At 38.7% G+C, this 72089-nt stretch overlaps 1 protein-coding gene and 1 pseudogene across 1 annotated transcript; both read right to left on the bottom strand.

Moving 5' to 3' along the window:
* Positions 1-13198: 13198 nt before the first annotated feature.
* LOC141334054 (uncharacterized) lies at positions 13199-27586 on the bottom strand (annotated as a pseudogene).
* A 13953-nt stretch (positions 27587-41539) lies between these two features.
* LOC141333359 (uncharacterized) lies at positions 41540-42178 on the bottom strand. The gene has a single exon (XM_073838343.1). It carries the CDS (start codon positions 42176-42178, stop codon positions 41540-41542), a length of 639 nt encoding a protein of 212 aa, XP_073694444.1.
* Between the last annotated feature and the right edge of the window lie 29911 nt (positions 42179-72089).

Here is a 72089-nt window from a genome sequence, read left to right as displayed (position 1 = left end):
AGCTTCATAAGAGATCTCAGCTACATCACTCACTGTGCTCATATTATTCTCCTTAGATACAGACACTCACATTCTCACATTTATCTCCTCTAAAGCTTCATAAGAGATCTCAGCTACATCACTCACTGTGCTCAGATTATTCTCCTTAGATACAGACACTCACATTCTCACATTTATCTCCTCTAAAGCTTCATAAGAGATCTCAGCTACATCACTCACTGTGCTCATATTATTCTCCTTAACCAGAGACACTCACATTCTCACATTTATCTCCTATAAAGCTTCATAAGAGATCTCAGCTACATCGCTCACTGTGCTCATATTATTCTCCTTAACCAGAGACACTCACATTCTCACATTTATCTCCTCTAAAGCTTCATAAGAGATCTCAGCTACATCACTCACTGTGCTCATATTATTCTCCTTAGATAGAGACACTCACATTCTCACAATAATCTCCTCTAAAGCTTCATAAGAGATCTCAGCTACATCACTCACTGTGCTCAGATTATTCTCCTTAGATAGAGACACTCACATTCTCACATTTATCTCCTCTAAAGCTTCATAAGAGATCTCAGCTACATCACTCACTGTGCTCATATTATTCTCCTTAACCAGAGACACTCACATTCTCACATTTATCTCCTCTAAAGCTTCATAAGAGATCTCAGCTACATCACTCACTGTGCTCAGATTATTCTCCTTAACCAGAGACACTCACATTCTCACATTTATCTCCTCTAAAGCTTCATAAGAGATCTCAGCTACATCACTCACTGTGCTCATATTATTCTCCTTAGATAGAGACACTCACATTGTCACATTTATCTCCTCTAAAGCTTCATAAGAGATCTCAGCTACATCACTCACTGTGCTCATATTATTCTCCTTAACCAGAGACACTCACATTCTCACATTTATCTCCTCTAAAGCTTCATAAGAGATCTCAGCTACATCACTCACTGTGCTCATATTATTCTCCTTAACCAGAGACACTCACATTCTCACATTTATCTCCTCTAAAGCTTCATAAGAGATCTCAGCTACATCACTCACTGTGCTCATATTATTCTCCTTAACCAGAGACACTCACATTCTCACATTTATCTCCTCTAAAGCTTCATAAGAGATCTCAGCTACATCACTCACTGTGCTCATATTATTCTCCTTAACCAGAGACACTCACATTCTCACATTTATCTCCTCTAAAGCTTCATAAGAGATCTCAGCTACATCACTCACTGTGCTCATATTATTCTCCTTAGATAGAGACACTCACATTCTCACATTTATCTCCTCTAAAGCTTCATAAGAGATCTCAGCTACATCACTCACTGTGCTCAGATTATTCTCCTTAGATAGAGACACTCACATTCTCACATTTATCTCCTCTAAAGCTTCATAAGAGATCTCAGCTACATCACTCACTGTGCTCAGATTATTCTCCTTAACCAGAGACACTCACATTCTCACATTTATCTCCTCTAAAGCTTTATAAGAGATCTCAGCTACATCACTCACTGTGCTCAGATTATTCTCCTTAGATAGAGACACTCACATTCTCACATTTATCTCCTCTAAAGCTTCATAAGAGATCTCAGCTTCATCACTCACTGTGCTCAGATTATTCTCCTTAGATAGAGACACTCACATTCTCACATTTATCTCCTCTAAAGCTTCATAAGAGATCTCAGCTTCATCACTCACTGTGCTCATATTATTCTCCTTAGATACTGTACTATTAAAGTACTATAGCATTACAAAATAAAACTTGAAAACAGAAGTGCGTCAACACATAGCAATCAATAACAACAACATAAAAGGTAAGGAAAAGGATAAATGTAGGTCTGGGTGAAGAATGTAGGAAAGAATGATGGAAAAGAATGAATGTAGGGAAAAAATTAAGGAAAACAATAAATGTAGGCCTGGGTAATATGTAACAGATTCATAACACAATACAGAACATTTCCCAGTCCTAAATTCAATCATTCAAACATCAACTCTCAGACATTCCTTCTTAACCATGTTGCTGGCTTCCTTTTTATGTGTGCACAGGTGTAGTGAACGCGGTTGCTGCATTTGAAACGGATGATCATTTTTCCAAAATCTGGCCTTTCACAGTATTTGCAGGCTCTCTGTGATACCAAGACAGGGTCATGTCTTCTTGTCAGTAGTTCAGGCAACACACTTGAGATAAAGAAGACTTGTTCTTTAAAACTGCTCATCTTTTGTACATCCTTGAAGGCTATTGCTGTATTTGTAGGGACAATTGATCTCTAACACCCCTTTGCCAAAGCAGGTACATCTTGCTATTCCATCCAGTGATGATCCAAGGGGTGGCTCAGAAGGTTTCACTACTAAGCCACATGAGCTGACGCTGAAATCTGGATGGCTTTGGGACATGTATGCAGTGTAGGCTTGTCCTGCCGTTTCCTCCATGTCCTTACCCCAGAGCACAGATGGGACATTTAATTCTGTTCTTTTATACTGCATTATGGTGTTTAGGTATGTTTTGCTGATCTTGTCAGTTGTGGTTGATCGGTGTAATTTAGTGCTTGTGATTCGACCAGCCCTATGGGTGAACCAGTCCTTTGACTTTGACTGCTGCCGTGTCACAGATTCCAGTTTCTCACATTGATGAGGTTGTAGTGTAGTTTCAAGTCTGTGAAATGTATCCTCACATTTAACCTGCATTTCCTGTGGTGAAAGTTCCCGGAGTGTTACATCAAATAAAGCAGTCAAAGGCTCAGGTAAGTCAGGATGCTCATCTGAATCAGTGTCAGATGATGCGGTGTCTGTGTCGCTATTTTCCAGGCTTGTCAGCACTGCAGCACAGGGGTCCACAACCTGCAGTTCCCGGATGTCATCATCTTTCAACACTGATAATACAGCAACAAAAAGACACAGTTATTGTGCTGCATAATGTTCACATCCGAGCTTTAAACACACAGGTGTACAATATACAACAAACAAATGTAATTTCTAAAAATAAGTAACCTGAAGACAAACGCAGACCTATTCAAACTAACAAATTATACTGATAAAAATGAAACTGTGTCTGTACTGTAGGCATTTTCATCTCTGCATCACCAAGTTACACCTTTCTCATGCTACATAATGGTGTCAAAACACTATGGCAATAGGAAGCTTGTCTAGGCTGTCAACTATTACATGCCTCTGGGTGTAAAACTATTTTTCCTAGCAGATGTTAAAGGTGCTTGAAGCTGCCTGTCTAGCCTCTTTGGTTTGAGGAACTTGATTTCCCTCAATGGAGCTGGTCTGACTTCTTTCCTGCTGATGTCTTTCCACATGCACACTCCAGATGTAACTGCTGCTTTCTCAGTCCTTCCCATCCTAACATAGAGCTCAACTTTGAATAATATTGCAGCTGAATGACTGCAGCATGACCCAAGCCTGAAATTTCACAAAAACATAAACTTACTGGCTGATCAATAATGTTATGACCAGGGCTTGAAATTAACATTTGCTTTCACCCAAATTTCGTCTCGGACTATGAAGTAAACAAACATCTGACTTACTACGCGTGTATACGACCTAAGCCTAAACAGGTTTTGAATGTAACTGAATGATATTGGCTGGCTGCTGACATTTTGAACACTGTTGGCACTGTGTATTTCGTGAAAATTGTAGTTTCAAACCCTGGTTATGAGAACATATGAGAATATGAAAAGGAGAGTAGATTAAACATAAGTTAAACCTGAAAGGACAGTAACACTGAAGCACAATTCATCTTTGTATGTCAACTACAAGCCCACAACAACAAAAAATAGCCTACTTACCCTGCCATGCAGGTGCAGTTCGCCGTGAGGATGTAGTTCTCTCGTTGGTTGATTATAACCCAAGCCTCATACATCGTTGTCTTGTGTCCTTGTCTTTGACTAGGAAGAATTTCTGATTTCAACACACAAAACTCTGAGTCTATGTCATGGTATTTGACGTTCTGTACATGACCACAGACAACGTATTGATAAGCATCCAGTGATTTGTATGCTCGTAATTTCTCTCGGGTGTACACGCTCGGTTTCTCAACTAAATACGTATATCTGGCCACTGTATATTTGGCCATCTGCTAACGTCTTCTATCCACTCCACTATAGTACACGGATCTGGTAGCCGGATACCATTTGATAAAGTCAACTTTTCCAAATAACTTTCTCTGTCTGTGTTGCTTAATCCGCTCGCGTAGTTTGACACGCTGCTGATTCTCGCCATACTTCCGTTGCCAATATGCGCGCGCATACTTTGCTACGTCATCATTGTGTACAAACAGTAAAAGGGACTATAGAGTAAACTCCTGAGAGTGGCGCTAATGCTAACGCAAACTGATGAAACATAACAGAGATTGAGTTTTGTTTTCACTCATATCGGTTTCACAGACAGTGCGGTAGAATTAGAAAAGCATATTTTACTACATTTAACCCATAATCTGCTTTGGTGCGATTGACTGATGAAGCATTCAAATGAAAATGCATAGGATATAATCGAATTGTTCGCTAGTTATCTTAGTAAACGACACATATGTTGATTTTTTTTATAAATACATGGTAAATTCACTTACCTTACAATAAATGTCTCACACGAAGCGTTAATAACGTATCTGTCTGAAGGATTTCCCTCTTCATGTCCAAATTTCCTGATCCCGCCTCTGCTTCAATTTCATTGGTTGAATCTGTAAACCAATAATTTTCCTTTCTGCCCTCAGAACATGTTTGAGTAAGCAAAACTCCCATCTGCGTGCGTTATCGCAAAATCGAAAGTAAAAGTAAACAGCGCGAGCTCTCATTTAAAAGTGATTTCTATACCCTGCATATTGAAAGTGCCAAAATTATATACAATATTAGAATCTTTGCGGGTGCGCCGATAAGAAAAAAATATGGAGTCCCGGTCGTCCCGATTGCCAATCCGCCCCTGGTACAGGCTACAGGCCCGACCTCTCTTCACGATGTTTCACCAGTCGTTTAATGGCCACTCCCCTTTTACCTACCACCTGCAAAGTTGATATGAATATGTTTTACTTTTTTACATACAAAAAGATATATAGTATAAGGACAGGTATTCAGACCACAACTGAACGTTTGAAGAAAATGTAATGCCTTATTATTTAGAATTAGCTATTATTGATGTAAATGCAGGCATTCAAGGCACATAATTGATTTATTACGGTATTGACGGTATTAGATAATCCATGTCGTGGCGCAATGTCACACCGGTAATGACTATGACACCGGTGTACCGCCCACCCCTAATACAAACACACAGAAAAACTGGAGGATCAACAGAGATCCATGTGACACACTATTATAAAATGGCGTTTATTAAAGAGGAGAGTGAAGAACTGTTGAAGAAACATTCAAACATGAAGATATTGAGGAACAACCAAATATGGTGTCTATTAAAGAGGCAGGGCTGCCAACTTTTGAGCTCAGCTTGGAGTGAGAATTCCCACAGCAGTGTTTTTAGGGGGGTCCGGGGGCATGCTTCCCCATAAGAAAATGTTGTACATTTTACAGTTAAATTCATCTATCTGGTGCACGTTGAGAGTTCACAATTAAGAGCTCCAATACAGTTTCAGTGTGCAAACTAAACACAGAAAAAAGCTGGTCAATTGACTTGACCTTGAGGTTCAAGGGGACTCAATCCTCTTTTTAGTTGTGATATGGTGTCTCAGTCTAAATTACTCTCACACTGGTATATTTAGAAACCAAAAAAATTTGAATTAAAAAAGTATTAGAAAAAAATAATAATGATAATTGTGATGACGATCGTAATGATGACGTCATCACCGAAGCGCCGGTCTGGCATTTGGCTATGTTTATGTTGTAGCTGCATGATTTGAAAACGTATTGAACGAGTATTGATGAAATGTGTATGGATTATGCCTCAAAGACTACGATCCCTATAAACTTTATAATTGTCACTCACCGTGTCTGCATAACGTAAGTGTTGCGGTGTTTTTGTGATTAGTACGGTTGGTACAAACAATAATAACATGAGATGGGTGTTTCAAAGCATTTTATTGTATTGTGTGATTTTTATGTATTAAGTGTAGTCGTAGTAGTTGTGTAGTCCATTTGTTTTACCTGTCATCTCCAGTTTGTGCACGTAGTGCTCTGGTAGCGCGCGTAACCAGAACGCTTCAATAATTAAGATCGTTCCATTTTCTGAATGGGTGTGCTGGATGTAGAGATAACACATCGGTTATATGTTTAAGTTTGTTACAGTGTGAATGTGTTGTGTAAGGAAAATACATTGCTGGGGTATTCCTGTTTGAGTTATATGTATTTCTACTTTGAGGAAATGCATTATGTGAGATGAACAAAATGATATGTACTAACCCATGAGAATGGATCGTTCTGTGGATGTGTGGCGGGAAACTGCCTATAAATTGAGTGTTTTGAAATTGTAGAGGAGGGCTGGGGGACAGAAAACTGCATCTGTTAATCCTGGAAAGTGCATGTCTGATGAGAGATATGTTTAAAGTTTGTACGAAGTCCCCCTGCAAAGTACTTTTGAGCTATAGGTTTGGCTGCTGACAGCTTTTTTCTTTGTGTTGATTAGTTTCAGTGATTGTTTGTTGTGGTTTTGTTTTTTTTCTTTTGTTTTTTTTTTCTTTTGGAATTATTGCACTTAAATGGACACTAGTTGGTGGCTTTTGCTTCAATAAATCTGTGGCAACTAAAATTACCCTGTTGTACTGAGCTTTCCTAGCTCCTTCCTGGCCTCTCAAGCAGTTACGACCTGACATATGGTGGCAGCGGTGGTTCCAAGCCATTAGGAAGCCAGTACACAGGGGTGCATGGAAGTTGGAGACATCAGGTGCGTGTCTTCTATGTTAAGACTGTTCAAGTTGAATGGCTGTAGAAACTGTTTTTAAAGGAGAATGCCACCTAAGAAGCAAGATAAGACAAGAGCTATGGAGGAGGCTGAACCACCGGATCAGTCGGAGGCTGAAGAGAGGTCTTCGGAGGGAATGCCTGGCTCAGTTGTGGGCATGCTGCAAATGTTCCTGCAAAATCAACAGCAGAGAGAGGATCGAATGGAAAAGGAGGTGCAGCGCCAGGAGCATAAATGGCGGACTCTTCAGCATCAGTTTATGCAGCTGCAGACTGAAGTTCATCAACAACAGCAAGATCAACGGTCGAGGGAAGGAGTGACTGTACCTACTGCTATGTCAGCAGCTGCGCTTTGCCCTCCATCTGCCGGGATCAGCCGACAGACCCCTCATTTAAGTCAAAATGATGATCTGACATTAGCACCGGCACAGGATGTAGCAACGCAAGCTCAGGTGTCGACTCAGCCATGTTTTCAGTCTCCAAGAATGATGCCGTGGACTAAGGAGGAGGATATAGAACATTATCTAACAACGTTTGAACGCATTGCTCATGCATGCCGATGGCCTAGGCAAGATTGGGCGTTACATCTCCTTCCACTGTTATCTGGTAAAGCGAGGGCAGCCTATGTGGCTATGGATTCGGATGATGCTCTAGATTATGATGATGTTAAACAAGCTATTCTTGATAAGTTTGAGATTAACAATGAGATGTACAGACAACGTTTCAGATCGTACAGTGCCCTGGAGGACGAGACACCAAGAGAGCTGCAAGTAAGATTGAAAGATTTATATGAGAAATGGATGACTCCTAAACGTCGAACAAAAGAGGAGATCGGCGATCAGATCGTGTTAGAGCAGTTCCTCAAGTTACTCAATCCAGATACGAGAACATGGGTGAAACAGAATAACCCTATTTCATCTAAACATGCAGCTGAGATGGCAGAGGCCTTTATGGCAGCGAGACGATCGTTGTATCAACCCAGACGGTGGCGCAACTTCAGCAACAATCCAACTGGTAAGTTTGGGGATGGTTTGAGTGGTGGTCTGGTTAATCCTAATACAAGTACTTCTGTTCCTCAAGGTAGTTTTGATACTGACTTTAGCAAACATCAGGGTGGAGGTAATCGATATAAGGGTAAATCTGCATTGGTGTGTCATGCATGTGGTCAGCCAGGACATAAAAAGGTAGACTGCCCAGTACAAAAAGTTTCCAACACTCGCCTTTGTTATGTGCCAAGACCGGTTCTAGAATTTAGTGAGGTAGAGTTGAACAGAGATACAGTCATTGAGGTGAAGATAGGGAGTAAGTTCTTCAAAGCTTTGGTTGATTCTGGTTCAAGTCAAACTCTAGTGAGAACCGAATGCTTGAATGAAGTGGATATAACAAGGCAAGGCAAAGTGAGGGTTCGTTGCATTCATGGGGATGAGAGGGAATACCCCAAGACAGGCTTGGTTATTGAGATAGAAAATCAGGCCTACAATCTATCAGTTGGTATAGTAGAGCAGTCACCCTATCCAGTGATATTGGGTAGGGATGTGCTAGTGCTGGTAGAGCTTTTGCACAGAGATGGGGAGATCGCTGAAGCCAGAGTGGTGACAAGAGCTCAGGCTAAGCACGACGAGACTTGTAAGCATTCCTTGCAAAATTTGCCCTTTAATGGGTACCCCAAAATAAGAAAGTCTAGACGAGAGAGACGGCAAAGAAAAGTTGAGGGCACCGAAATGGTTGAAAAGTTGCCTAAACCTTGTACTGAGGACTTGGAACATATTCCACATGATATAGTGCAACTACAAAGGCAGGATAAAACGCTGAAACCTTTGTTTGACAAGGTAGGGAAGGTGACCCCTTCATCAACATTGCAGCAGAAAGATCATTTTGTGATTAGAGATGATAGGCTGTATGTTCAAGGCGATGAGGGAGAGAGGTTAGTGGTTCCAGAACCAATGAGACTTAAGGTGTTGCAGTTGGGGCATTCTGTGCCGTCGGCAGGACATCTAAGGCAGCAGAAAACCTTAGCCAGAATTGCCAGTAGATTTTATTGGCCAAGGCTTTATATGGATGTAATGGATTTTTGCAGATCATGTCCAGAGTGTCAGTTGGTAAATCCAGCCAAGAAGGGTGATAGGGTGCCTCTAGTCAGTCTTCCGGTTATTGAGGTCCCGTTCTCCCGAATTGCTATGGACATTGTTGGTCCGTTAGAAAGAACTAATACAGGGAATCGATATATCTTAGTGGTTGCAGATTATGCAACTAGATACCCTGAAGCATTTCCCCTCAAAAACATAAAGACGAGACAAATTGTTAATGCCCTGGTTCAGCTTTTTTCACGGGTTGGTATACCCAAGGAAATAATAACAGATCAGGGAACAAATTTTACATCCAAACAAATCAAGCAAGTGTATTCTATGCTGCGCATACATCCTATTCAGACCACACCATACATGTTGTACATTTTACAGTTAAATTCATCTATCTGGTGCACGTTGAGAATTCACAATTAAGAGCTCCAATACAGTTTCAGTGTGCAAACTAAACACAGAAAAAAGCTGGTCAATTGACTTGACCTTGAGGTTCAAGGGGACTCAATCCTCTTTTTAGTTGTGATATGGTGTCTCAGTCTAAATTACTCTCACACTGGTATATTTAGAAACCAAAAAAATTTGAATTAAAAAAGTATTAGAAAAAAATAATAATGATAATAATAATAATAATTTATATTATAATTCTAATGACAGTAATATTGAAAACAATTCTGTGAAGTAAATAAAAACAAGTATTTCACCAGTATGTTATTTTACCCTTTTCTACAGTAGGGGAATTACAATACTTTTGTTGTAATTTCTACACACATGCAAGCAGGCCCTAAAACTTTTTGCCATATTTGCCATTTTAATCATGATACAAAAGAAATTTTTTGGTGATTTGAGAAAATTTACCAGCCATTAATATTTTTTCCTGGCCATGAAACTGTTTTTGCAGAGGCTGCTACTACAACAACTAAACATTTTTAATAAAAAAAAAAAACACTGCATTTTAATCTTGATACAAACAAAGATGCTACACACGTTCGCATGAGCAGTTTTTTTTTTATTTAAATTTGATTTTATCATTTACACATTTGAAGCAAAAAAACAGAATTGTCTGACTTATTATTATTATTATATCTTTATATATATATATAAAATGTCATACTGTGTTTTTATCATAAAATTATGTAAAGTAACTGTTGCAGTGCTGCAAACCTGTGAACTTTTTTACCACAACACGAAAAGCAATGTACAGTAAAAGAATTTCAAGATTTAGTCATTACACTTTTATAAATAATTGCAACCACATTTAAAAAAATATTTTGACACGAAATTTCAAATATTTTTCTTTTAATCTATTAGAATGTTGTTGTGAAAAAATTATATTTTTCTCATATTCGAACATGAATCCTACATTCATGAGAGATTTATCATCACCGAAACGTTGCTTCTTGTATCGGGTAACGTTATTCAGCCGTTAGCAGGATGAAAAACAAAACTTTTATTCAAATTCTGAACGGACTATATGTACCCTTGGAGTGCACAATAGCCCATCCTTAATAATCACTAAAAACATGTTGCTTCAGTTTATCGCAAAAGTCCCTTAATAATCAATGAACCGCTTATTTACAGTGAGAGGACTGGCAAGTGTACAGGGAAACAATCTGGCGTTTAGACGTGAGTGAATTCAGAACGCAATGGCCCATCACAGGCGTTCTAGATCAACAGATATGTCTGTGATTGTCTACATTGCTCAGCGCTACGAAAACACTTTGTCTTCTGACGATTTCCAGATCACAAACACAAATCTGCACTGAAGCTTTTGCCAAATCTGTTTAGCCAATATCTTATATTATTACAGTTTTAACTGAGGGTGCTTTTGACTGCGTGAGAAAATGGATGTGTGGCTTGAGAGCGTGTGAAAAGTGTCAATTGCCTGAGTCTCACGCTGAATGCATGAGAGTTGGCAGCCCTGAAGAGGAGAGTAAAGACATGAAGATTGAAGAGGCATTCAGAGTCAAACATGAAGATACTAACAAACAAACAGGTTGTTTTTTATTCTCAAAGCTGAAATGAATGATATTTATGAATAATGTAACAGGAGTGCAAAAATGTGGAGACATTTAACAGAAGTGTTGAGATCACATGACAAATACTAACACTGAATATCTTGCTTTCACACTGTGCATTTGTTATGACGTAATGCGGTAATATTGTAACAGTAATATGGAATTAACCTAAACAATGTGTGTGTATGTATATACAGAACATTTTAAGTATAAAAGAGATGCTAGTGGAGCCATTCATAAAACCATGAAAGTCATTTGCATTGTTTGTGACAAGGAATGTGCCTATCATCCAAGCAGTTCTTGTTTAAAATACCACCTGAACTCAAAGCATGTTAATGTTGTGGAAGACAAGGGGCTTATGGATGCATTTTGAATCGCTTCCTTCGACACAACCTACACACTACCGTCAAGAGTTATAAGCAGGGGTGCACATACGTGGTCTGTAGGTCCGCATGCATGACTGAAATAAGAAAATGTGTGTACCGACATGGTTGTTAATGTACAATTACAATTTTAGATCGACAAACTTTAATACTTCCTAGGATTTCTATTTGAAATGAAAGCATAATTATAGGCTATTCGCTGTCGTTGACATTTTATTTACTGACCCTCTTTACTGAACGTTCTTTAATCAGGAAGGCGCATACTGAAGGCCGCCCGCGTGCGCGACTCCGCACTTTTTACATTTCGTAATTGCCAGCAACCCACCAAAATAAAAGCTTGCTAATTTGTGTTTGAAAATGATGAAAATTCACATAAAAGATACTATCATTTTATTTTTAAGTTTAATATAAAATATTTTTATTTAAGGAAAGAAAAGGAAAGGAGGTGAAGTGAGGCCAAGTATGTCCAAGTTCACTGTGGGGGAAGTGGAAGAGGAAGTCTCCCCTAAATATTTTGGTTGGCAGAAGGCCATGGGCTTCAGTGGCCACAGAGTCTGTCCGACCAGGATTGCCAACATGCCACACACTAATGATTTCAAGTCCAATGTTTGTCACCACTTCCACGTCACAGCCAGAGTCAGCTTTCAAGATGGTTGCCATGCCACAGCCAGAGTCAGCACCCAAGATGGTTGCCAGGCCACAGTCAGAGCCACCACCTGCCAGAGCTGCTTTTTCACCTGTCACCTAATCAGCCAGAGTTGCTGCATCACCTGGTTGTTTTGCTGCACCAGAAACTCTAGCCGGTTTGAAAGCCACGCCAAGGTCTTGAGCCACTATGGACAACATCAGAGTTCCCTGTCATCAGGAGTGTTGCATTTGGAGACAATAAGGCTTTCTCGGGGCATTTGAGGCTCGCATCCAGTTTGGCTGATCCACCATTGAGGCCGGTTGTTGGGGCCGGCTGTTGGCATCCTTGGACCATCAACAGTGGAGGTTATAGAGGCAAGTCCTCTGTCTTCAGTGCTTCCAGTTATGGCAGTGGCAATGTTGTGTGTCTGGGCAGTATACTGTACTCTCAGTCTGGAACAAAGTGCAGTCCAAGAATCCATTCCAGAGCCAAGTGTAGTCCAAGAATCTGTTCCAGAGCCAAATCCAGTTCAAGTTTCTGTTCCTGAGCCAAGTCCATTCCAAGAATTAATTCCAGAGCCAAGTCCAGTTCAAGTTTCTGTCCTGGAGCCAAGTGTAGTCCAAGAATCTGTTCCAGTTCAAGTTTCTGTTCCTGAACCAAGTCCAGCCCAAGTTTCTGGTCCTGAGCCAAGTTCAGTCCAAGAATCCATTTCAGAGTCAAGTCCAGTTCAAGTTTCTGATCCTGAACCAAGTTCAGTCCAAGACTCAGCTTTCGAACCTAGTTCGGTCACTGAACCCAAACCAGAACCAGTTCCACTCTGGTTGCCAATTAAGCTAGATCCACCTTAGCCACGGTGTGCTCCGCCAGCTCCACCTAGACCACCATCTGTCTTCTCTGCTCCACCTTCTGGTCAAGCAGCTCCATCTTTGGCCTTAATCTGGTCTCTGCCCTCTTTCATTTAAAGAAAATAGTCTGGCCCTGCATGGCATTAGCCAGAATGCCATGCCTATATCCACCTGGAACTGAAAGGCCGTCCCCCTTGAAATTCACTCCCCAGACTCCGCCCCCTTGCGTCTCTTCCATATAGGCCTATGTATATAAATCGCAATGTGCAATATTACGACTCTGTCGGTTGTTGTATATACTTTCATTATGATACTGTACAGTCTGTAGTCTCATATATTGTCTGTAGTACATGTTCTTTTCCTAACACCAGTCAGAAATAATGCTCATAATTTCACTGTATGCAGAAAAATATAAAGACAAAGGCTTTTAATTCAGTTCCATTTAAAAGCTTTATTTAGATATTTAAAACAAAGCCCAAAAACGTGACTTTCAACTATCAAAGCTAAAATATTTTTTTTTCTTATGCAAATTCAATCAGTTGACCACAAATGTTGTTAATAAAATATAAAAAGTAAAGATAATGTATTAATAAAAAGTAACATTTAATAATGACTCAAAGCAAAATGATCATTAACTACTGGAAGTAAAAGTGAATACTAATTTTTTGCTACTAAGTTTGATCTCTCTCCTTCAAATTTACAAGTAGGGATGGGTATACATATGCATGCCAGACTAGAATGTGTAAATCTGCCAGAGATATACACAAAAAAACAACTGATTGTTTCTGCATGACTGTGTATAGCAGATGATTGAATAAAATGCTTCTCATTTGCAGTGCAGTGATACGGTTATTGTCCAGTTTGGATCCTCTCATGTATTTTCAGATATGATGACTGACTAAATATTTTGTTGCAGTGTGAACACATAAGGTTTCTCTCCAGTGTGAATCCTCTCATGTAATTTCAGATATGCTGACTGACTAAATCTCTTGTTGCAGTGTGAACACTCATAAGGTTTCTCTCCAGTGTGGATCCTCTCATGTGTTTTCAGAGATGATGATTGATTAAATCTCTTGTTGCAGTGTGAACACTTATAAGGTTTCTCTCCAGTGTGGATCATCTCATGTGTTTTCAAATGTACTGACTGACTAAAACTCTTGTTGCAGTGTGAACACTTATAAGGTTTCTCTCCAGTGTGGTTCATCTCATGTGTTTTCAAACGTACTGACTGACTAAAACTCTTGTTGCAGTGTGAACACTTATAAGGTTTCTCTCCAGTGTGGTTCATCTCATGTGTTTTCAAATTTACTGACTGACTAAATCTTTTGTTGCAGTGTGAACACTCATAAGGTTTCTCTCCAGTGTGAATCCTCTCATGTATTTTCAGATATGCTGACTGACTAAATCTCTTGTTGCAGTGTGAACACTCATAAGGTTTCTCTCCAGTGTGAATCCTCTCATGTATTTTCAGAGATGATGATTGATTAAATCTCTTGTTGCAGTGTGAACACTCATAAGGTTTCTCTCCAGTGTGGATCATCTGATGTGTTTTCAAATGTACTGACTGACTAAAACTCTTGTTGCAGTGTGAACACTTATAAGGTTTCTCACTAGTGTGGTTCATCTCATGTGTTTTCAAATGTACTGACCGACTAAATCTCTTGTTGCAGTGTGAACACTTATAAGGTTTCTCTCCAGTGTGGATCATCTCATGTATTTTCAGGCCTCCTGACGTACTGAATCTCTTGTCACAATGTGAACACTCATAAGACTTCTCTCCAATGTGAATCAACTTATGCAGTTTTAAATAAGTTACTGAAGTAGAAATCTTTTCACACTTAGAACACATGCATTCTCTCACACCAGTATTAATATTCTCATACACTTGCAAACTTTGTAAATGGCAAAAACTCTTACCACACAGATGGCATGAATGTGGTTTCACCTTTGTATGAAGTTTCAAGTGTTTCCTCAGACCTGAAGCCGTTAAATACACTTTACCACATTGATCACATGTGTGCTGCTTCTCTCTAGTGTGGATGTTCATGTGCTCCTTTAGGTTTGATGAGCGTAAAAAACTCTTCCCACATTGATGACAAGTAAATGGTTTTTCTCCAGTATGAATTATCATGTGGCGCTCAAGATCTGTTTTTCTTGTGAAACTCTTTCCACACTGAGTGCAGGTGCAACATTTCTCTGCTCTTCTTTTCTTTAAATCTTTCTGTTTGGCTTGAGAGCAACTCAAAGTTTTTTCTCCAGTTTTGAAATGGTTTTTCTCCTCAACTTGACTTGATTCTTCATTCTCCTCTTTTCCTTTAATCAACTCTGAAATAAAAGTAAAAATGGTTCATTTTCAGTAACTTGTTATAAGCTGAAAAACATGAACAAACTAACATTTGAGAGCAGTGCCAATAAGTCCTACAGATGGTGGCACCAGAAGCAGATTTGGGAGAGCTGGTGTGTGGGATATCAAAAATAATGATCATTTAAACTAGAAATCGACCGATGTGGGTTTTTCTATAACCGATGCCAATGTTTAGAGGTCAGGGTCAGCTTGTGGCCGATATGTGCTACTGATTTTTTGGCCAGCTTTTAGGGTCGATATCTTGAAGTTCTCCCCTTTATTTGCATGCTAAAATGTCACACTAATAATAAGTGGATGCACAACATCTTTAAACTTAACATCATGAACACTGACATGAACCATCTCTCAGATTTAACCAAAGTTAACCAAACAAATCAAACTGACCAAGTATTAAATATATAAAACAGATAATATATATAAAAAAACTTTCAATCTTATACATGAAAGTTTTAGAACTGAGATTAATGTTTTAAATATTTGAATACAGGAATATTAAATGATTTATATAACTGAAAAGATCTGCCAGCAGGTGGCGGCAAGACCCTAATTTATTACTGAATCATATCATTCATTTGATTCGTTCTAACAGCTGATTCATTCCTGAATAAAACAAGTGACTGTCTTTACATATGGGAAATTTAATCATTTCACTAGATTCGTTTAAAAATGCACGTTCATTTATAAACGAAACAATGCTGTTTAAATGGAGATGCACAGCGGCTCAGTTGTGACTTGTTTCAGACTACTTTTGATGACAAAAGAGAGCAAAATCGTACTTTTGATGATGAAATAAAGCAAAATCAGGCAATAGTGTAATCCGCCCGCGTCCCACCCGCTAACCGCACACAATCTTCCTATTACATTATTCTAATTCTTAGTTTTGTTTGATAATATGATGAATGGATGGTTAATTTTAACAGCTGATCTGCACATCGCTGCTCACTTGTATAGGTTTAATCGTGATTTTAAGCCAAATCCATGTTAAAAAAAAATAACGTTTAGTGACATCTGGACATGACCATAAGTATAAACTTTCAGTATCTGGGGTGACAGAGAGGACGGAGAAGACACATCAGGTGCAATCATCAAAATATATTTAAATGGAAGCTGGCGCCATAGTCCTCACTACATAACTCAGGTTCAGATTTTAGAAAATGTAGTTAATTTTTGCATCATTATTGATTAAACTCATCCACCCGCGACCCACCCACAAGTAATTAGAATGCATTTTTTTTTATTACCAGACTCGTGGATTATCCGCAGCACCCGTGGATATAACCACAATCTGTGCATCACTGTCTCCGAGCGGGGCAGAGTAACGTAGCCCTAAATCACAACGCTGCATTGTTTGTGAGAGCTGCCACCTCCTCCACCTCAGTGGAACTCTGTGAAATTCTCCAACTCAGATACAGGAAAAATCGAGCAGAACTTATAACACTGGGGCTAATATGTTAGCAAGCAAGCTGCTGATAGTTTTCGACTAAAGTTAACTGCAAGTAAGGGAACCTTCAACCAGCTGTAGCATTATGCCAGGTCCTGTTGGTTCTACGCTATTAATTTTTTCTTTCACTAAGTGAAAGCAACATAGTTTCATAGTTTACTAGAAATATATAGTAAATATATGGAAATGGGACTTAGAAATATCAGAATTGAAGCCTTACCTTTATCTCTCAGAACTGTTATTGAATCTTACAATATAACACCAATAACAAGGAGCTGCCCACGGATGTGCCTGACTTTAAATTAGCGCTACTAAACACGGATATCGGCCAATGCCGATCAGAGATGCTCTCAAGTCTCTGAGCTAGAGTCCAAGTCAGTCTCAAGTCTCTGAGCTGGAGTCCAAGTCAAGTCTGAAGTCTCTGAGCTAGAGTCCAAGTCAAGTCTCAAGTCTCTGAGCAAGAGTCCAAGTCAAGTCTCTGAGCTGGAGTCCAAGTCAAGTCTGAAGTCTCTGAGCTAGAGTCCAAGTCAAGTCTCAAGTCTCTGAGCAAGAGTCCAAGTCAAGTCTCTGAGCTAGAGTCCAAGTCAAGTCTCAAGTCTCTGAGCTGGAGTCCAAGTCAAGTCTGAAGTCTCTGAGCTAGAGTCCAAGTCAAGTCTCAAGTCTCTGAGCAAGAGTCCAAGTCAAGTCTCTGAGCTGGAGTCCAAGTCAAGTCTGAAGTCTCTGAGCTAGAGTCCAAGTCAAGTCTCAAGTCTCTGAGCAAGAGTCCAAGTCAAGTCTCTGAGCTAGAGTCCAAGTCAAGTCTGAAGTCTCTGAGCTAGAGTCCAAGTCAAGTCTCAAGTCTCTGAGCTGGAGACCAAGTCAAGTCTCAAGTCTCTGAGCTAGAGTCCAAGTCAAGTCTCAAGTCTCTGAGCTAGAGTCCAAGTCAAGTCTGAAGTCTCTGAGGTAGAGTCCAAGTCAAGTCTGAAGTCTCTGAGGTAGAGTCCAAGTCAAGTCTGAAGTCTCTGAGCTAGAGTCCAAGTCAAGTCTCAAGTCTCTGAGCTAGAGTCCAAGTCAAGTCTCAAGTCTCTGAGCTAGAGTCCAAGTCAAGTCTGAAGTCTCTGAGCTAGAGTCCAAGTCAAGTCTCAAGTCTCTGAGGTAGAGTCCAAGTCAAGTCTCAAGTCTCTGAGCTAGAGTCAAAGTCAAGTCTCAAGTCTCCGAGCTAGAGTCCAACAGAACACAATACAAGGGTAAAACAAATGCTCATTTATATTTCATAAGGAAGACAGACAGTCGTATGTTAGATCATAGCTAAAGCAAGAAGCAAGCTAACGGTAGATGGTCAATGCTGAGCTAAACACGTTTAACGTTACTGAGCTATCAGGATGCGTTTTCAGATGCCTGATAAAATTAGATGTTGTTGAGCCTGAATCTTTTATCCTCATCAGTGATGCGCGGGTTGATCCAAAATAAGCGGGTGCCTGCAGTCACCAGCGGTTACCCGCGGTTACGATTCATCCAAAAATATTTTTAATGATATTCGGGTCGCGGTCGGTCGGGTCATTTGAAATAAAGATGCCAATTAAACCTTTGTAATTTATATAGTACTAGACACAATTTTCTATGAAATACATAGACCTACACACTATTGGCTGAATAATATTTACTTTTTGAATGTTAAGCGTTATTAACTGTTGAATAAATGATGGAGGGACAAAATGCCCGATTTCCCAACACGTTGAACTGAGCAATGCCACTGTACCATTTTAATAGGCTACTTTTAAACGCATATAGCTGTAGGATCTTGGTCTCTCAACGCACCAAACAGAAATGGCCACATTCCAAAGAAACAAAAGGACCCTCTTTCTCAGCCACAAAATTGACCCATGACCATCACAGGACGATCACCAGATGCCAGCTAGTCTACTAGTTTTGACCCGGCCTGCCGGTTAACATTAATCCACGTCAGGAGTACAGGAAGACGGTAATTCACAGGACACTAAAACAGTGATAACACGACCAAGGAGCACAAACCGCTCTTTGTCTGAGAGCACCCAAGAAACAGATGTTCAGTCTTCTCCCGACATAAATTTCAATCAGATAAACAGAAAAGGACAGATTTATACGAGCCTACAAGGCACAAGAACCTTTCGGTTAATCCCGTCTCCCTCCTATGACATTCCTAAAACCCCATCTCTCAATGGAGAGCATGCAAAGACAAACTTTAAGAGACAATCAGCTTATTAGTATTGCTATTAGAGCAACAGTATGTTTTCTTTTATATGCCTGCTGCGTTTTATGTGATGATTGAAGTTTAATCTATGCATTATATGCCTTTAGGAAAGGAAGTTGTCAAATGTATTAGCATGCAAGCAATATACCACTGTTTGATATGGAATGAATTATCTTGACGATTGCAGTTTGTCTGAATGAACGAGAAAATGATATTGTGTATACTTTATGCATTGCATTAGTTTATTGAAGTTAATAACAAAAATTGCAGAGAAGTCACGTACCAGAAGGAATTACAGGACGGAAAGGGGGTGGCGTGACCCGCCCCTTTAGCAATGCCATTGGATCCCAGCATCGTGGGACGTGCCCTAGCGGCCCGTTTAAAACTTCAGAACTCAGCGAACTCAGAGCTCTCAGCTCTCGCCTCACGCCTTTCGCCTCTTGTGGTTTGAGTGCTTTTTCCATCTGCGCTCGACCACTCGACCAAGCACGCGACGGTGCCATCAAAACTCTACAGAACTGAAGCTTCGTGACTGCCGAACTTTTCCAAGTCTTGCAACGCAGACTCAAAAGAACTTCCAGCGCATCAACCTGCGCAACCCGGCAACCGAAGCTCCTCCCGGCAACCAGCCCACTCCTCACGAATGTGTTTCCCAGAGGACGTCATCAAGAAGCAACCTATCAGCGAAGCCAGGGTTCCCTTCTGCTAAAGACAAGCCCGTGGAACTCTGCTTGAACCGAACGCAAGTAACAAGATCTCTCTTTACTTAGCTGAAACTGGTGCAAAATATTCCTTAAGTAGTTAAAAACTAAGTCTCTGCTTTTGTGATTTTCTAAGGTTGCGATCTAAGAACTAGTAGTAAGAAATACTAGAACTCTGGGATGCTATTCAAAACTCTGTAACTTTTACACCCTGAATTGTGCGTGTGTGTGTGTGTGTGTGTGTGTGTGTGTGTGTAGTAGATTATTTTTGTGTCTTAGAGTAGTCAATAAATCATTGTTTCATTAAAAGAAGTGTCTTGAATTTTATGTTCACAAAAGTTCTATCTGTGTTTAGATCAAGCTACCTCAGCTTTAAAATTTCCTAATGTAATATTTTGGTTTATTTGTGATCTTGGCCAGGAGCATAATATTTTTTTGAGTTGATACAGTATACTGAATTGACTACTTCGCCGGACGAATGGTCAAGAAGTGTAATCTATTAATTCTGAATCAATTTAATGAAGTTCCGAATCTTTCGATTCGATTCATTATTTGAATCATTATAAATTTGAGCTAATTAATTACATAGCTCAGTAATGTCAGTTTTATGTATTTTCTGAGAGGGGTGGGATTTTTGTTGGGAAAGTCGGGGGACAGACGCACACTTCGATTTGACTGGATAAACACATGCAGCATCTTAATTGTTTAGAAAATGGTATTCCTAATTAATGTCTCGAATTTTTTGATTATGTCCAATGCTTCTCTTTCTTTTTGGAATTATTAGACACATTTCACTATGTCTCTTCAAACGCCTAGGTCTGTTTCATTTCCTTAATTATAAAATTCCAGAGAGCGAAACGAACGAAATTAAACATTACTTAATAAATTCAAAGCACTATAATTTCCTTATTCATTTTATACAACTATTAATATATAAAATGATATTATTTTTTTCATATTGGTGATTCCTGAATTTATTTTATTTATATAAAAACTTTTGAAGTGCATTCGTTATGTTTGTATAAGAAAATTCGTTAACCTAGCCTATTGAATTGATCTAATATTCTTGATAATTTTTAGAAAAAGCTAAAAGCTTTTTTTTGCAGTCCGAGTTGCAGGCGGGTTAGTTGAAAACGTCGGTTGGGTTCGGGTTATTTATACATTGACCCTAGGGTTGCCACCCGTCCCTTAAAATGCGTAATCGTCCCATATTTGAGAATGAAATTGCGCGTCCCGTTTTGGGGACGGGTTTTGTCCCGTATTTTTTATAATTTTTTTTAAAGCAGCGTCTCATGCAAATAATCACTGTGGTCATTTAGACGCCCAGGACTGAGAGATAATACTACAAAATACTCGTGAATTTTTACTTACTAATTTATTTGCATTTCCAAGTCGAGTCTGAAGTCTTTCGAGGACGAATCTCAAGTCGAGTCTGAAGTCACTGCGTGTGCGACTTAAATTGCACTCGAGTCCGAGTCTCAAACTAGAGTCCCCATCACTGATGCCGATATAAAAAAAATGGCAAATATCGGTCATGAACCATCCGTTCGAAGGAATCAAATGAATGATATGATTCAGTAATTAAATCAGTGTCTTGCCCCCAGCTGCTGGCAGTTTATCTTTAATATTTCCATATTAAAAAAAAATAGATTTAAAACATTAATCTCAGCATGAATTTAGGAATTTGATTGCACTCCTGCCACCACTGAGCCTCATTAAACATATGAAAAGGTTAAAAAAAATCCCCTGTAAATCACCTTAAGGAGTCAAATATTACCTCGTAATGGGAAGACAATTTTATTTTTAGATTTCTGGATTATTGTTTAGAATGTGCTCCTAAAATTTTGACGAGTGCTCCTCACAAGAAAAGTGAGCAAAGAGCCCTGAGATAAGATTTGTGAAGCTGCAAAGCTTAAATTCTCAAAACCAAAGAGATATTTATTCTAAAAGTTAAGACTCAGCCACACCTCCCTAAAACAGCTTGTTCAAACACACTTCCACTTCACGGGGTGAGTAAATTAGCGTAACCCCATGATTATGAATCTGAATACGAAATGGAAGAAGGCACAACTTTACTGGAGGACTGTTTCCTGAACCTGGGAGAGCAGATTTCAATGCCAGATGTACACAAAGGGTTAAGGCTATAAATGGACCAATCACAATGTTGCAAGGACAATCTGTGCTTCTGACCGACAGCTTCTAAGTATGTTTTCATATTTAAAGAAATCAGTACTGACTATTCAAACGCGAGTTTTGAGCAGTGTAGAGTATAGGGCTGGACAATATGTGACCCTGGACCACAAAACCAGTCTTAAGTCGCTGGGGTATATTTGTAGCAATAGCCAAAAATACATTGTATGGGTCAAATTTATTGATTTTTCTTTTATGCCAAAAATCATTAGGAAATTAAGTAAAGATCATGTTCCATGAAGATTTTTTGTAAAATTCCTACTATAAATATATCAAAATGTAATTTTTGATTAGTAATATGCATTGTTAAGAACCTAATTTGGAGAACTTTAAAGGTGATTTTCTCAGTATTTTGATTTTTTTGCACCCTCAGATTCCAGATTTTCAAATAGATGTATCTCGGCCAAATATTGTCCTATCCTAACAAACCATATATCAATAGAAAGCTTATTTATTGAGCTTTCATATGATGTATATATCTCAGTTTTGTAAAATTTAACCTTATGACTGGTTTTGTGGTCCAGGGTCACAAATATCGAATGATATTGTGAGGCGCGTTTAGTCAATGAAGCCGGTGCTTTGATTAGTAGTAAATCTCCATCACGTGCGTTCCGCTCAGATTCCGCTGGAGCGGCAATTGATACACAGAGACGTAAATCTCTGACAAGCTACGCCATATCGAGCTTAATATCGCATTTGATTGGAAATTTACTACTAATCAAAGCACCGGCTTCATTGACTAAACGCGCCTCACAATATCGTTCGATATATTGCCCAGCCCTAGTAGAGTAGTGCTTGTTGTTTCTCGTTCTACGTTTGCAAATGCAGACATGGTGTTATGTTTACATGGTGCAACGAAATGCATAAAAAGACAGTATGAGTCATTATAATCAATCATCTATGGAGCTCATATTATGACAAAACTTTTTGAATTTGAATTGTACAAATTTGAATTATTGACAAGCGTCATTTCACAAAACTGAATATTATATGGTTTTTAACATAGTTCTGAATTCGATTTTTTAAAAACTTGAATATTGAACATTTGAAATTGAACACAACTGAATTTTCAAATTGCAGATTTTCAAATAGACATGTATTTTCAAACAGCAGATTTTTGTTCCGATTTCTAAGACTTCAAATATTCAGTTTTTAAAAATACAACTTCAAGTTTTCAAGATGAAAAAAAATTCGGAACATCAAATTCATCAAAACTATACTTAGAAAGTAGGTCAGAGGTTATGCACAGGGAAGATGATCTACGAAAAGTCGAACGAAGCATTTACTGTGACTGAGAGGGGGCATGTTTGGTTCACTTAGGCTAGTTTTGCCGTGGTCACAACATATTAACTCGTGGGTACGTGATAATACGCCGTGGCCACAAGTTATAATTTCGTGGGAACATCATATTAACTTGTGGGAGTATGCATGTCATGGCAACAAGATCTTTTTGTAAAGATAATGACATGCCGGAATCGCCGCGCGGCTGCTGCCTTCTCTTGTAGTGGAAGCGTTTTGTGCAGTTGAGGCGGTGTTCGCGACGCGGTCACAGTGCGGACGCTGCCGCTCACAAAAAGATTTTTAAAAAATTATCTTTGGCTGCGCCTGCTGCGAAGCGCCGTGTTCGTGGAAGCGGCAGGATTTTGGGTGCAGGAGCAAAACTTGCACTTCGCCTCCGCGCCGCTCCCATTGAAAATAGACACTCGCGACTGCCGCGTCTTGTGTGAAAAGGCCTGAAGTGATTTGTGCTGTTTTGGGAAAGACATTGCTATAGTTGCAAACAACAAGATCACATTTGATTTCATTAAAAATAAACACAACAGAAATGTACTATATGTGTTCTTCTATTTATAATTCATAGTCCCATGAATAGTCTTCATGTCAGGCACATCTCTGTATTTTTTTTATTTTTTTTTGATTGATCATACTAGGAGAATTCCATTACATGATCTTCGTTTTCAACACTACCGACAAATGTTCTATTTGTTGTTAAAAATCTGGTTAAAGGACATAACATATTTTTATCTCTTGCGGCGCCTGACGCAAAGAGACGTAAGTGGCAGTATTTTGGCTGCAGGAGCACCGCTTGCCTGTTAACGGATCGGTTCTTATATTTCATATTTGTTTATTATTATTATTATTATTAAACAGTAGGCTAATACAATAGGCCTAATTTTATAATAATTATATTAACTGGTTAGGGCTATATTTATGGGCTATATTTATTGTTTTATATGCTTATTTCCCTTTCAGTTCGTGTAGTGCTTTAATTAACTCTGTATAATTATGCTAGTATTATTAATATGCTAAAATATTTTGCAAATACTGTAAACGCCTGACAATTATGCCAATTAAGTTTTTACTTTATTAATGTATTTACCCCAGTTTGTGACGATAAATGAGGATGTTGTGTTCATTGTGTTTCAAATGAAACTGCGTGAATGATTTATTCCTTAACTATAAAAATGTAATAGTTTATCAATAAGACGAAATTAAATATGTTATATTCACCCTTTAATCTGCACTTCCAGTAAAAATTCCTCGTCGGCAAAACTTTCAGAGCCTGAAGTCAAGAGATCTCAAGTATGATACAAAGCTATAGACAACTAACACAACCTTTTATAGCCCGCATACTAATAACAGCCTAGATATGTATGTAGTCTAATTTGTTGGGGAGTCGCTCTCCAAACATCGGGTATTAAAATTGCCTTTGAATACGCGTGCGCGTTTTGCATTCAGTTTCGTTTTACGCAAAGCCGTGTAACTATACACTGCCATCTTGTGGCCACGACATATTATCACGTACCCACGAGTTAATATGATGTTCCCACGAAATAATAACTTGTGGCCATGGCGTATTATCACGTACCCACGAGTTAATATGTTGTGACCACGGCAAAACTAGCCTAAGTGAACCAAACATGCCCCCTCTCGGTCACAGTAAATGCTTCGTTCGACTTTTCGTAGATCATCTTCCCTGTGCATAACCTCTGACCTACTTTCTGTACGATCTGAATTTCTGCGCTTTGAATTTTGAACACTGAATTTGATGTTCCGAATTTTTTTTCATCTTGAAAACTTGAAGTTGTATTTTTAAAAACTGAATATTTGAAGTCTTAGAAATCGGAACAAAAATCTGCTGTTTGAAAATACATGTCTATTTAAAAATCTGCGATTTGAAAATTCAGTTGTGTTCAATTTCAAATGTTCAATATTCAAGTTTTAAAAAAATCGAATTCAGAACTATGTTAAATACCATATAATATTCAGTTTTGTGAAATGACACTTGTCAATAATTCAAATTCAAAAAGTTGTCATAATATGAGCTCCATAATCATCAAGATCAAGAATCAATATAAACAATAACAACAAGCACTACTGCATTATAATGAATTCATAATGCATTATAAAAATCTTAAATTTTTATACTTATAGTATGTTGTATCATCTCGTATCATCCAAGGTTATTTTCGTAAACGAAAACTAAAACTAAGACGAAAACTATTGATCAAAAAACATTTTCGTAAACTGAAATAAAATAAAAATCTCAAAATAAATGAAAAACTAGAACGAAACGAAACTAACAACTTTTATTGAAAAACTAACTGAAATAAAATAATAATTATCAAAAATAAATAATCGTTTTCGTAATCATAATGTTCTCACCCCATGGCGGAAAAATAAAGGCTGCGACATGAACAGCACCTGAATTAAATCTAGGCTACTGCATCAGTTTTTATTGATGTATTTTATGTAACACAAGCGATCAAACCAATATACTGGAGCTGCTTAATCGTTAAATGATAGAGATTCAACCCCCCACGCGATCATTTGTAAATGACAACGATTCCTCTTTGAAAAGTCTTACCGGAACATTCAAATCTATATTTGCACTGCCGCTAACAGAGAGAGCGGTCATCATGTTTATGAAAAAAAAAAAAAAAACAGCTTCACAAACAGTCTTTTCAAATACCCAGTCGTTAATATTATCACAGCAATATTCTGATTAAAGGTCATAGTTTGGATATAAACACTGATGTGATGTCTATGGTAGAGATCAAAACAGAGCACGTCATTTTTTGAAAGTAATTGGCGCTTCAAGTAACGTTTGTGTCGATTGCTTTGTTTCGCCACTAGATGGAAACAACTGTTAAAAAATGTATTTGTCATTGACTACTAGAGGTTGATTCAAAAACGCAGATTCATCCAGTTATGTTTTTGTGAGCAAATCATTTATTCATTCAAACCACTTTTTCATAAATTTAATATAAAAAGTTGGTGTATTAAATATATTCTATTTTAAATATTATGTATTAAATTATTAATAATTCATTCAAATGAATTAAACACTTTTTAATAGACTGAAGCAATTAATATTTTGTCTCACATTATTTTGCTTAGTTTAGAATTGCTAGGAAATCGTGATCTCTATTTAATCTCTAAAAAACTAAAACTAAAACTGAAACTAAACTATATAAAAACTAAATAGAAATGTGTTTACAAAATAGAAACTAAACTAAAACTAACAAAATTGTTAATGAAACTAATAAAAACTAAACTAAGTTTTATTGCAAATTTGAAAACTATACTAAAATAAAACGAATTTAAAAAAGCAAAACTAAATTAACCTTGGTATCATCATGTATCAGATGAATGTGTAATATGACACATTTGTATTATCAGTTTGATGGTACCCTTTAGACAGCTTTTGATAAGTAACTCTGCAACTGCATGCCAGCTAGCAGTAATTATTATTAGTATTATGCTAAATATATTCTAACACTGTATTTTGATGGTTCCCCAAAAGACAAACTGATATGTAACTTTGCAAGTATGTGAATCTTCTACCTAGCCTAACCTTAACCTAAGTCTACTAATACTAGACTAATGATACTAATAATAATTAAGGAGTGTTAGTTGACATGTAGTTGGAAAGTTGCTTATAGTCAATCCATTGTGCTGTCCATTGTGTCTTATAAATAATCATAATCTTATAAATAAATATAATGTATTGTAATTATTCATGAGATGATATAACATATTATAAGTATTTTTTTATATAATGCATTATTATAATGCCTTAAAAATGCCATAGTAATGTACTATGAATAGGGGCTTCATTGAAAATGTTACTGCCCCATATATACTTTTAAACAAACTAATCTGCTTTAAAGATTGTTTCTATTACAATTAACTAAATCTAAAACTACTGTCAGTATTATTAAAGCTTATAATGAAGTATTTTGAAAGCCTGATGTAAGTTACCACAAAAAGTCATTAAAGATGAATGAAGATTAAACACCAACCTCCTTGTTCCTCGTGTTTTATTCTCAAAGCTTCTGGTTCGTCAGGTTTTATTCTCAAAGGTTCTGGTTCCTCTTGTTTTATTCTCAAAGGTTCTGGTTCCTCCTGTTTTATTCTCAAAGGTTCTGGTTCTTGTTTTATTCTCAAAGGTTCTGGTTCCTCTTGTTTTATTCTCAAAGGTTCTGGTTCCTCCTGTTTTATTCTCAAAGGTTCTGGTTCTTGTTTTATTCTCAAAGGTTCTGGTTCCTCTTGTTTTATTCTCAAAGGTTCTGGTTCCTCCTGTTTTATTCTCAATGGTTCTGGTTCCTCTTGTTTTATTCTCCAGGTTTCTAGTTCACTCGTTTTCTCCTCACTCTCCACTTTAATAAACATCTTCACAGCAGCAGATCTCAGTTCAGCTGATACTTCTCCAGATATTCCTGCTTGCTTCCAAACCTAGTCACAGCTGTGAGGATAAGAATATTACAGGTATTTACTGACCTTAATTCAAAAACTGTATTTTTACAGAAACTACATTTCTAACAGGCTGTACTAAAACAGAATCACGACAAAACAACAGAGAGCGCAGTGAAACTATTTTTCTTCCTCTTAGGTTTAATGGTGTTTGTCAAACAGAAGTGTGTGTCTTAGTGCCACCCGCTGGACTGGAGCGTGAAGCGCTGAAAGGAGGGAAAATAATGCGGGGGAAATGACTTTGTTATAAGGTGCGCTGTTGTTTTTCTTTAAAAAAACGATTTGTACAAATAAATGAAAATTAATTAAAATTATAGACTCACATCGTGGTATTGGGCATCAATCAACAGTCTTCGTGAGTGAGGAAAAAGATATATTAGTAAAAAATATTGGTAAAAAAGAAAAGAAAAAAAAAAACAGTATACAGACCTGAATAAGATATTTCACATAAAAGACATAAATTAGTCCACAAGACAAAATGATAGTTGAATTTATAAAATAAATAAATAAATAACCCCATTCAAGTTTACATCCACTTGATTCCTTACACTATTCTTTACTGAATAATTCACAGCTGTTTTTTTTTTTTTTTTTTTTTTTCTGTTCAGTAAGTTCCTTGTTTGTCCTGAACAGTTAAACTGCCCGCTGTTCTTCAGAAAAATCTTCCAGGTCCCACAAATTCTTTTCAAATGTTCACTGATGGTTCAGAAGGTAAAACTGGTGCATTAAGAGCCGGGGGTGAAAACATTTTGAATATAAAGATTAGGGGGAAATTAAGTAAGCCTCTTTAATGTAAGTCTCTTCTGTAGCTACGGAAGGGCAGTACTGAATGAAAGAAATATAATTTTAGGTGAAATAAGAAAAATGTACACATCTTTAATGTGTTCAATAGTTTAGACCCCTGGCTCTTAATGCAACAAGGGACTCACGAACAACTTATCACTAAACAAAACAAACTAATTAAAATTCCGCAGTGTAGGCTACACAGTATTAAGAATCAAGTGTATGTAAACTTTTGAAGTGATATTTTAATAATTTTAAAATATTATTTTCTCTTGTGGAATATATGCGTCTTTTATGTGAAATGTCTTGGTCAGTACTAAAAAATATGCATTTTGTGTGATCCCTCTTATTTTGGTTAAAAAAAAAAAAACATTTTGCAGATCTTTTATCTAATACTTATTAGTACATAAAGTGTACATATTAGTACCCAAAAGGTATGCGCCAGCTTTTGCGTTTCTTTCTGAGAGTGTTGTGAAAACATGTATAAAGTTGACTCTAGTATTTGTAATTTATTGGCATTTGTTGTTCAGCCATGACTTAACATGTCTTAGTTTTAAGTAAATAAAAATAAAGTGTCATCAAGGAAGAGTAACATTACCATAACTTTGTTTAGAAAATTTGCAATTGTTTACTTTCAAATATGGTTTTATAAGACAATTAACATGAATGTTCAATATTCTTTGCTTCTGAAAGATACATTATAAATAAATATACACATGCAATTTTTTGTCAAAAACAACAACAATAGCTGATGGTATTTATTTTTAGGAAGGAAATGCTCCAAAAATCTCCAAAGGGGAACTATAATGGAGAGGGAAAAGTATGGCAGGTGAAAAAATAGAAATGTCCACATCATCCCTGGTGAAAAACTTCCCTGGTTGGCTGGTTTTAGCTGGTCATAGCTGGAAGGCAGGCTGGTTTTAGAGGGGTTTTGGCCACTTTTCCAGGCTGGTCAGGCTGGACTTAGCTGGTCAGGCTGGGAAACCAGGTAAAACCAGCTACATCCAGCTTAAACCAGCTAAGACCAGCCAACCAGCCTAGGCTGGTATTAGCTGTTTTTCAGCAGGGATAGACAATATTAGAAACCTAACTGCAACTTACTCTTACTTAAACTAAGCCTGAAGAGGTACTGTGAAAATCTTTATTGTGTGATTTCTGTAGCTTTTCTAGCTAAAATGGCATTTCAAATGGTTAAATGTGTTTTTTATGTATTAATAGTCAGGACACTTGCATGCATCTTTCAGTATTTACTTTGCACATTTTTTTATTTGTACACAGGATTGTGCAGTAGGTTAAAGGTGAAGGGGTCATTTCGGGGAGGAACAATGATCAACAAGTGCTTCAGTTTCGGGTCATACCTATAGCGTTCAAGCAGCAACTCTTTATCTCTTTGCTCCTTCTCCTTCTGCATTTATTTCTCTTTTTTTGGCCCTCTCTTCTGGCCAGATGATCAAAGCGTGACACTTTTCTTGTTCTCTGTGGCTCTTCCTGGACATCCACGTGGTGCTGGCTCTCATTCTTGGGACCTTCAGGAGAGATTGCACAGAACAGCTCTATCTTGGGCTCATCCATCTCCTTTTCTGAGAGGCTTCATCCAAATGGCCTTGTGTGGATCTGGAGTCTTCCATTTCATTGGGGTCATCTTTATCTTCCTCAAATCCCTGGACCTCCACCATTTCACTCTCCTACACTTCCTCCAGCGTATCACTGTCACTCTCCACCCAAGCAGCCATTCTTGGATTTATTTCAGCCTCCAGTAGTCGGGGGTGTTCAGACTTGAGTAGGTCACAGACCTGGATGGTCTTCCCTGTGTACTCCACATACTCATTCTCCTCATCCTCTATGTCATTGAGCATAAGTTGTGGAGGCGACTTAAACTGGGAAAAAGTAGACAGCTGAGGCTTCAAAAGGCAGGGAGGACACACTTTAGTTGAAGAAGGTTGCAGAGCAACAACTTCATCAGATGCAGGAGTGGAGCTTGGAGGAACCATCAGTCGTTTGGGAGAACTCACTTGGGAGCATCAGAGAGAAAACTGTCCATCAAGTGCTACAGTGGGACGTGGAAGAACTAATTCAATGTCTTACTTGCAGGTTCTTTTCTTGCAGTTGTGAAATTTACAAGCAAGTTCTGAGTGAAAATTGTTTCTACATCAATTTGCTTTCAGTGCAAGCTCAGGTACCTGGCGGCGTGTCTTCCTGCACTTTCTGTTTTTGGCAGTGAAGTCGAAGGCCTCACTCTCACCCGTCTTTGTCAACAGTGCCCATGGAAGTTACTCAAGTGCCAGCGTAAGCAAAACTATCAAAAAGTTGTCTAAATATGCCTCTAAACTGGCATTGTAAACACAGAATGCTGCAAAGTAATACTTTTGAGTTATTAAACTTTTAATGACTTTTTAAATTTAGTTTTATTTAAAAAAATAAATAAAAAAATTACATAGTAGATGTTAGTTAGACTGGTCTTGGTTGGTTTTAGAGGGGCTGAAGACCAGCTTAAACAATTGTGAAATTATTATATTAATTATTAAAGAAATTAAGAAATTAATTATTAACCATAGGCGATGCTGTCTGTGCTGTAGACAGCATTCAAATGAAGTTTATCATGAATAAATGTTACATAGTAGACATTAAATAAAATAGGCCTACAAGAAATAATTTGTTATACATACCGCAGTCTTGTAAGTCCATTAACTCATTGTCTTATTATTATTATTGCCTATAATAGGTTATATTTATTTATACCCCCCCCCCCCATCTTCATTTCGATCTCTATTATTATTATGTAAATAATTAGACTCATGGCTGACTGTGTTTACTAAGACTGAATTTATGGCAAGAAAATCTGAACTTCATCATAAACTACAGATCAACTATCAAAACAAACCCATGCCCTTGTGTGATGATTCAGCAAAACATTTAATAAGGCTGTAATTTAATTTCATCTTCTTTGCTATTGTCATCAAATACTGAATTGCCTGAGTTTGATTGGGACTATGGTCTCTAAATATGGAGAACAGCCCAATACCGCCTTGAATACCCTTGGAAAAAAAAAAAACTATTCACACCAGAACTTACAAATGTTTGGTTTCCTCGTTGGACTTTTAATACATTGCGGTGACACAGAGGGGTCTATAGAATGTAACCTGGTTCAAGAATAATGCAACACCTAATTCCTGAAAGGCCCTCGGTCCAAGTGTGCTCTGAAAGATCTATACCTATATCTTCAAATGTTGTGTAGGAGGAACCCTTGAGTTATTAAAATATTCATCAAATCTAGAAACAAGACCCTTTAAATTGAGATCAGATGTCATACAAATATAAAGATGTTTAGCGGATTGGTAAGTTTGAAAATGAGTATATCACTTTTAACATAATTCTATACCTGTAGATACCTGAAGAAACGAGAAGGGGTTAATACAAGTAATCATTGTGTTTTCTAAACCTCATCACCAGAATGAGTTTGCAAATGATGTTTGAGGTCGCTTTGATATGTGAAACTCTCCTCACACTGAAGACACTTGTAAGGTCTCTCTCCTGTGTGTGTTCTCATATGAACCTTTAGGTTTCCTTTAATCGTGCAACTCTTTCCACACTGAGGGCAGGTGAAGGGCTTTTCTCCAGTGTGAACTCTCATGTGGTTCTCAAGGTTTGCTTTGTATGTAAAACTCTTTCCACAGTGATTGCACATTAAAGGCTTTTCTCCGATGTGAATTTTAACATGATCCTCAAGGTGATTCATGTCTGTGAAACTCCTTTCACACTGATGACATTTAAAACTGTTCTCTCTTGAATGAAGCCTCATGTGATTATTAAGGTTAACATTATTTCTGAAACACTTTCCACACTGATTGCATGTGAACGGTTTCTCTCCAGTGTGACTTCTAATGTGAATCTTAAGGTTTCCTTTAATGGCGAATCTCTTTCCACACTGAGGACAGGAGTAAGGTTTCGCTCCGGTGTGAATTCTCATGTGGACATTAAGGGTTTTTCTGTGTATGAAACTCTTCCCACACTGATCACATTCATGCGGTCTCTTTCCAGAGTGAGTTTTCATGTGGACGTTAAGGTTTTTTTTCTGTGTAAAACTCTTTGCACACTGAGTGCATATGAAAGGCTTCTTTTCAACGTGAGTTTTCATGTGGATTTTAAGGCTTTCTTTACGATTGAAAATTTCTCCACACAGTTGGCAGGTGAAAGAGCTCTCTCCAATATGAGTTACCAAGTGAGGATTGAGGTTTGTAGTTTGTGTTTTTTGAGGGTTTTTTGGTGAGGAATTCTCTTCAGTCAGAAAGCAACCAATTGGTTTATCTTCGATATTCAAATCATGATATTTCTCATTCTTATCTTTCTCTTCTGTTTCATTCAGTTCTTGACTCTCCTCTTTCAGTGCCATCAGGTCTGAAAGGTAAGAAGAAAAAAGAGCCGTAAGAGGAAATCAGTGAAAAATCTTTTAGCTTTAAATCGGTTTAAACAATCAGGATAAGCGTAAGTAATTACCATTTTGAATAGCCGCTATACCCACAATCTCTGTGCACTGTGTAAACAATGAGTGTCGTATTCATGCGACAGATCACTTCCGGCGTTTGCGTAAACTACACCAGAGCGCTACACGTGTAACATGCCTGATGCTAAACTCGATGTGGCTGTGTATCAAAGGTAAAAAATTATATAAATCCTGTTCAGTTTCTCACAATAACCGATCGTTTCGTGTCTTAGGACATCAATGTATCGTCACAAGCCGCAGGGTGTAATTTTGATTTGTCTGTGCATGTTTTTGTTTACTTTTAAAGGTTTGGTGTCCATCTACTGCCATTATATGGCTGACAGTCTGCACCGGTTTTCGTTAAAAATCTTTGTTTATGTTCTGCTGAAGAAACAAAGTCACCTACATACAGCCCTGGGGGTAAGCAGATAAACATCAAATTTTCATTTTTGGGTGAACTATCCCTTTAATCACATATTGATATAATATATTTATATTGTCATAATTTCACAACAAACATTAGAAGGGAACAAACAGGAACTTATACTTATAAAGGATAATAAACACAACAGGTGCGAGAAATCAAACAATCAAACTGAACAAGAACAAAAAGTGACCAAATATGAAAAAACAGGAACTGAAAATGAACAACATTGACAGTATAGGTTTCGCTTTAATGCTGCATTCCCAGCCTGGTCTCATTGTTTATAAAATATACATTTTTCAATGTTTTGACTGATGCTAAAACATGCAATTTTCACTTATTACACTGTTTAAAGCAGTTTTTAATAAATTACTAATTTAGTTATTAGAATTTTTATTTCATTGATAAATGATTTACATTTTTAGACCCCTTAGCCTAACCCCAAACATAGCCATTGTATAATGAATATAAAAATATGTACAGTATAAAAAAAACACGACAGACAAGTACAATCACAACAACTTTTTTTTTTTTTTGCAAAAAATTTCCAAAATACCAAATATTTCAAATGACAATGCATTGCAGTCGCAGTCTTCTCTGACACAATAGTTTTATATGAGGTGCAGAGCTAAATGTAAGGGTGTTTTCTGTCTTCTGTGGTGCTGGACAATTTAATCAAAGAGTTCAGCTTTGAGAATGAAAACCAACCTGTTTGTTCTTCAGTATCTTCATGTTTGACTTCAATCCTCATGTTTTCACTCTCCTCTTTAATAAACGCCATCTTTCAAATCGTGTGTCACGTGGATCTCAGCTGCTTCTTCAGGAGTTTTTCTGTCTTTGGACACTTCGTCCTGTTTAAGATTAGATTAATTAACAGAAAAAAATGAATAAATACAAACTGCATTTTTAAATGCAGAAACAATCTCTAGGTGTGTCTCAATCAGCTCTAGTTCAGTTGTCAGCACAGAAACCCTAGCATTCAAATTAATAAAATAACTCAAATTATATAACCTAAAATGCTACCGTTTGTATTAGTATGTACTGTTATGTAGGCTGCATTAATACATTCACGTTCATAAAAACATTTGCTATTGATTTATAAAAGTTGTCATTACAGGTGTTACATGCTCGTTGTTTTGAGCAGCAGGAGTCGTCAGTGAGCTCTGATTCGAGTGATTCAAAACAGTGAATCATTTTGCGATGCGATTGATTCAGTGAATGAAACTAAACGTTTCTGTTACTCCTGTGCACATGCTGTTTACACGCACAAAATAAACTTAATTATTATCTCTAAATAAGTCTTCGCAGTGTTACATTGGTTAAAATTCTGTACACATTCATATATAAATCTCTAAATGAGTTTTATTTAAACACCATAAATGAATAAAAGCACACACCTTCCTTAAAGCGAAACACAGATGCAGGAGTGCGGCGCAGCCTTATGACGTCACATCGCCAGACCAAAATAAAAGTCTTGAAGCGTTTCTCCCTTGCTGAGAAAAAAAAACCCTATAGCAGGGTATTCATAATATTTAAAATAAATATAAAACAACTTTAATCTGATTAACTAATGCAATTTTATTTGTAAAGTTTTGCATTTTAATGAACTTATTACAATAAAAACAAACAATCTGCAAGTGTTCAATGTACAATACAGTTTAGGGTTACCACTTTTACTTGTTTATTTTCTTTACATGGGTATTATGTTGTTTATTAATGTATTAAATGTAATGTTTCATCTAATAAATTAATGCTTATGTGTCTGACTTATCCTTAACAAGCAAATCATAATATTACATTGGAATGTAATCCATGTACATTGTATTTACAGAATTTTTACAAATTACAATTTGTGACCCAGTGTGTGAAAACCAGGCCAAATCTAATTCTGAGATGAAGTTTGATTTTAGCCATTCATTTCACTGGGATTTCAGTTGTTGACATGGTTTTACTCAGTTAATATTAAATACATAAATGTGACCCTGTACCACAAAAAGTCTTAAGTCAATGGGGTATATTTGCAGTAATAACCAAAAATACATTGTATGGGTCAAAATCATTTTTTTTTTTTTATGCCAAAAATCATTAGGAAATTAAGTAAAGATCATGTTCCATGAAGATTTTTGTAAAATCCCTACTGTATATATATCAAAATGTAATTTTTGATTGGTAATATGCATTGTTAAGAACTTAATTATGACAACTTTAAAGGTCATTTTCTCAGTATTTTGATTTTTTGCACCCTCAGATTCCCGATTTTCAAACAGATGTATCTCGACCAAATATTGCCCTATCCTAACAAACCATACATCAATAGAAAGCTTATTTATTGAGCTTTTATATAGCGCATACATAATAGTTGTGTAAAATTTTACATTATGACTGGCTTTGTGGTCCAGGGTCAAATATTTGTATTATTTTCACAGACTGTTCTTTATTTCATGGAGAAAACAATAGCTAGGTTTTCACAGTTTGGGATCCATTTTAACCTTATTTAGCAATTAACCTAAATATTGTTGATAATAATTATACTGTCATTGCAATGTCTGCTTCGGGAGAGACTTGGAGTACGAAGAACTGTCTGACTGTGCTTTGATTTTTGTTAGCTCTGTCATTGCGGAAATGATGCTCTATGGAGGCATTTTGTCGCACGACATTTTTTATATTTTACTCTCTGCCAACACTTGGCAGACTCTGCTTAAAAGACCCGCCCTTTTCACTGGACAGTCAAAAAGACCAATCAAACTAACGATGACATCAAGTATTACCCAATCAACAGTAGGAAAGGAGGCATCTTCATAAAATGCTTGTGGGATGATTTGCATGAGACAAAACCCGTCCCATATTGATTCAAAACGGGACGCGAAATTTTATTCTCAAATACGGGACGATTCCGTATTTTAAGGGACGGGTGGCAACCCTAAAGAGTTCAATGCCAGACACACTAGTTAACTGCTCAGAGATGTCTTATGAGCAGCAGTAGTTTTTTTTTTGAAGGCTCTGACGTGATCAAAAAGCTGGGTGATAATCTGGTCCTTTCCCTGGAGCTGAACATTTAAAACATTGAGCATCTCTGTTACATCCACAAGGAAAGCCAGGTCAGAGAGCCATTTCTTGTCAATGGGCACTTGAATATTACCATCCTTGCTTTCCTGAAAAACTCTGATCTCATTACGCAGATCAAAAAATCTCTGGAGAAATTTTCCTCTGCTGAGCCATCTGACCTCCTGGTGGCAGGCCTGTCACCAAGGGGGGGCATTGGGGGGCAGTGCCCCCCCAAGTGACTCGAGGTGGCCCCCTGCCCATGACCGCGAGTTAACTTACTTTTGAGAACGAAAAACATTGATCTAGCATTAAATACTGCCAAACAAATCATCTAGCTCTAAAGGAGCACTAATCTCTACAACGGTAAACTAATATGAAGCTAATAAATAATCGTTTCCGTAACCTTTTTTTATGCACATTTTGGGATATCGCATAAAAAACGCTGGATGGAAGCGCCAAGATGCGCATACATTCTAAAAATGCGCGTAAAAGCTTATGTGCTAAGTAGGATAAAATTCTTATCCAGTAAGAAAACATGCACATAAACTCGATGGAAACACTTTTACCTAGCCTAATACATTCCTTGAAGCGCATCAAAAAATTGACATGTGACTTTGCGATGTGATAGCATAACTGGACCAACCAACGGACCGATCTCATTGCACAGCATCTTAAATTCTAGTATATTTTAAAATGCTTGAGGAAAGTCTCAAAGTGCTTCGTTATAATAAACTCCCAGAACTGTTTTCCTAAACAGTAGCCTCTGAAATAAGATAACATGACTGCATTTCATCTGCGCTCTCTGAAGATCGTAATTTATTATATGCCAGAATGATCATAGGCTATAGCCTACAGTGCCTTCTCCTATACTGCAGAACATTTATTTTTGCTTCGTGATATTTAGCGCAAGTTAATCAGGAAGTGACAATTTTGTTCTCTTCAACTCACTGGATGGTAACACTGCTTTATTCACAAATGTTTTATGCGATATTCCAATTTTGCGCATAAGTTTAATTAACTTTGGATGGAAACATACTGGCGTAGCAAGCAGGCAGGCAGGCACGCACTGCTCATGGGATTCTGTGTTGGGAGAAAACCAAAAAAAGGGTATTAAAGAATAAAATAAATAGTCCTAAACAAAATATGTTTCACTTAAGTAATTAGCATATTATCAAAACCAAATAAAAAAACTGCGACATGTCTACACTGAGTTCTGGTTCGTTTAGTGACCGTGCAGCAAGCTCATGGAATCAGAGAAGGCTGAAAGCCCTTTATTTTTTACGAAAGCTGTTTTTATAGTGAGTGCAAATAGAAGTTAACCTTTTACAGTTCGGAATAATGTCTTATTCTTATCTATGTGACCAAAAATTACATATTTTATGTTGGTTCCGCTGTAAGGAAAAAAAATGTGTGTGCACTGAGTTCCAAAATCTGTAAAAATGTTGTTGTGCGACTTTGGTAAGCGCTCCGCTTGACTGACGGTCGGACCATTTCCCGCTGACACAGGGACGTAATACGTACACTACGTACGCTGGCAGCGATAAATTGCCCAGCTGTTGAATTCAGACACAGAAGATGAGGACTTTGATGGATTTTTGAGAGAAGATTGATTAAAAAAAATTATGTGAGTGTATTGATAAATAGTAGAATAAAGTTACCAGACAGACAACCAGGTAAGTAATGACGATAAGATTTATTTAAACAGCAGAGTGATGGAGATAATGCAGCCAACAGGAAATGGTGAGTATGAGACTAAGGATATGTTTGATCCAGAGATGATAACCACAATGGAACTAATGATCCTTTTCCTTGCAGATTTGAAGATGGGAAGATTCCAGGAACGATCGTCGGAGGAAACTCAACAGGCTTACGGTACACACACACACACACACACACACACACACACACACACACACACACACACACACCGCTGGAGACTGGAGCTGGACAGACTTGGACAAGACAGAGTACAGGTAAGTAATAACAGGTAAGTTTCGTTAGTGTAACTCGCAGAGGGAAGCACTAGGAGTCCGCTTTCTTGCAAACGAGCCCGGACACTGAGCGTGTGTGGAGAGAATATTTAAAGGGGTGTGGTGATTGGGTGCAGGTGCGTGTGATTTAGAACTCAGGTGATTGTGATCTTTGTGTGACTGTGGATGCAGAACCTGGGCAATCCGTGACAACTGTTTTGCTTCTGTTACCTTTTTTTGTAGACCGTATGTTTTAGCATGCGCCTTATAATACGGTGCGCCTTATGTATGGGTTAAGTACAGAAATAGACCCCGTAATTGAGACTGCGCCTTATAATCCGGTGCGCCTTATGGTGCAGAAAATACAGTCTGTAATGATAAATAATAAATAATGTCTGTTTATGAGATCATAAAAAGTGTGCCCCCCTATGAAAACGAAATGTCCCCCAATGAAAAATTTCTAGCGACGGCCCTGTCTGGTGGTACAACACATCACCATATTGCGCATCCATCTCTTCCATCAGTGCCTTGAACTATCGGTGAGAAAGCGCCTTGGAGCATATATTGTTAACAATTTGGACGACGTCATGCATCACATCCACAAGCCTGACAGATTTAGCACATAGTTGTTCTTGATGTAAAATGCAGTGGTACTTAACAACTTTTCCTCCACATTCACTGACTTTCTGAGACACTGATGTAGCAAGGCCAGATTTCCTCCCTGCCATTGCCGGCGCTCCGTCAGTTGTAATGCCAGCCATCTTCTCCCACTTTAATTCATTTTTTTCCAACACTCTCTTAACAGCAAAAAAGTTATCTTGTCCTTTAGTAGTACCAGAAAGGGTCTCAATGCCAGCCAGCTCTTGTGTCACTTCAAAAGTTTAATTTACTCCACGCAAAAATACCAACAGCTGTGCGGATTCGGATATGTCGGTGCTGTCGTCGCAGGCTATTGAATAGGCAGAGAACGCACTTGCCTTTGTCTTGATTTGCTCGCCGATGTCTTGAGCCATGTCCTCTATATGCGTTGGGTGACAGTATTTCTTGACAGGCTAATTTGTGAGAACATTCGTACCTGAGAAGGACAAACTGCTTCTGCAGCCACTGCAAGACATTCCTTGACGAACTCTCCAGTAGCGAAGACTCTTCCACTTTCAGCAATTAGAGCGGAAATCTGATAACTGGCCCGTGTGGCGCTTTCTTGTGCTGTTGAAGGACGTAGCAGCGCGCTCTGTTCGAGTCGAAGTTTAGCAAGCAGCTTGTTAGCCTTCTGTTTTCACGCCTCGCCGCTGTACTTTGAGAAAGCTGCAGAATGTTTTGTTTCATAATGACAACAGATATTGTACTCTTTCAAAACAGCAACCAACTGTTTGCAAACTAGACATACTGCCTTTGATTTGACTTCAGTGAATAAAAACTTGTCTTGCCAAACTTTTTTTTTAAATTTCTCTCATCTGTGTGCCACCGCCTTGATTTCTCCATTATTGCGTTTGTTAATTTGTTGATGTTAATTGACGTGGGGTGTCGCAAAGCAGGCGGTGCTGCACCTTGAATTGCGCATGCACGAAAAAAAAAATCGAAATTAATTTACATTTAATATCAGTTTACTCTTTTGTAGTTCAACAATAAAACAAACAAAAATGTTATGTCACACTACAAATGACGATCTGTGTCGAAGGCATCCCCCTTCCCCCCCTCTCTTCTTGGATGGTGTGGCGGGCCAAACCAAACATTACCCTAGTTTGGGCATCTCTGTTCTAGTATGCCTAGTAAGGTCTTGATTAGCTGGTTCAGGTGTTCAGATGGGGTTGGAGCTAAATTCTGCAGGACACCAGCCGTCTAGGACCGAGTTTGGGCACCCCTGGTCTAAAAGGCAAAACAGGCATGTTTGATATTGATTTTTAAATCTTTTAAAACAAACAAAAAAATCAAGTATTCATACTTCTATTTCACATTTATGTAATTCACCCATTACATCATGCATTAATTAATTTATACATTAATCAAATTTCCATGTCCCAGCAGGCACACAATGTCATTAGACATTTGGTTAAATTTGGGTTACAACGTCAGGCAAACAAAATTCATTGTCAGTCATACATCTAATGTCAATTTTGATGTTTTAGGTTGTGTTGTAAAGCAACCAAATTCCAACATCCATTTGACGTCAAATACTGACATTTAGTCAAAAAATAAGGTTACCAAATTCCAACATTTCCTAAACAGCATGATAATAGAGAACAAAACACAACATCCCCTTACCCTCTTTATGGTAACTTCAACAGATTCACAAAATAATATATCCTACAAGATACAGGTAAAATACTTCACCTTGAGGAGGCGATGAACATGGAAGTAGAAAATACGACACAGTAAGGGGGAGAGTGGGCCAAGATGAGCCTTTTTTTTTTTTTTTTTTACTTACGTGGTCCTTAAGATAAGGGTAAAAAGCAGAAGTACAATGAAAGTATCTGAAGTAATTTTCAGGATGTTTCCTATCAGTTTGAATGATCAAAATGTATCTATGACAAATGGTTCTAAATATATGGCTTCCTGTGTTCCCATGGCTCAAAACAAACCAAATTTTCAATTTCAGCCTTTAATTCTTTGCATTTCTGAACAATATGTTGAACACCAAAGTTGAAACCTTCTCAAAAACAGACTAAACAGAGTTTGTAGTGTAAATGTTCACATTTTTGCTTTAAATGTGACCAATATCAGATTTCTAGTGTGAACAGATCATGATTCTGAACTGGCCTGCATGTGCAAACAAATGATACAAACAGGGTTTCCAAGTTTTTACAACAAAATCTGCCTAATTGCCTCACAAAACTACTGTGGTTGGGTCAACCCACAAATTTGGAAAACAACCAGAGGAAACAGTGGAAAAAGTAGCCCAATTCCGAGAAGATACAGTTGATTTGGCAACACTTGCGCAGCACGCCGTCATACGGAAGTAAACGTGGAGGATATAAAGTAAATGATTATGTGTTTAATACTAATCTGATCTGCTGCAGAAGCCAGTGAAATTATGCACAGGCAATATGAAAAATAAAAGACAAGGATGTGACAAAAGACTGTAATGTTTGTGAGTTCTTTCGCAACTGATAACATTGAGTAGTATGTAAAATCTTTTAGGTGACTCACACTGCGGTCACATTGCAAAACATCTGACCTGTATCAGATTTAGTATCACAAATGGAAGAAATTCCATGTGGTTTGTGCTGTTCACACTGTCATGACAAAAACAGATCTGAGTCACATGTGAGCGAAAATTGTAAAAAAAATATATATATATATTTGCAGTTAATCACATGACAAACTGTAGTCTAATCACTCCGGTGTGATTGTACATGTTAAAGAGCTACTCAATTTCTGTCAAAACTCTGATCAGGCTTTTCTCCAGTGTGAATCTTCATGTGTCTATTAAGGCTTCTTTTTTGAGTGAAGCTCTTTCCACATTGTTGACAGGTGAAAGGCTTTTCTCCAATGTGAATTGTCATGTGTGTTTGAAGTGCTCTTTTTTCTGTGAATCTCTTGCCACATTGTTGACAAGTGAAAAGTTTCTCTCTAGTATGAGTTTTCATGTGGACATCAAGGCAATATTTATGTGTAAAACTCCTTGGACATTGAGAACACATGAAAGTTTTTTCTCCGCTGTGAATGTTCGTGTGTTTATTAAGGCTTGATTTTCGACCAAAGCTCTTTCCGCATAGGTTGCAGGTGTAAGGCTTTTCTCCAGTGTGAACTCTGATGTGGGCATCAAGGCTGTGTTTATGTGCAAAACTCCTTTCACATTGAGAGCATGCATAAGGCTTCTCTCCAGTGTGAGTTTTCATGTGGTTTTGAAGTTTGCATTTTTGAGTGAAACTCCTTCCACACTGTTGGCAGCTGTAAGGTCTTTCTCCAGAGTGGATTCTCATGTGAACATTAAGGTGTCCTCTTTCAGTAAATCTCTTTCCACACTGTTGACAGGTGAAAGGTCTTTCTCCAGTGTGAATTCTCATGTGGACTTTAAGGTATTCCTTTCTGCTGAAAGTTTTTCCACACCGTTGGCAGTTAAAACCACTTATTTTTATTGCTGTCTTTTGTGCTTTTTTTTAGTATGTGAGCAACTATATGATTTTTCTCCAGACATGAAATCATGTTTCTCATGCTGGAGATCATCTTCCGTTTCATTGAGTTCTTGACTCTCCTCTTTCAGTGTCATCAGGTCTAATGCAAAAAAAGACAAATCCAAATTAACATCATTTTAATTGCTCAAGGCACAAACATCAAACCCAGCAACATTTAGATCTTCAACATAGTAAACTATTATAGGAGGAGTTACACGTAATCTCAAAACATATTCCCATTATTCAAAGTGACAATGATAAAAAGAGCAAAAATATCATTTATTTATTTTTAGAGCTGGACATTTTAATAGGGATCAAATGATTGAGTTCAGCTTTGAGAATGAAACCAACCTGTTTGTTCCTCAGTATCTTCATTTTTGACTCTGAATGTTTCTTCAATGTTCTCCTCTTTAATAAACACCATCTTTATAATCTCGTCTGCTTCACCTGGAGTTTTTCAGTGTTTGGACAACTTGTCCTGTTTAAGATGAGAATAATTAACAGATAGAAAAGTAAATGTAAACTAAACATCTGGGTGTGTCTCGTTCTAGTTCAGTAGTCAGTGCACTGAAAAGTGAATCAGTCAGAGTTATAGTTAATGAATTTAAACAACCTGATAAAATATATTACACATTTAAATACATAAAGTTAGTAACTATTTGTGATATTTACTCGCACATAATTTTCAATAGATTAAACTTTCATGAAAACATTTGCAGTTGTTTTATTAAAGTTGCCGCTGAACATGTTTGTGTTTATTGTTCTCGTCACTGTTTGTCGTCAGCATGCGTTGATTAAAAGCTTTGAATCACTGAATCTTTTTCCGAATTATATGATTCGGTTCAGATGATTCGGATTCTCAGTTTCTCATCACTTCTTTAATATACTTGAACGCTGTACTGATTTGCGACATTTGGAGCGAAATATGTTTTTATTAATATGAGGATGCGCTTTACTCACGAAACAACATTAAAAAGTATTACAACGTTATATTTAAGATCGATTCATTTATTTAAGTATCTTGTAAAACGTGTAAATGGACAGAACAGATCGCATTGATTAAAAAACTTAAAAAGCACAAACCTCTTCTTCTTCTTCTTCTTCTTCTTGGTTTTTAACGGCGGTTGGCAACCAACTTAAATAGGTGCATTACCGCCACCTTCAGCTCCGGAGTGTGGAACAGAGTTTCACAATCTATTTACCAAACCCGTTTTTCTAATAAAATCAAAGAAGACTTTACTATTTATTTCGCTTGCCCATTTTATTAGAACCTTAAAATGTATTTCCTGATTTACATTCTTTCTTATTTCTTCTATCATTGGACCTCTTTCTTGTTCATATCTTCTACAATCAAGAAATACATGAGTTACTGTTTCTTCAACCTTACAGTGTTCACATAATCCGTTTGGGTGTTTCCCTATTATTTTAAGTGTGCTATTTAAATTTGAGTGCCCTAATAATATTCTGCTGAAGATAACCTCTTCTTTCCTTGACTTACCTATACACTTAATGTTTTTATTTACCTTGTTTAATAAGCTGTAAAGGAATCTACCCTTTGTCCCATTACTCCACTCTACTTGCCATTCTTCTATCAATTTACTCCAGATTAAAACCTTCATCTCTGATTTACTTAATGGAACTAGTAATTCTATTATTTCTTTCTGTAAAGCTTGTTTTGCTAATTTATCCACTTCTTCGTTTCCCCTTATTCCCATGTGAGCTGGAACCCACATAAAACTGATTGATATACCATTCTGGACAATTCTTGAATGTATATGTAGTATATTAAAAAGAATATCTTGGTGACTAGATTTGAAAGATCTCAAGCTCTTTAAAACTGAAACTGAATCTGTACAGATTAAAACATTTTCAGGTTTTATTTCCTCTACCCACTGTAACGCCATAAGGATTCCTATCAATTCAACAGTATAAACTGCCAAATGATTTGATGTTCGCTTTATTCCACTAATCCACTGATTACTAGTAACTTTGGCTAAAAAAGCAGCCCCAGTTATTTGATGTTCTGGATCTTTTGATCCATCTATATATACTTGAATATGTCGAGGATATTGGACTCTGATATATTCTGAAAAAGCATACCTAAAATCAACTTCTCTTTCTGTTCTTTTAACCTCCAGCAGATGCTGATCTATATGAGGTGTTATATAAACCCATGGTTCACACTGCTGGATATCAACTGTTGGACTCATCTTGATATTATTTACCTGTAATTCTTCTGCATAAATTTTACTACACCACCCAAAGCTTGTTCCACATTTTGCATTTTGTTCCCAACACTTATTTAAAATCAGTTTTGTAGGGTGATCATCTTTATGCCCCTGGAGGTTAGCCCAGTAATTAATCATTAATTGTTTCCTTCTAATTTCTAGTGGCATCTCTCCTACCAGGACTTGTAAAGCTGATATAGGTGTAGTCTTTACTGCTCCACAACATTGTCTCATTGCTTGCGCTTGGATTTTACAAAGTTTTCCTAACAGGTTTTTTGAGGCAGAACCATATACCACACAGCCATAATCAAAAACAGACCGAATCATTGCTACATATATAGTTTTTAATGAAGAAAAACTGGCCCCCCATTCCACTCCACTTATACATCTCATAATATTTAAAACCTTCTGACATTTCTCAACTATTTTATTAATATGTTCAGTCCATAAGTTTTACATCAAAATAAATACCTAAAAACTTAAACACCTTTACCCTTTCCAATGTTTCCTCATACATTTTCAAACTCATTTCTGGGATATCCCTCTTCTTAGAAAAAATAATTGTTTTAGTTTTCTCCACTGAGAATTTAAATCCCCAGTCAAATGCCCATTCTTCAACTCTCCTAATTGCCTCTTGTATTTTCCTATTAATAAATAATACATTTCTTCCTTTTTTCCACAGAGCCCCGTCATCTGCAAACAGAGACCTACCAATATCTGGTTCTACTTGATTAAAAACACAAACCTCTCTTCAGCCGAATCACAACAAATGCAGGCGCCTGGCACAGCTTCATGACGTCACATCGCAAACCAAAATAAAAGTCCCGTTTACACACTGATGTCTATGAAATGCATATGTTAATGCATTTCCATAATTATTAGCATGGTAAATCTAGAAACCTTTATATTGGCTGAAGGGATGACCCCAAATTTGACATATTTCCCTCTTTTGACTAATCAATGATGTCTAATTTTCAATAACTGCTGGTCTTTTTTTTTTTTTTTTTTTTTTTACTTTTTATTCATCAATGAACCCTAAAAAAGGTTCCAAATGTGTGTGTGTGTGTGTATATATATATATATATATATATATATATATATATATATATATATATATATATATATATAACAGCACAACTGTTTTAAATCAGCATATTAGATTTCTGAAGTATTGCATGACACTGCAAACTGGAGAAATAATGATGCTGATTATTTAGCATTGCATCACAGAAATGAATTATATTTTACATTTTAAAGAAAATATTAATGTTGTATTGTAATGACATTTCCCAATATCACTTTATTTTTTTATTTTTATCACATAAAGGCAGAGATAATAAGATTAAGAGACATTAGACCAACACTGTACCTTATTCCTTTTGTGTCATACATTTTTTATCTGCTTTAATTTTTATCCTTCTTTACCATGCATTTAATTATCTTCTATCAATCTTCTGTGATTCTGGTGAGCCACACATTTTAAATGTATTGGTTCAGGGGGGTGTTCCATAAACCAAGTTTACCAAATAAGTCAGGCTTATTTCAGTTAGTCTGACTTATTTTGAGCCAAATCAAGTGACAATAAGTCAGACTAACTGAAATAAGCCTGGCTTATTTGGTAAACTTGGTTTATGGAACACCCCCCAGGATGGGCCAATAAACTTGGAAGCCATTCTGGTGGTAAACAAACGTACAGAGAAAGAAAAACTTAAAAACAGTCTGTTAAATGGAAAACCAGATGACAAGCAAGCACAACTGTGAACTTAAGTGTTGTTGAGGGTGTAAAAACAAACAAACAAACAAACAAAAAATGCCAGCATGAGAACCCTCTCAAATGATGATTCTGATCTGATTCAGATTTGATGATTTAGCAAAAAGTTGCAATTGTAATAAATTGTATTTAGATATTTCATTTCTGATAGTGTTTACTAAGGCTCAATTTATGGCAAGAAAATCTGATGTGAACTGCATCATAAACTACAGAGCAACTATCAAAACAAACCTACACCCTTAATAAACCCACATTTATTAATAGGCTGTAATTTACAGTTGCAGGTTCCAAGTATGACTATGATGCAAGACACCCAAGTTCCTATCTTGGATTTGTACTGAAATGCAATCCATATTTCATGTTGTTTTTGTTGTTGTTGTTGTTGTTGTTTTTGTTTTTTTGGCATGACAATTCCATTAAAGAGCTTCATCATAACATTATTATTTGAAGGCTGTCATCAGGCATGATGGCCACTGCAAGCTCAACCTCTCATCTGTGAGATACTGTTGAGGTATATTGTACAATGCTCAAAGAAATAAAGGGAGCACTTCAACAACACAATGCAACTCCAAGTCAATCGCACTTCTGTGAAATCAAACTGCCCACATAGGAAGCAACACTGATTGACAATAAATTTCACATGCTGTTGTGCAAATAGATAGGTGAAAATTATAGGCAATTAGCAAGACACCCCCAATAAAGGAGTGGTTTTGCAGGTGGTGACCACAGACCACTTCTCAGTTTCTATGCTTTCTGGCTGATGTTTTGTTCACTTTTGAATGCTGGTGGTGCTTTCACTCTAGTGGTAGCATGAGACAGAGTCTACAACCCACACAAGTGGCTCAGGTAGTGCAGCTCATCCAGGATGGCACATCAATGCGAGCTGTGGCAAGAAGGTTTGCTGTGTCTGTCAGCGTAGTGTCCAGAGCATGGAGGCACTACCAGAAGACAGGCCAGTACATCAGGAGACGTAGAGGAGGCCGTAGGAGGGCAACAACCCAGCAGCAGGACCGCTACCTCCACCTTTGTTCAAGGAGGAGCAGGAGGAGCACTGCCAGAGCCCTGCAAAATGACCTCCAGAGGGCCACAAATGTGCATGTATCTGCTCAAATGGTCAGAAACAGACTCCATGAGGGTGGTATGAGGGCCCGACGTCCACAGGTGGGGGTTGTGCTTACAGCCCAACACCATGCAGGACATTTGACATGTTTCCAGAGAACATCAAGACTGGCAAATTTGCCACTGGTGCCCTGTGCTCTTCACAGATGAAAGCAGGTTCACACTGAGCACATGTGACAGAGTCTGGAGACGCCGTGGAGAACGTTCTGCTGCCTGCAACATCCTCCAGCATGACCGGTTTGGCAGTGGGTCAGTAATGGGGTGGGGTGGCATTTCTTTGGAGGGCCGCCTCCATGTGCTCGCCAGAGGTAGCCTGACTGCCATTAGGTATCAAGATGAGATCCTCAGACCCCTTGTGAGACCATATGCCGGTGCGGTTGGCCCTGGGTTCCTCCTAATGCAAGACAATGCTAGACCTCATGTGGCTGGAGTGTGTCAGCAGTTCCTGCAAGATGAAGACATTGATGCTATGGACTGGCCCTCCCATTCCCCAGACCTGAATCCAATTGATCACCTCTGGGACAGCATGTCTTGCTCCATCCACCACCTCATCAGGAGCATGCCCAGGCATTGTAGGGAGGTCATACAGGCACATGGAGGCCAAACACACACTACTGAGCCTCATTTTGACTTGTTTTAAGGACATTACATCAAAGTTGGATCAGCCTGTAGTGTGTTTTCCACTTCAATTTTGAGTGTGACTCCAAATCCAGACCTCCATGGGTTAGTAAATTTGATTTTCATTGATAATTTTTTGTGGGATTTTGTTGTCAGCACATACATCTGTGTAAAAAACAAAGTATTAAATAAGAATATTTCATTCATTCAGATCTAGGATGTTATTCTAGTGTTCCCTTTATTTTTTGAGCAGTGTATTTGCCAGCCTTTACCAGGTGAAGAAAGACACACTTTGTGTCCCATAAAGTCTCAGGTAGACAGTCCAGAACCAGGCAGGAAAATACTGAATAGTGGTGAAACCACAACACATATTAGATAAGGGATTAACCTGAAATTTTCAAGTTATCCTGTCTGATTTTTTTTGCATTAAGCAGAAATGTAGCTAAATTAAATTACTATGAAGATTTATTCTTTATTTTTGCTCAAGAGACCTGCTCAATCATGATTTTAGTGCCTGCACCACCTGAGAGTCTCCACAGACAGAGCCTGTGATGTGACTGTTGTCTGCACAGTGCTGCAGAATATTTCCAGCCTAAGAAAAGAAAGAGCTCTCAGAGTTGCTTTGGATATTGACTAGAACAATGTTGCCATCTTCCCAGATAACAGAAATAGACTGGTCAGAGAACAATACGTAGCAAATTATTTAAGTTAAATATGTTTTGATTTAGCCTGTGCTTTAATAAAAGATAATGTATGTCACTCTTTCATTTTTATTCGGCATGCATTGGTAGCACACACTGTGTGGTTATCTTCCTAAATTCTAGTTCCACTTCACTGGATCAATGACTATGTAGTGTACCGGACATTCATGAAAAACCCTAAAAGACCACTGTCACGTATCTGGTCTATCTCATCATGAACTCTTGCACACACATTCTGGACTTCAATCCCCATAAGCCACTGCACCAATCACTGCACACAGCTGCTCCTCGTTTCCCACTGATCTGATTGCTGCATACACCTGTTTATCATTTACCCACATGCATTTAAGCCACTCACACACACAGCCACCTTGCGAAGTCTTATTGTTCCTATGGTCGTAATTCTAAGCATTTATCTCTGTGTTGGATTCTCTGTGTATGACTCTGGACTGTGTACCCCGTTGACGATTCCTGCTACCTGCCATTGCGACCATTGCCTGTCTATTGAACTGTTTCCCGGATTACCTACGTTGTTCCTGTTTCCTGGTGATTATTCCTGCATGTTGACACTTCTCAATAAAGCCTTGCAAATGGATCCGCACGTCTCTGACTCCTCCCTGTGACAGAAGACTTCGCCGCTACAAGGATCCAGCGGCTTTATTCGTCAGCAGAACAACCGACCGTGAGGATGGATCTAGCAGGAGGTTTAATCGACCCCGTAAGTGTGCTCTGCAGCATTTTTCAAAATGGCCGCTCCATTGTGCATTATGTGGATGAGTTCATCACATATAGCCACCTGGCATCATGTGATGAGACCATGGTCAAGGAGTGCTTTTGGAGCGGACTCGACCCCCGTAATCAGTTCCAACCTACCTGATGAAGACCCCAGCTGGACTCTCGCACAGTATATAGACTTTGTCATGTTTCACTGCAAATCTCCGTTTACTGTGGGTGAGGTCGAGTCCGCTCACAAGATGTCTGCCCTTCCAGAGCCTGCTGCAAAGATGGCCGCCACGCCAGAGCCTGCTGCAAAGATGACCGCCACGCCAGAGCCTGCACGCAAGATGGCCGCCACGCCAGAGTCTGCACACAAGATGGCTACCATCCCTGAGCCTGCTGCAAAGATGGCCGCCACGCCAGAGCCTGCTGCAAAGATGGCCGCCACGCCAGAGCCTGCTGCAAAGATGGCCGCCACGCCAGAGCCTGCTGCAAAGATGGCCGCCACACCAGAGCCTGCTCTTCCAGAGTCTCCGCTGGAGACGCCCAGCCCTCCAGAGTCTCCGCTGGGGTCGTCCAGTTCTCCAGAGCCCGCTCCTCAAGAGCGCCGTCCAGAGCCCTCTCCTCAAGAGAGCCTTCCAGAGTCTCCGCTGGTCCCGCCCAGCCTTCCAGAGCCTCCGCTGGTCCCGCCCAGCCTTCCAGAGCCTCCGCTGGTTCCGCCCAGCCTTCCAGAGACTCCGCTGGTTCCGCCCAGCCTTCCAGAGACTCCGCTGGTTCCGCCCAGCCTTCCAGAGACTCCGCTGGTTCCGCCCAGCCTTCCAGAGACTCCGCTGGTTCCGCCCAGCCTTCCAGAGACTCCGCTGGTTCCGCCCAGCCTTCCAGAGACTCCGCTGGTTCCGCCCAGCCTTCCAGAGACTCCGCTGGTTCAGCCCAGCCTTCCAGAGACTCCGCTGGTTCAGCCCAGCCTTCCAGAAACTCCGCTGGTTCCATCCAGTCGTCCTGAGATTCCTGTCTGCCCAGTTCTGGTCACGGAGCTCATGCATGGACTGTTCCCACCCACCCTCCCTGCTGCTCCAGTTCCGCCACCTCTGTCTCCTGACAGTCCCTCTGCTCACCCACATCCCACCTTCGGTGCAGAGGACTTGCCGTGGGACTGCCAGTCTCCATCGGTGTCCAGACTGAAGGACCCCTCACCATCACCTCCAGTCTCAGAGTCCTGGACTCCACCTCGGCCCTCCGACCCTGCGGCTCCACCCCGGCTCTGTGCTCCCTCGTCTCCGTTGTCGGCCGTCGGCCCACCAGCTCCTCCGGGCTCCATCGTCTCTCCGGCTCCGCCCCGGTCAGTCGTCGCCCCACCTTCGCCTCTGGACTCTACTCCTCCGGCTGCGCCTCGTCACTCCGTCCTGCCGGCTCTGTGGACCTCCTCCCTCCCGTGGGCACAGCCTCGATCCTCTGTCACTCCGGCTCCGCTGCGTACCTCCGGACCTCCATCTCCGCCGGGGTCGCCAGAGCCTTGGGCTCCGCCTTGGCCCTCCGGATCCTCGGTGTCACCTAGGACCATCGACTCTCCGGTTCCGCCTCGGGCTCCACCAGCTCCACCTCCGTCGGTCGGCCCCATGCAGGAGCCAACCCTTCCCCCACCATGGCTTCTCCCTCCGTCGGCTCCGCCTCAGTTCGTGGTTCCAGTACCCCTACATGGACCTGGCCCTCCATCCCTCCCCCTGTTCCGCCTCCGCTCCACCACCCTCCAGGTTGTATTATGTGGTTAGAGCGTCTGGAAGCCGCTCCTTGGGGAGGGGCTCTGTCACGTATCTGGTCTATCTCATCATGAACTCTTGCACACACATTCTGGACTTCAATCCCCATAAGCCACTGCACCAATCACTGCACACAGCTGCTCCTCGTTTCCCACTGATCTGATTGCTGCATACACCTGTTTATCATTTACCCACATGCATTTAAGCCACTCACACACACAGCCACCTTGCGAAGTCTTATTGTTCCTATGGTCGTAATTCTAAGCATTTATCTCTGTGTTGGATTCTCTGTGTATGACTCTGGACTGTGTACCCCGTTGACGATTCCTGCTACCTGCCATTGCGACCATTGCCTGTCTATTGAACTGTTTCCCGGATTACCTACGTTGTTCCTGTTTCCTGGTGATTATTCCTGCATGTTGACACTTCTCAATAAAGCCTTGCAAATGGATCCGCACGTCTCTGACTCCTCCCTGTGACAACCACAATGTTTTGGGGTTTTTTATTTTATTTGGAGAGATAAAATAACAATGATTACACATTGTGATACAATCATGGTTACAGTGTCAACTGAAATCACTAAGTTCTCTGTCTAGTTTCTGGATTTCCAAGTCCAGTTTCCTCAGTGTCTTGCATTTAATTTCCATCTCAGGGTCCATGTCCTGCAGCTTTCTCTTGTTCACTTTGATCTCGATTTCTGCCAGCTCTATCTGTCTCTTAAGATGCATGGGATAGAGAGGTCTGACAGTTGGTGAATTCTGTAAAACACACATCAATTAGCACAGCAGGACTTGAGTATAATTTAGATTTACAATACTCAGTATGTTACCAAGTTGCACTGTTACAAATGTGATATTTTCTATTAGCACCACATCGCTGACTTATCCATTATGGACTAAAAATTTCCATAAAATCGACATGATACCTCAAGCCTTCTGGAGTCCAGCATCTCATCTTCATCAGAAGTGAACTCCACTGCTGCAGAAGTGTCTTCCCTCTGCCATATTCAACACAACTTGTATTGTCAGGACATGCCAAGCCTATGATTTTAATAAAGAGTACTCACCGGATCAGAGTCTGCTGGCTCCAGAAGTGTAAGTGTGTTACCAGACACTGCAAGGTAAGGCAAAGTCAGACAGTCCACATAACAAAATCTAAATATTTGATTGTTTTCATGTGCAGTAGTACAGCAACAATGTATCTTGTGTGAAGAGGTCAGTTTCTCCTGCTGCTGTCTCTCTCTGGATCCCTTCCATCACTGGCTTCTCTTTATTCAACTCCTCTGCTAAGGTCAGGTCTTGGGTTGGAGGGCCACACTCTGTGCCAGATATATGAGCCTTTTTAATGTTCTTGTTCTTCTTAATCTTGACTTGCTGCTGGGTCCTTTTTTGGCCAGACATGTCTGTTCTGTAACAAGGATTAGAGACATAGCATAGATTAGAACAATCAGGTAGATAAAATTAGATCAAATTATAGATTAGTTTAAATTAATTAGACAAAAAAAATAAGAATAGATAAAAGAGTAGATAGATGAGATAGATAAAATAAACTAACAACAATCTTCATGATACATTTCCTGAGTAACATTCATGTCTAATGCTCACATTTAAGGCAAAGTGTGCAACTGTTAACTTGTGGAAATGACAAGCGACTCCTTGAATTGTAATTATGATGGTTTCAGTGGAGCACTGCTTATTTGGACTACTTTTGCATTCAATCGATCTGCTATTGTCTGCCAGGCCTTTTCTCTTTGTTTTATTATAGCAGCCATTTTAAATATTATGTTTCACCTCTTCATTTTGCATTCAATCGGTGGAGCTCAACTGTCCAGGACTGTGGCCCTCCAGGAACTAAGCTAAATTGTATTGTGTAACATTTCATACCTGCTTCCATCTGTTTTGGTGCTTTCTTTTTGCTGCCATGTTGACAGCTGATTTGCTGTGAAGAAAACAAAAAATTAAAATTAGCATTAGTTCAAATGTATGCCAAAAAACAGTTTTCTTTGAGCCTGAAGTCACATTGTTCCTTGTTTATTGCACTGGCTTCACCCAAAGTCATCTTTGAAACACCTCTTGGGCATCCAAGTGCAGCACCTATTTCTTTGAATGGGGAAACTGCTCACTAAGCTTATGATTAAATTTCATATTTGAAATCACCAATGAAATCTGACAACAACTGTCTCGTAACATTTGTTTCTTGTAAAAAAAACAAACATACTTTTTGTCTAGATCAGTCAAACATATGCTTCTCAAAATACTGTCGATTTCTATAGCAAGTGGAGCTTCTAAAGGCAGCTGGGATTACTTGATTAATTCTCCATGTTGAGCGTTACACTTTCTCCCAAGCATAAGTAATAGGAGTGCAACATTTTCCTGTATCTAGAGTCTTTGTTTCACCATTTTCTTCTTCTCAATCTGCTTTTAATATTACTCCCTTAATCTCTCTTCTCTCTTACATTTCCTCCATCTCAAGTGCAAGAAACTTTCTCTTCTCTGCCTGTTTCTTTACCCTTTGCCTGTTTGTTATTTTTTGTCACTTTGTCTCTCTCTTCCTCAACAGGCCTCTTTGGTTCTACAGAACATATTAAAATATTAGACAAACTTTTAAGTATGGGTGCTTGCCAATGCATCTTACAAAATATTTTTTGTGGCCTAATTTGCCCTTTGTAACAGTTACACAGCAGCATTGACTAGTTTGTGTGAATTTAATGGCAAGGTATGTAAAAAGAAAGCATAGTGTTATAAATGTACATTTTAAAATAGAGAAAAATAAAATATTTACAATGCTAATAACTTACAAAATGCATCATAATATGGGTACTATATTCTATATAAAACATTTCTATTATGTGTGTTTGTGATTCTAGAGAAGAGTGCACGAATGGGACTTTTATTTTGGTCTAGTGATGTGACGTCGTAAAGATGCGCTGAGCTCCTCATCTGTTGTGATTCACCTGAAGAAAGGTTTGTGGGTTTAAAGTTTTTAAATCAATGCACACTGTTACATCAATGAATGCCTTTACATTTACGAGCTATGTAAAGTTAAAAAATGCATTATTGTTAAATATAACGTTGTAATGCTTTATTTAGTGTTGCTTAAATAAAACGTTAACCTTTAGTAACAGAGAAGGTGCGTTCCGTTACGCTCTCTATATCATGAATCAATCGTGTGATGATGAAAAGTGACGAGAAAGACTCAAAATCTGAATCATTTGAATCAAATCATTTGTGAAATGATTCAGTGATTCGATTCAGCGGCACGCGGACTACAAACGACAACAACAAACACAAACGAGTGAATCACAACCGAGGATTATTTCATGAACTTGAAATATATTAGATATAAACAAATAATTGAATACCAAATGTAAATAAAAAAATAGCCTACCTAAATTTGAAACTTGTGTAATTTGTATCTATTTTATACATGTTGTATATTAACTCTGACTGTCTTTCTAGTGCACTGACTACTGAACTAGGAGCTGATTGAGACACATACAGAGATTTACTTTGCATATATTTTTCTTTTAATTATTCTCATATTTAAACAGGACAAAGTGTTCAAACACACAGAAAAACTCCTGGAGAATCAACAGAGACACACTATTATAAAGATGGTGTTTATTAAAGAGGAGAATGAAGACATGAAGATTGAAGAAACATTCAGAGTCAAACATGAAGATACTGAGGAACAAACAAAGATGGTGTTTATTAAAGATGAGCATGAAGACATGAAGATTGAAGAAGCATTTAGAGTCAAACATGAAGATACTGAGGAACAAACAGGTTGGTTTTTATTCTCTAAGTTGAATTTATTACAGAAATGAATGATATTTATGAATAATGTCACACGAGTGTAGAAATGTCATTTGACAGAAGTGTAGCTGAGAAATTGTCCATTTGTTAATATGATGTCATGCATTTAAGTTGTAACAATAATATGGAATTAGCCTAAATATATATAGGCAAACCTTGTTAACACTTATGCTACGTTCACACCGCCCCAAATGTCAGTGTCAGTTGTGGCAAGATTACATGTAAAGTCTATGGTTGAGTCTGTCAGAGGTCCGTCAGAGGCTCTGCGGTGCGTTGTGTGCGTTGGATCCGTCAACTTTTCAAGCGTTACCTGCGTTTCGAGCGTCAACGCAGCCAACGCAAGCAACGCAGAAGTTCTGCTAGCCGAACTTTTGACGGACTTGACGCAGTGTGTCAACCAATCAGGGGTGCGTTTCCCGTACAACGACATAACTTGCTGGTTAACCTCCATAGTACGATGCATCGTTGTGGAAACGAACTAACTAGTCACGAGTGTTTCCCGAACACGGTCGCATCTCCGTCATTTGAACCACATTAGTTCAACAACTTAGGGCCGTTTTTAATGACGTCACCGAGTAATAACTTCTGCTATTTAACTGATTAGGGTCTCTCAAAAATGCAGCTATATTGAACATGGAACCTAATGACTAATTTACTATTTTTGTTCCCTGTCATTTAGCTTTATTTGATGTTTGATTCATTGCGCGTTCTCTCTTACGTCATACTCCGGGGTTCGCTCAGGCATTTGTGCACATGCGCACTATTCATAAACAACGCTTATAAAGGACGCACAAAAATACATAGAGTAAAACGCATTTATTTTTAGATAAAATTGAGGATATAGATTGTACTGTGTGTTAGCTTGCAAACTGTGACCAAGAACGTAATTTATTAAGCCCACATGTGTTACTAAGAAGCAACGATGCTTCTAACCACAGGTCGAGAGCTGTAGTTCCAACCAAGTAAGTTTGTGACGCTGTTTGCGAATGTTCGTTTGAACTATGGTGTTGGGAAACACCCAATCGTTGAACTATGTTGGTAAATACGGAACTTGCGACCATAGTTGGCTAACGATGCTTTTGGGAAACGCACCCCAGAGCGTCTCACTGTAGCGCCGTCACCACACGTATCTTGAATGAAGCGGGAGCAGAAGAAAAAAAACATACAATTGCCTGCGATTGCAGACGGCTACAAGCTCATTGTAGCCGTCTGCAATCGCAGAGAATTGTATGATCCGTCCTCATTGTTTTATAAAGACAGTAATATAAAGGAACTTGCTTGGATGAAGATCGCTGAAGAGATCGGGATGTCGGCTAAGTTATCAGATCTTTTCTCAACGTAATTATTTCCCATTTCATTAGCTAGCGAATCATGGTCATGAGAAGATTCCAAAATGTCCAGTCCCTACTAGTTTGCCATGGTTTATTCAGGGGAAGTGTGCAAAAACTAGATGCGTTGGGAGCGTTGCCTGACGTGTCCGGTGTGAACGCACCAAAAAGCAAGCGTTGCAAGCTTCAACGTACATGCGTCAAACTAGATGCGTTGGGAGCGTTGCCTGACGCAGACAAAGTGTGCGGTGTGAACGCACCATTAGGCTACACCTAAATGAATCCACATACAATTGAAAACAGCCTTTTTTTCTTCTCCATCCACACTAGCGTTTTCAGGCATTTTCCAAAAGTTTCTCATCCACAGAAAACATTAAATTTGCCTTGTTGTGCATACGTGAACCCTCATAAAAGCTCACTGAGACTATACAAATGGAACACATGATACTTTTTCATGCAATTCTTCTAGTAAGATCATTGAATTTGCCATTTTTTTTGTAGAACAAGACAATGTAGGACACACAGAAAAAAAGTACAAAATAGGAGAAAACTGTGCTGTTAATATAAAGCAAGTCCGACAATAAAACCAACAAACAAAAAATAAGCCAAAACAAAAGAAAACATTGAAGTTAAATTCTGATGGAATTATGTGAGGTGTGAGATTGTAATGTAGAAGTTGTACAGCTCTATATCTTGTCTGTATATAAAGTCATTTAAAAATGGGGAATAAGGAGGAAAATGAGAAAAAAGGAATAAAAGAAGGAACAAAATATATTAAATAAACAACCAGGTAACATAATATCAATACAACCAAGTAAATAAAAAGATGACCACTGTTCAGGAGGCATCAGAGTGAAGCAGTAGGTCATACTTTCACCAAGGTACTGTATTTTAACATTTAACGGTATTAACCAGTGGTTCTCAAACTGGGGTACGTGAGGTGATGGAGGGGTTACGAAAAACAAAAGGCTCTTTGGCGTTCATTCAATTCTACCCTGACTTAAAATTAAGGTGATGAGTTGGCTTCAGTTGGGCTCAGGTTGTTGTTCTGTGGTGTTTCCCATGCATTGATTTATTTGTGGTGACTCAACACAATATCAAAACTGACTGCCACAAATAGATTTTCCAAAAGGCTTTGACTTTGTTGGACAAACATGAGCACTGTACACTGTACATGTTCAATGTTTTTATATCACTGCATCTCTAAAGGAAACCTTCAGAAGGTTCAGAACCTTCTTCAGAAAATTTTCGATGTAATTTTCATTTTGTCGGCATGTAATTCCTGATAAAGCTATTAGTCTCTGATGGAGCATGTGAATTCTCTCCATCTTAGAGCCAAGGACTCTGCTTTCTTCTCTCTGTGCGCAGTCATATGTAGAGATGCACCGATTACAACTTTCTGTAGTAACTGTAGTTTCTGTAGTGTGACCTGCAGATTTCAATTTTTGCTGATTCTGATTTTTTTATTAGAGAACTGTAATGTACGGAGCCCCTTACGTCACCTGTAGAAGAAAAATAATTAATCCGTGGGGACGGTTTTGCAATTCGTTCCCTCAGTTTATAAACCGTACCTACGAATTCTTAAACTGTTCCCTCGGTTTAATAAATCGTGCCCACGAATTTCCAATCCGTGCGCTCAGATTTTGTAAACCGTACCCTCGGATTTTGAATCCGTGCCCACAAATTCATAATCCGTGCGCACGCTTTAGCAATCCGTTCCCACGGGTTTTAAATTGTACTCACGGATTTGTGGCCCCGATCAGTAGAAACAGTAGTATAAGCTGTTTATGTCATAATACTTAAAATAGTAATTATTATTTTAATTTATAGGCTAAATAAATGAGTGCACAAATGTGTTTGTTTATTCTTAACATGTAGACTCATTTTGGCGATTTTATGATAATCTTTTCACCCAGAGTTAGATGCATGCTTCACTGTTAATGTAATTATTAAATATGTAATATATTACATTGCATTTAGTTTGAGAGCAAAGTAATGACATACACCTGTACATTATTTGTTTCGTTAATTTACCATGATTCGCACTTACAAAACTTCATCTTTTTAGTGTTTATTTTACATTAATAACCAATAGATAATAGGATAACAATAACCAAAAGGATAAAACACAGGTGTGGTGTTTTAGCAGCTAATCTGTTAGTGATTAATATAAAATAAACGCTAAAAACTCTGTTTTGTCAGTGTTCCATGGTCTCATATAGCCTACTATGAGAAAATAAAGTTTAATAAATGCAATACAATGCATCCAGCACCTATAAACAGGTGGCCTGGTTGAATTTGGGGGCGGGGCCACAAATCCATGAGTACAGTTTACAAACCCGTGGGAACGGATTGCTAAAGCGTGCGCACGGATTATGAATTTGTGGGCACGGATTCAAAATCCGAGGGTACGGTTTACAAAATCTGAGCGCACGGATTGGAAATTCGTGGGTATGGTATGTTAATCCGTGGGCACGATTTATTAAACCGAGGGAACAGTTTAAGAATTCGTGGGTACGGTTTATAAACTGAGGGAACGAATTGCAAAACCGTCCCCACGGATTAATTATTTTTCTTCTACAGGTGACGTAAGGGGCTCCGTAGTAATGAAAGCATATACAGAAATATTTTCTTTAATTCAATTATTTATTTATTATTAATAGAAGAAATTAATAAACATCACAGGATTTTCTCACAATAAAATAACTTAAACAAAATAAAGTGCTCTGTGTCTGGAAAATGTTAGAACCACTCACATGTCCAGCCAACCTAAACAAGCGCTCACTTTCTAAAAAACTAACAGAATGCATAGCTGATATTAAAACCTGAATGACGAGTAATTTCTTAAAAATCAGAGGTTTTAATTATTGAACCTAAAACCTCCACATGTAATAACCTAAAACACTGTCTAATACTAGACAGCTGCTCTGTCAATTCTTCATCATCAGTTAGGAACCTAGGTGTGCTATTTGATAGCAATCTTTCCTTCGAAAGCCACATTTCTAGTGTTTGCTAAACTGCATTTTTCCATCTGAAAAACACATAGAAATTATGACCTATGCTGTCAGTGTCAAATGCAGAAACGTTAATTCATGCGTTCATAACCTCAATGATAGATTATTGTAATGCTTTATTGGGTGGTTGTTCTGCACCATAGACTGTAAAAAAGATGGATGACGCATCTCCGCTTCATTTCACTATAGAAAACTGAAGCTAATGCGTCTCAATATGGCTGTTGCCATCTTGGGGGAAATGATGTAATTTGGAGCCAGAATCTTCGCAGTAGAGATTCGTTTGGAGCCAGAGTCTGTGCAGTAGTGTCGCGAGGCGGAGCCGCGGTATGAAAGTCCTGCCCAAACTCCTGGAGACCCAATCACAAGATCACAATCATGACACCACACCCCGTTTTTATAGCATTAAATAACTACCTAAAAGCGAACTTGTTAGAAAAATGAACAACTGAACATGAATAAGCAGTATAAGTAGCCTACTACCTCACGATGGAAACCATCTTTGGAAAAAAAATATTTGAAGTGTAATTTGATTATTTAGTTTGGCTCAAGTCCCAATTAGATTACATGGAGAGGGTGGGGTTTATGACCTATACTGCAGCCGGCCAACGGGGGGCAATTGAAAACTTTAGCTTCACTTTTCAGGACTTGTACGGCACACTTGTTCTGCACGCTTAATAAACAAACTACAGCTGGTCCAAAATGCAGCAGCAAGAGTTCTTACTAGAACCAGAAAGTATGACCATATTAGCCTGGTTCTGTCAACACTGCACTGGCTCCCTATATAGAATTTAAAATCTTGCTAATTCCTTATAAAGCCCTTAATGGTTTAGCTACTCAGTACTTGGGCGATCTCTTATCACATTATAGTCCCTCACACCTGCTGCGTTCTCAAAATTCTGGCAATTTGATAATACCTAGAATATCAAAATAAACTGCGGGTGGCAGATCATTTTCTTATTTAGCGCCTAAACTCTGTAACAATCTACCTATCACTGTTTGAGAGGCAGACAGAATTAGTTTAAATCTAGATTAGAAATCCAGAGGCGGCAAGGAACCAAAACTCCACAGGTGACAGAAATTGAGAAAAAAACCTTGGGAGAAACCAGGCTCAGTTGGGGGACCAGTTCTCCTCTGGCCAGACCAAACCAGCAGTTTGTACCAATGTCCGATTGTAGAGAACTCATCAGGTTCCTGTGGTGTAGCGCCGATGGCCGTCTAGGTTGGCGAGGTCTTTAGTGATGATCCGTCTCTGGAGCTCATCTGGTTGACATCCATGGCTATTGAAGTCATCTCCAGGTGGTGATCCATGATCTAAGCTGGGTGCGGACTGGATCCGGGGGACTGCAGTGACCATCTGATCCGGATACAGGCTGGGTCTGGTGGCTACGGTGACCTCGGAATAAGAATGAAACAGACTAATATTAGCGTAGATGCCATTCTTTTTACGATGCAACGAGTGCATCAGATGTTATGAGAGGTGTTTTCAGTTCCGGTTGACCTAATTAATGCAGCCTAACAATCCTTTAACGGATTTGAATTATAGGAATGTGTTAATGTTTTATGTGTAAGCCAGGTTAAAGAGATGTGTCTTTAAAGGTTGTATCAGCGATTTCTAGCCTGAAACATAAAGTGTAAAATTCAGCTTATCTTTCATCACGATCCGCTCGCTGCCTGCCCCATAAATTGTCTGTGAAAAAAACGCGTCTCTCTGGTCAGCCTAGGGTCCGAGATATGCCAAAAAAACAATCGGCACTACCAACCTTTCCACAGCAAAAACAAACATTGTTCCAACCAATCAGCGTCAGGGGTTTGGTGTTGTGGACTTTCGCTCCGCCTCCCTCACATCCCTGCACCAGTAGGAAAGTCCACAACACGAACCCCCTGACGCTGATTGGTTGGAACACGGTTTGTTTATCTGTGGTTATTGTTGATAGCGCCGATTGTTTTTTTGGCATATCTCGGACCCTAGGCTGACCAGAGAGACGCGGTTTTTTCACAGACAATTTATGGGGCAGGCAGCGAGCGGATCGTGAATAAAGGTCAGCTGAATTTGACACTTTATGTTTTAGGCTAGAAATCGCTGATACAACCTTTAATCTAGATTTAAACTGACAGATAGTGTCTGCCTCCCAAACAGTGTTAGGTAGATTGTTCCAGGCGCTAGATAAGAAAATGATCTGCCACCGGCAGTTGATTTTGATATTCTAGGTATTATCAAATTGCCAGAATTTTGAGAACGCAGCGGACGTGAGGGACTATAATGCGATAGAAGCTCACTCAAGTACTGAGGAGCTAAACCATTGAGGGCTTTATAAGTAATTAGCAAGATTTTAAAATCTATACGATGTTTTATAGGGAGCCAATGCAGTGCCGACAGAACCGGGCTAATATGGTCATACTTTCTGGTTCTAGTAAGAACTCTAGCTGCTGCATTTTGGACCAGCTGGAGTTTGTTTATTAAGCGTGCAGAACAACCACCCAATAAAGCATTACAATAATCTACCCTTGAGGTCATGAACGCATGAATTAATGTTTCAGCATTTGACATTGATAGCATAGGTCGTAATTTCGATATATTTTTAAGATGGAAAAATGCCGTTTTGCAAATGCTAGAAATGTGGCTTTCAAAGGAGAGATTGCTATCGAATAGGACGCCTAGGTTCCTAACTGATGACGACGAATTTACAGAGCAGCCATCTAGTATTAGACTGTGTTTTAGGTTATTACTTGTGAAGGTTTTAGGTCCAATAATTAACACCTCTGTTTTTTTCAGAATTTAACAGTAAGAAGTTATTCACCATCCAGTTTTTAATATCAGCTATGCATTCTGTTAGTTTTTCGAATTGATATGTTTTGCCGGGCTGCGAAGAAATATAGAGCTGAGTATCATCAGCGTAACAATGAAAGCTAACACCATGTTTCCTGATGATATCTCTCAAGGGTAACATGTAAAGCGTAAAAAGTAATGGCCCTAGTACTGAGCCTTGAGGTACTCCATACTGCACTTGCGATTTAAATGATACCTCTTCATTTATTGCCACAAACTGATGACGGTCAGATAAGTACGATTCGAACAAAGCCAGTGCACTACCTTTAATGCCTACATAATTTTCAAGTCTGTTTAAAAGAATGTTGTGGTCAATAGCATCAAACGCAGCACTAAGATCCAGTAGCACTAATAGGGAGATGCAACCACGATCGGTTGACAATAGCAGGTCATTTGTAACTCTAAGAAGAGCAGTCTCAGTACTATGATGTGGTCTAAAACCTGACTGGAAATCTTCACAGATACCATTTTTCTCTAAGAAGGCGCATAATTGTGAGGATACTACCTTTTCTAGTATCTTTGACAGAGAAGGGAGATTCGAAATTGGTCTGTAGTTAATTAATTCAGTGGGGTCAACTTGTGGTTTTTTAATGAGTGGCTTAATAACAGCCAGTTTGACGGTTTTCGGGACATATCCTAATGATAGTGATGAATTAATAATATTCAGAAGAGGATCTATGACTTTTGGAAGTACCTCTTTTAGTAGATTAGATGGAATAGGGTCTAACATGCATGTTGTAGGTTTAGATGATTTAACAATTTTATACAATTCTTCCTCTCCTATAATAGAGAATGAGTGGAATTGTTCCTCAGGAGATCTACAACGCATTATCTGATGCGATACTGTAGCGGGCGGCTGTATGGTTACAATTTTATCTCTAATAGTGTCTATCTTGGAGGTAAAGTACGTCATAAAGTCATTACTGCTGTGCTGTTGGGAAATGTCTGCACCTGTTTCTGCTATATTTTTCGTTAATTTAACCACAGTATTGAACAAATACCTAGGGTTATGTTTGCTTTCTTCTAAGAGAGACGAAAAGTAATCCGATCTGGCAGTTTTTAATGCTTTTCTATAAGATAAGTTGCATTCACGCCAAGCAGTACGAAAAACCTCTAGTTTTGTTTTCCTCCAGCTGCGTTCCATTTTTCGTGCTTTTCTCTTTAGGGCGCGAGTGTGATTGCTATACCACGGTGTTACACTGTTTTTCTTAATCTTTTTTAAGCGCACTGGAGCAACTGTATCTAAAGTGCTAGAAAAGAGAGAGTCCATAGTTTCTATTACATCATCAAGTTTTTCTGAGCTATTGGATATGCTGAGGAATTCAGATAATTGAGGAAGATTACTTACAAAGCAGTCTTTTGTAGTAGAAGTGATGGTTCTACCGTACTTGTAGCAAGGAGTTGAATTTACAGTTTTAGCTATCTGGAGTATACAAGAGACTAGATAATGATTTGAGATATCATCGCTTTGCTGCAGAATTTCAACACCATTAACATCAATTCCATGTGACAGTATTAAATCTAGAGTATGATTTCGGCAATAAGTAGGACCTGACACGTGTTGTCTAACCCCAATAGAGTTCAAAATATCTATAAATGCTGTTCCTAATGCATCATTTTCATTATCAACATGGATGTTAAAATCACCCACTATTAAGACTTTATCTGCGGCCAACACCAACTCGGATAGAAAATCAGCAAATTCTTTAATAAAGTCTGTATGGTGCCCTGGTGGCCTCTAAACAGTAGCTAGTACAAACGTCACGGCGGATTTATCATTAGCACTTGTTTCTCTGGATAATGCTATATGAAGCACCATTACTTCAAACGAGTTATATTTGAAGCCCTTTCTCTGAGAGACATTGAGAATATTGCTATAAATAGTAGAAACACCTCCCCCTTTACCTTTTAGACGCAGTTCATTTTTGTAACAGTAATCTTGGGGGGTGGACTCGTTTAAAATAATGTAATCGTCTGGTTTTAGCCAGGTTTCTGTCAAACAGAGCACATCTAGCTTATGATCAGTGATCATATCATTTACAAAAAGTGCTTTCGTAGAAAGGGACCTGATAGTCAATAAGCCAAGCTTTATCAATTGTTTCTCTGTATTATATATATTTTTTATTTGTTGAACATCAATTAAATTGTTAGTCTTGATTTGATTCAGGCGTTTTTTGTATTTTCTTGCTCGGGGAGCAGACACAGTCTCTATAGTGTGATATCTAGGTGAAATGGTCTCTATGTGCTGAGAATTAACTGATTTCTTTGACGTGAGGCGGCTAGCAGATGGTCGGTTTAGCCAGTCTGTCTGCTTCCTGACCTGGGCCCCAGTTAGTCAAGTGCAAATGCTAAGACTATGTGCCATATTTCTAGATAGGAGAGATGCTCCACATCCGGAGGGATGAAGACCTTCTCTTTTCAACAGGTCAGGTCTGCCCCAGAAACTCATCCAATTGTCTATGAAACCTGTTATTTCGTGGGCACCACTTTGACATCCAGCCATTGAGTGACCACAGTCTACTGTGAATCTCGTCACCACGGTAAGCAGGGAGGGGACCAGAGCATATTACAGTGTCTGACATCGTACTTGCAAGTTCACACACCTCTTTAACATTATTTTTAGTGATCTCCGACTGGCGAAGTCGAACATCATTAGTGCCGACGTTAATAACAATCTTACTGAATTTACTTTTAAATTTGCCAAGATGTCAGTCGCTCTGGCTCCCGGTAAACACTGGACTATGGTGGCTGGAGTCTCTATTTTCACGTTCCGTACAAAAGAATCGCCAATTACTAGAGCACTTTCATCAGGTTTCTCAGTGGGTGCTTCACTGAGAGGGGAGAACCTGTTTGATGTTCTGATCAAACAGAAGATCAAATACTGCGTTATTGACACACTATTGTCCTGTTTAATACAGTGAAGTTGCTTTGACACAATCTGAATTGTTAAAAGCGCTATATAAAGGTGACTTGACTTGTGTGCACTTTGATGGATTAAATACAGAGCATAATTTATGACAGTTGGCACATGTCACTTCACTTTCACTCTTTCACTTTCAATTGGTGCAAAAATATTGCTTGGAAGTTTGAGTATTTTTCATATTATGTTTACAGAGGTGTAATTACAATATTACTAATGTTTTTGACAGAAATATTTAAAATTGAGTGATTAAAAACAAAAACAAAATTAAATTAAATTTTTTGAGAGATTAATGACCGTTTTCCACTATTTCTCATCCTCTGACAGTCAGTTTTGTTTTTTTCCATTGAAAAGGTCAAGTGTAACAGCCAACTTTTATGATTGTCTAACATAATTGCCCTCTTAAAGGTCCCATATTGTCAAAACTGAAATTTCCTGGCTTTTTTCATGATAACTGAGGTCTAGGGGCTATGCAAATAACATAAGTTTCAAAACTGTCAGTCCACAGTAAACTGCACACAGCCTGCTGAAAGTAGCTGTTCATTTTCACAAGCTGCTGTGACTTCCGTAAAAATGTGACGTCTGATCTACTGATCACCACCTCTAGCACCAACCACCGTCCCACCCTCCTTTTGCCAAACCCAGACAACATTGCGTCCATTGCTGAGCAAAAACAACACAGAAACAAGTCGAGAAAACCCTGTTCAGTCGATAGATGTCGAAACTACATCATTGCACAGGCTTCCGAAAAACAATAATATAAAATACCAGTGGCACGTCAACTTAAGCCTTCACAAAGCCATTCCGCAAAATACATGGATAATGTGTCCCATGATTTGTTCTGGAATTGTGTGAATTGGTTCATTTAGTTCACACACATTTTTTTTCGGAATCTGTGCGTGCTTCACACATAATCCGTAAAGATCCCGTGAAGACATGTAACATTTGGATGTGAGATGAAATGCGACACGTACGTTTCACTAAACTCAAACTGACGAACAATCTGTGCTTCAGCGCTGATAGTGAGGAGCTCCCTGATCGCTGCTTCATTCCACTTTGCACATATTTTTTAGTCGTGAAGAGTCACACGATAACGTGCATCATCACTACAACACTGCCTTTATAAAGCAACAGTTATGTAGCTTACTACGTTTGAAAAAGAAAATACATTATCACTCTGAAACATCCTGTTGAGTATTACCAAGCCACAGCAGGCTACACCATACATGACTGTAGTTGGCCTGGCCGTGCATCACTCAGAAAACAACAGGCCAATCAGAAGAGAGGCTAATGAATATTAATTAGACAGGCCAAAATCAATCTGTTCTTGACAGCGCTCCTAAAAAAGGAGCTGCAAAAATATATTGAGATTTTTTTTTCCAAGCCTCTCTAATTTTGCTGAGTTTTATCCCCTAGGAGACATAAAATTGGTATATAATATTTGTCAGTCTATATAGATTTCCTAGTTTAATTAATTGTATAACAGACAACTTAATCTCTGGCAGCCTGGATCAGGATTGGAGACCCTGGTATAGGATCTAGCATACATGCTTTACATATCTCACATACATGTTTTGATGTTAATTGCTTTGTGCCATTAAACTGGGGTTAACTTTTATCTCTTTGTTTTTCCACCTTAGACCTAACAGCGCTGAAAGAGGAGAGAGAAGATCTGAATGAAATTGAAGAGAAATATCAGTTTGAGAAGCTTCATGATTTCATATCTGGAGAAAAATCTTTTTGTGTCTTAGAGTCTGAAAAGACGTCTAAACAAAAAAGTGCTCAAAAGACAGAAACTAAGAGTAGTTCCATTTGTTGTCAGTGTGGAAAGAGTTTCAAACAACAAAGATACCTTAAAAGGCACATGAGAATTCACACTGGAGAGAAGCCTTACACATGCAAACAGTGTGGAAAAAGTTTCACTCGTAAAGGATGCATTAACATTCACATGAGAGTTCACACTGGAGAGAAGCCTTACACATGCAACCAGTGTGGAAAGAGTTTCAAACTACATGGACACATTAAAATGCACATGAGAATACACACTGGAGAGAAGCCTTACTCATGCAAACAGTGTGGAAAAAGTTTTACTCGTAAAGGCTGCCTTTACAGACACATGAAGATTCACACTGAAGAGAAACCTTACACATGCAACCAGTGTGGAAAGAGTTTCACTCGTAAAGGATGCCTTAACGTTCACATGAGAGTTCACACTGGAGAGAAGCCTTACACATGCAAACAGTGTGGAAAGAGTTTCTGTCAACGAGGACAACTTGACAGTCACATGAAAATTCACAATAGTGAAAAGCCCTACAGATCCCCTCAGTCTGGAAAGAGTTTGAATGAAAGTGGAAACCTTAAAGTTCACCAGAAAATTCACATTACAGGGAGTCTTTTTACCTGCCAACAATGTGGAAAGAGTTTCACTCAGAAAAGATACCTTAACGTTCACATGAGAGTTCACACTGGAGAGAAGCCTCACACATGCAAACAGTGTGGAAAGAGTTTCAGGCAAAAAGGAAACCTTGACAGACACATGAAGATTCACAATAAAAAGAAGCCTAACAGATCCCTTTAGCATGGACAGTGTTTCAAACAAAATGTCTAGAACGGATAGTTCTGGTCCTAGATTCTGATTGGCCACAATCAAAGCTGTCGTAAATTACTCTAAAAATATACACCTCTTTGTTTCTCGGCAACCACAATTAAAGTAAAGGTCAAAAGTTTGTATTCCCCTTTAAGAATCTGCAAAATGTTCCCTTGTCAAAACAATCCTAAAGAATTTCAATAAGAATCCAATACAGGGCTCCTACAATGGTATCAATTCTAATTCACATTTTAAAGCAATGTGTTTTGTCCATGGTACACTTTACCATATCAACTAGCTATATTTGGTTGGACTGAGCTTAATGCATAAACATGCAAGGAATGAAATGGACTATGGACAAAGTGTTTGCTCTGTCTACAATGTAAGAACTTCACATTTGTATATCATGAATTGAAGGGAGAGCTAACAGGAAGTGCACTGTTTTTTGATTGAAGCACAATAAAGGACACTGTTAGCATTTTAACATCAGTGAATGTTTTTAATTTGCGCACATCAGTTACTTGCTCACTTCTACCACCAACATTGGCAGCTCTGTGGAAGGCTGTAATTATCATTTTTTGGAACCATTCCAAAAAGGATTGTTTTAGGAATTGTCTTAGAGGATTGTCTTATAGGACAAGGCATAATTATGCTGTATGATCATTTCTACAGTGGTTTAATGGGATCCGATTTCATCTTGAATTTTGAAGAATTCATTGCATCAATTCCTAACCAGTAGTTTTTGTGGTTTACTTTGTAGCGAAAGCACATAAGGGTACGTTTATTTATAGGATTGCTTGCTAATAAGTAGGCAGCGTCTATAATGTTTATTGCTTTAATCACGGGGACAGCCATGGCCTAATGGTTAAAGAGTAAACACCCTCTTACAAACGTTACAAAATTCTTCTCCATTTTGACCAACCATGTCCTAAATTGTTCATCCTCCAGCCACGTTTTCTGGAATTTGCACTTTCCCATTTTTCTGCTTTATTTTTTTCCCCCCTTGGACTGAGTCTTTTTGTGGAGTATACTTTTTTGTTTTGGGATACTTACCTTGAAGGACATTTAAGCAACCAACAATTTGTGGTTTCACGCTCTTGGAAGATAAAAGACTACCGGTGAGACCAATCTGAACTCTTGTATATATTGTACAGTTATGTACTCTTAAAGATAATAAACTGAGTGAAAGGTTTCTTTCTGACATGCTGTCCAGGAAAGGGCTCTGAGATCGGTAGTAAATCCTCTTTCTCTAACAACAAGCAAGGTTTGAAAAAAAAAAATAAATACAATTTTTAAAAAAGTGGGTTCACAATAGCCAGCTTCACGGTGACCACAGGAACATTAGCTGCCTCACCCCCCTCTGTTAAAGGGAGCCACATTTGCTCAGTCTCCAGTTGTTTTTCCTGGCATGGGTTCAATGAAGAACTGGTATTAAGACATTTTGCTAGGTACTTCACATGGCAGGATTTATGCAGCTTGGTTGTGGGGTGCAGCAAGCTATTGGTATCTGTGGCAGACTGATGTACCATGTCTGCATAGTCTTGATTCACAAGCTTCAGGATGTTGTAACCGTATAGTTGCAAATTGTGATTCTAGAGATTCTGTGCAGTTTTTGGTCTAATCAGTAATATCTCTGTTTTATCTGAATTTAATTGAAAAAAATTAATGGTCATCCAATCTTTTAAATTTTTACACTGTGTTGGCTTTGATAAATTAGATGTTTTATCTGGTTTTGTTGAAATATATACAGTGCCCTCCACTAATATTGGCACCCTTAATAAATATGAGCAAAGGTGACCTTTCATTGAAGTAAAACAATGGAAAATGGGTGTAAAATTGTCCAGTCATGAGTTTCTGTTCCACAGGACTGTAAATATGAGGAACACAAAAGCCAAATTATCTTAATCATCCATCACAACAAGTAAAACCAAAGAATGTAGTTCTGATGTGCAGAACAGGTTTGTTGAGCTTCACAAAATAGAATGTGGCTGTAAGATAAGAGCGAAAGCATTGAAAATCCCCATTCCCACCATCAGGGCAATAATTAAGAAGTTCCAATCAAATAAAGATGTTACAAATCTGCCTACAAAAGGATGTGTGTCTATTTCATGCTAATGCACAATAAGGAGGAGAGTTCGAGTGGCCAAAGACTCTCCAACAAGAATTGCAGTAAAACAATGGAACTCTGAGACTCAGAGTTGTTAAGTCTTGGGGTCAGAAAGCCTAAATAAAATGATCAAACAGCCTACATCACCACATGTTGTTCAAGAGAAAAAATCAACCTGGCTCATCCAAAAACTCCAGCATATTCAATTGTCAGACATGATTGGAACTTCAAACAGGACTGGCTTCTATGGTCAGATGAAACTAAAAATTAGCTTTTTGGCAGCTAACCCTCCAGATGGTCTTGGTGCAGACGGGGATAAAAAAGTACCCGATGCCCACGGTTAAAAATACTACTGGGTCTTTAATGTTGTGGACCTAATTTTCTCTTTTTTGTCTCTTTTGGAAATCTTATAATGGGCCATGGTTGCATCTTCCAGCAGGACGATGATCCAAAACAAACATCAAAATCAACACAAAAATGTGTCACTGAGCACAGAATGAAGCTTCTAACATGGCCGTCCCAGTTCCCTGACCTGAACCCTGAAGAATATAGAAACTGAAGAGAAGAAGCACCAACATGAAGCTGGAAAGAGAGATTCTGGAGAATCTAGAGAGATTCTATTTGAAGGAATGGCCTCTGATCTCTTGTCAGGTGTTCTCCAAACTCATTAGACATTGTTGGAGAAAACTCAGAACTGCATCTTGGGAAAAGGATCAAGGTGTCTGAGATTGTTAGTGTTCCTGGTAAGTTGCTGATGTGCATATTAACGCTATATATTTTCTGTATATAAGCGGAAATTGCATGCTAACTTTAGCGCCAGAGCACACAAAACAGTGTTGCTGCTGTAAAATATTTGTGACATATGGCCACATATTGGATTAAACAAAAAATAGGTCTTGTAGAGAGCTGCGGTGAAAATGTTGACATCTGATGGAGACGAGAGGTGTATGTCTCACAAGCAGTCATTTCTGCCAAGGATACTTCTACAAGGATAAACAGAAGTGTTCTATACCTGGGGTCCATTCTTCGTACCTCGCTTACTACATCCAAGATCAAATCATCGTGCTAACTAGGGATGGGAAGATTCCCCGATTCACTCGGTGCATCGGTTTAAAAAGTTAACGATGCGATGCATCGGTTTAAAAAGTGCGCATCGGATACAAATTGCCATTTGTATCGCGATGCATCGTTTCTAACATTTCTGCATCGGTAAATCCCGATTTATTTCTTTATAATTATTAGTAGACATACTTTTATTATTTAGAAAGTGGAAAAATATTGTTAGATTGTTTTCTTCCCTCTGAACTGTTTCTCAAGCACGTCTCCCTTCACTGCTGCGTGAATGACGTAGCCTATCACAACACTACAGAGACCGGGGCGTGTCCAGAAAGTCACATAGAGCAGGGATTCTCAACCGGTGGCCCGCGAGATGGCTTAAAATTAACTTAAATTTTATCCTAAAATGGTCAAAGCACGCCTCTTTCGTGTTCTGTGATTGATTGCTTTGGACTCGGCGCATCGCATACAGACTGAACGGCGGCTCAAAACTTTCAACCGCGGCACGCAAACATCATCAGAGACCTGCAAGGGACTGATTTTTTTGTCCCGCTCTTGCCGCTCCTGCAGAAATGTATGTTATTATGTCCCACTCCCACCAGCAAAAGCCCACATAAAAGTAACCCATACCCCCGCGGAAAAACGGGTCTCTACTTCATCTCTTGACTGCATGAAACAAACCCTCGCACTAATGTAAAAGTAAAGACGATCAGAGTAATAGTAACAATGACACTCTTGCATATCGGAGTCTAGGCACGCATAAGTCCGCTGTTGATTCATGAACTAGTCATGCTTTCGGGGCTCTGATCCATAGTATTTTTGTGTGAAATTTCAAAATATTTGCATAGTTGTCAAAATGAATGTCTTGTGAGTGTTTTATAATGGATGCTCACCCATAGAGGTGGATCTTGTGAGGGTCAGTGGTGTTTATGCACATATGAGCACCAGCATCAACAGATATAGTATGTATTTGCTGTATTTTTCATTTGTATGTTCATTTTATGATGGATACAAACAGTAGGCTAGATATTCGGTCAGTCCAGTTCAAATGGACAGGTTTAGTGAGTGGTATTTTGGCATCTCCCTGTTGTTCTGTTTGGCAGGTTCACTTAATTAAGAAAAAGTACTGTAGTTGTTTAGAATGTCCGAATTAAAGAATTCAGGAGCTTTAAATCTGTCTAATCTGAATTCTGAATTATCACATCGTATCGTGATATGGGTGTGAATCGTATCGTATT

Source organism: Garra rufa, chromosome 4 (genome assembly GCF_049309525.1).
Source record: "Garra rufa chromosome 4, GarRuf1.0, whole genome shotgun sequence".
Classification (NCBI taxonomy): domain Eukaryota; kingdom Metazoa; phylum Chordata; class Actinopteri; order Cypriniformes; family Cyprinidae; genus Garra; species Garra rufa.
The sequence above is the reverse complement of the archived record's forward strand: the minus strand, read 5'-3'. Positions and strand labels throughout refer to the sequence as shown.

Coding starts and splice junctions, on each gene's coding strand:
- LOC141333359 (XM_073838343.1), bottom strand. CDS start 42,178: ATGAGAATTCACACTGGAGAAAGACCTTTCACCTGTCAACAGTGTGGA.